At 41.3% G+C, this 72,089-nt stretch overlaps 2 protein-coding genes across 4 annotated transcripts in view; both read right to left on the bottom strand.

Annotated features, from left to right (window-relative positions):
* Positions 1–4,072, bottom strand: part of cox16 (cytochrome c oxidase assembly factor COX16) — a 4,893-nt gene extending 821 nt beyond the window's left edge. Inside the window, exons 1-4 of the mRNA XM_085392523.1 lie at positions 3,932–4,072; positions 2,613–2,690; positions 584–652; positions 1–16 (exon numbers count right to left, since the gene is read on the bottom strand). The exon at positions 1–16 is cut by the window's left edge and continues 821 nt beyond it. Of these exons, the coding sequence (XP_085248649.1) occupies positions 1–16; positions 584–652; positions 2,613–2,690; positions 3,932–3,991 (223 nt within the window). The 5' untranslated portion in view covers positions 3,992–4,072. The remainder of the gene's footprint in view (positions 17–583; positions 653–2,612; positions 2,691–3,931) is intronic.
* A 10,896-nt stretch (positions 4,073–14,968) lies between these two features.
* On the bottom strand, positions 14,969–71,888 carry actn1 (actinin, alpha 1). Of its 3 annotated transcripts, XM_085392406.1 has the most exons (22): positions 71,485–71,888; positions 45,385–45,499; positions 44,859–44,978; positions 40,780–40,866; positions 40,097–40,184; positions 36,693–36,771; positions 36,318–36,399; positions 35,488–35,573; positions 30,745–30,837; positions 29,507–29,737; positions 28,533–28,680; positions 28,227–28,377; positions 27,828–27,936; positions 27,306–27,446; positions 22,008–22,190; positions 21,056–21,190; positions 20,360–20,539; positions 18,859–19,005; positions 16,683–16,763; positions 16,298–16,363; positions 15,843–16,001; positions 14,969–15,554 (listed from the first exon to the last, which is right to left on the bottom strand). In XM_085392406.1, the coding sequence occupies exons 1-22, from the start codon at positions 71,590–71,592 to the stop codon at positions 15,396–15,398; spliced, it is 2,748 nt and encodes a 915-aa protein (XP_085248532.1). In that variant the 5' UTR covers positions 71,593–71,888; the 3' UTR covers positions 14,969–15,395. The 3 variants fall into 3 exon arrangements, with proteins under 3 accessions (XP_085248532.1, XP_085248530.1, XP_085248529.1); XM_085392404.1 differs by lacking the exon at positions 16,683–16,763; XM_085392403.1 differs by lacking the exon at positions 16,298–16,363 and having other exon boundaries at positions 71,485–71,887.
* Positions 71,889–72,089: the final 201 nt, after the last annotated feature.

The raw sequence follows: 72,089 nt of genomic DNA, 5'->3' as shown, positions 1-72,089 counted from the left end.
TCATCTCCTTTAGCTTCTGCAAAGCAAAAAACCCACAAGAGGCAGAGTTAAACTCCAAGATGCCTTGAATGAAAAAACAAACAAAAAAATATAAAAGAGGATCATCTGCCCCCATCTCATCCTATGCTAACATCCTCCTCTGTCACACAAACTCTCCTCTTGCCTTATTGAGCTCCATATTTAACATTTTTGTCTAATACATCCACCATCCTCAAACCATCTCAGCGTTGTCTCCAAGCCACTCAATCTGTGCTGTCCCTCCGATGTACTAATTTTCAATCTTGTCCACATCCAAATCTTCACTTTCTGCATCTCTTCCTCTGCCACACCTCCAGCTCCTGTCTTTTTTGTCTGTGCCACTTTCTCCGAACCATACATCACAGCAGGTTTCACTATCTTGTCAATCTTTCCTGTAAATTAACCTGGTACTTAAAATTTTTAACAATGCACCAAAAATTCTGTCAGTGAGGCATTTTGACACTTAAAAGCATGATTTTTGCTCTCCCAGCTTTCTTGCAGACACACTACACAAGTCAGTCTTTGATCTATTCCACTGCTAGTCTCACAGCCTTGTTCCCCTTACCTCGTACTCTTCTTCCAGTATGACCGGCTGCCTCTGGATGTTCACTTTAGCCTCCAGTGAAGGATCCAACTGCAGGATGGGGGAAAAAAGAGGGGAAACAAAATGTTTACTTAGCTGTCACAGCGTCACAGAATTAAATTCCAACAGTAAGAAATAAAGAGATTATGCAAAGGCTCCCCTTGCTTGAATGACTGATTTGTAGATAGTTTGTTAAGAGGAAATTAAAAGTACTAAAATGAGGTAAGAGAAGGTTTGTATAGTTGCAACTTGCAAATGAGGTCACCATTTCATTTCCCACAATGTTATTAAATATTATGTATTATGCTATTTAAAAGATGACATATGCAGAAGAGGTGAACTACTTTCCTTGTGACTATAAATAGAAGTAAGAAACACTCTACACTTTGTCTCACCGGTGTAGAACTCTCTAAACCCAGAGGGAGGATCCAATTTACCCTGTTTTACTGTACAAATTGTTCTCCTTGAATTGCCATCAACATTACCCAGTTCAGTTACATATACACACACACACACACACACACACACACACACACACACACACACACAAGAAGGTTATCGGAGAGAGAGTTGAATCCAGTCGAGTTATGAGGACTTTGCAATTCAAATTGATTTTGCCTGAGAATAGGGCTGAAATGAATCCCATTCCGAATCATTACTTTTAATGAGTTCTAATATTTCACAGCAATAATGCTGCAGTTACACAGCTGACTGATGAATTTCATAACACCATGATTGATTTACAATTAGACCTACATTACTACAGCCTATTAATAATATATAGAATATTCTAGAGCATTGACACCAGGGAATTAATTGCCTAAGTTAGTCAGGTACCTGCTGTGGAGGTGTTAGCAGCTGAAACTGGGTACAAACTGGGTATGCCAGAAATAAAGAAAGTTCACAAAAATCTGAACAGGGAATAAAAAAAAAGGCATTCAGGTTCATCTCTGCCAACAGGCTAAATCAAATCATTGAAGGGAAGATGCAAATTGGATCACACAGTGACTTACTCTGAGTGGCTTCACTGACTTAAGTGAGCACTTATCTGCGAGAACAAAAGAATGAAACTGGCCAATAACAGGCAAGCTAAAAACAGTAAGAGTGGTTTTAATCATGAGCATACAACTTTTTAGATATGCCATGCATTAAATTATACATGCAAACACACACACAGCAGAGTTCAACATTTACTCCACAGTGTCAGAGAGAGAGGAACAAGATTCTCTTTGCTGCAGGCCCAATCAGAAGAGAGTGATACGTGTGGGGGCTGCTGCACAGGCACAGTGCCAGGGGCCCAATGCCCTCCTCCTCCTCCACCATGATGATGATGATCATCATCATCATCATCATCATCAGTCTAGTGCTGCTTCACATGGACAGTAATAAGAAAAGAAGCCCCTGCTATCTGGCTCCCACCCAGGTATCACGCATCAACGTATGTCGAAATAAAATAACACAAAACTTGTGCTATTACTTCCCCTCACAGCCAGCTTATCAGACTGTAATGCCTTCTAATAAATGCCCAACCTTTTATCATTTTAATGAATTGGTTGTCATTTAATGTATTATTAGAACTTGTTCTCCCAGCTTGCTCTTCTACCGACTCTACCGCTTGTCTGAAAAGATGGGTAGACTAAGTATTCAATTCAGATGTCTTAAAACTTGACCACACTGTACTAATCTGTAACAATCCAGGAGTCTTAACAATGAGACAAAGTGTGTTTTGTTTTGACACCTTACACTTGGGAGGAAATCTGCTGCAATTACAGTTCCAACCACTGGGTGGAGAACTTGCACACTGTCTACTGTATTGTACAGAGAGAAATTATTTTACCCGCTAACTGTACACTTAATTACATTGTATAGGAAGGGGTCTTCCCACTTAACAGTTTATGTAACCATAAAGATCTGGGAGTTTAAATGTAACTGACAATTAACTGACTTTGAATAAACCTCGACCAAATCCTTTTTCTTCTTCTTAAAATACAAAAGGAATCAAACTACAAACCCTTTTTCTGATCTTCTGGGAATCATACCGGATTTGTGTGAACTCCCGCAAGCCAAAGGAACCACCAACTACCAGCAACTGAAATAAGAAATATAAGAGAATGGAACCATAAGCATTGTGGTTATCTACAGCACCGTGCAAAAGTCTGGAAGCACTCCACACTTTGTAATATTTTGCTAGGTAAATCAGTAAATAGCAGCAATCAATTTATTGAAATAAACACACATGTAAATACAGTATATAAAGCAGAAAAAATGAAGCTGTTGCCGATCACGTGCTTTCTCATGGTGGATCAAATCTGATGGTAACTTTCTGTGTTCATAATTCCATCATTTTTGAGAAGATCTCCAACACCACTGGCTGAACTGAAGTCCCAAACCATGACAGACCTCTACAATGTTTAACGGATTGTTGTACCTGTCTCCTGAGGTCCTCTGCACATATTGGTGACAGTTTGAACCAATAATTTGATAAGATTTCTATTCATTACTGCAACAGACCTGTTGTCACTGATTTTCAGGATGACTCCTGTTTCCCTTCCTTAAGAGTGGCTTCCTGACAGCCAGTGACACCATTTATGATGAGGTGAACAGTAGATGGATCTGAAGGGTGAAATGCACCTGTGAGGTCATCTGTCATGTCCTTGACCGATTATTTCCCTTATTTCATAAGGATGTGACTTACGAGGAAGGATAGGCAAAATATAAAGAATCCAGGAATGGTTCGAGACCTTTGCACAGTACTTTATGGTATAACTTGGGTATTTCTCGTTAAAGTGGATATAAATAAATAAGAAAATAAATGCTGCGGTCACTGTAGCTTTCAAGACTTTCAAAACAGAACAAGAATTGCTAACTATCTAAAACCTTAATGATTTAGTCCACTGTATGGGCCTGTATGCCTACCAGACGAACAAATACAGCTTCCTTCCTAAAACTGTCAACAAAACCAAGCACTACAACCTTTAAGATGCTTCGACTCACATTTGTATACCTAACTATAGAAGCCTGGGATTCGGTTTGAAATACTGTTAAACAGTCACGATTAAAGATAAATGTCGTTACAGCAAAGAAAGGAAATGCCCAAAATGGGCTTTAACACCCAATTTAACTATAACTAAGACAAAACGAAAAAACAACTAATACTATTATGAAGTTCCAGATACAAGATCTTACTTCAATATTAGGAGTGAACTGGTTAAAGAAGTCATTTACACGCACCACGGTGGGGTCATGTATTCATAAAACAGCTACGCTGCTAGCAAATATTAGCTCAAACTGCTTAGTCTCCGTAAATATCGTCGCATAAAAGTTACTTACAAGCATAGGGATTCCATATTTCACCGTTTTGTTTTTCTGCAGCAACTTTAAATTAAACATAACTCTCCTTCAGACTACAAGCCCATGTTACAGGTTCAAACAACAAACAGGTGACATCTGAGATGCATTTCCTGGAAAGGTCCCACACTCAAACTGGTCCGTATAGTTTTGAGGGCACGCTGAATTGTTCCGTTGACTGTTCGTATAAGGGAAATGAGTTTGTCACATTTTTTCTCGTTGGTTTAGATAAAAAGTAAAATATCAGATCTTTACTCATGTCGCTCAACCAGGGGCTCTATAAATGTTCCCAGCAGGATATTTTGAGCACCAATCATTTTATATCCTGTGAATTTGTAGCATGAAACTTTTGTTGAAATATCTTTATAAAAATAAAAATAGATATCTTTCTCTATTATGCACCCTCTAATTTCTAACTAGGCAACCAGCCAAATTCTTTAAACAGATCAGCTGCAACAAATTTGAGACTGATGATGTTGACGATTAGTACAGATGATCCAAATTCAATTAAATAATATAAAATGATTCACAGAAAGCTTTGGAGAGTAGTGGAAAGGGCTGCTGTCAGGTGTAACAAAACTGAGTTCTATCCAAAATATCCAAAGGTGATCTGAAGTAGTTTATATCCCACAAAACCAGATGAAAATTATTTTTTTTAAAGATACACCAAATGAAGTTTATTCTGCACTGAAATAGTTTTGATTAAGCAATTTACTGATAAAACGTTTTTTGTTTGATGATTGCTTACACAATAATGAAAAAACATCTCTGAGAATTTCACAAAGTGACCTTCAAATGTTTTCAGTTCAAATGTATTCAAATAATGGCAAATTACAGCTCCGTCACTGATGAAGTAAATGCAATTCAGTAATTAAAGGTGAGTGGCTATAATTGACTATGTGTGTATACTGTATCATAAGTGGACAGACATGGATGTAAACCACACCTTAACTGTTTGGCTGAGGCAAAACAACCACAAGGCAGTGATTCTAACTTAAAGGTACTCTGGGTATTATTAAATGTGAACATATCGTTAAAAATGACATTTATTGTTTGTTGGGTGTCCTGTTTGAAGAAAACACTTGGGAGCCACTTGAATGAATGTATATAAACACATTTACATGAGAGGAACCTGATTTCAAGGAAATGAAAATGCTCAAATTTGAAAGTTTCTGAGTTATTTTGTTCATGTCCTCGTGTATTAGCTGTTTAGTTGTTTTATGATGAGATGGACGCTGTCATTATATTTTAGTATAGTGTTTGAGTTGAGGAGAATAAAAGAATATTTAACATTAATTGTTGTGTACTAAGCACAGATTAATTTGATAAGTTATAATTTACGCATTTTTGAGCAAATGGTGTATTAGGTTGTAATTGTATGTTTAAGGATATAAAGAAGTACATTCACACAAAACACAGAAGCAAACAATATAAACAATATCTTATATGTAAAACAAATGAGTCATAATAAGTGAAAAGAAGTGCTTGGAAATGGTAATATAAACAGAACTTTCAATTTTTCTATTACCAGAAAATATCAGTTAATGACACAAAACATTTATTCAAAGAGTTTTTGAGTTCATGTGTGAAGCGCTTGTGCACAACAACTGCTGTTTTCTTATTGTCAGGGACCTGGTCTGTGTTGGCATCAGTCCAACACTTTGCAGGTCCGTTAGTGTAAAGCTGCTGTGCAATGGCTATGTGTTTGAGAATTATACCAGGGAGTCAAGTACTTCTGATTTGATGCTCTATTTTTCCCTGGTGCTATATATATATATATATATATATATATATACCACAAGATCTAGAGTGTGATTAAAGTGGTGGGTGGGTTCTTTTACATTTTGAGAGAAGCCAATTGAGTCTAATAACAGATTAAATGCTGTGTCGAGGGCGTCATTTTTAGCACCTACATGAATGTTAAAATTAGCCACAATAATTATTTTATCTGAGCTGAACACTAAATCAGATAAAATGTCTGTTTTACTCTTTGGTGCAGATGTGGATATTGTTCTTTCTTTGTGATTTTTTATGTTTAAGTTGTTTTTTTGGTGGTTTTTAGTTTATTTTTTGCCTGTTTGCGAGCTGCTAAAGGGATGGAATTTTTAGGGGGATAACAGGAGGAGAGAAGCTGCAGAGAGGTGTTTAAGACTGCAACTTTGCTTCCTGGTCCTAACTTTGGATAGTCACATGTTGGGGGATTTAATAAATTTGGCCAGATTTGTAGAAATGAGAGCTGCTCCATCCAACGTGGGATAGATGCCATAACTCCTAACAAGACCAGGTTTCCTCCAGAAAGTTTCCCAACTATTTATTTATTTATTTATTTGCCTGTCCCCTTGGATCTTTAGCCATCAGAATTGTTGTCTGAAGGCCAAGAAAGGTCATCGTAGTCAAAGGAGCTTGCAAAGAAAAGCGTCTGGACTTCTTTAAGTTACTTGAAGACGTTTCACCTCTCATCCGAGAAGCTTCTTCAGTTCTGAGGTCAAATGGTGGAGAGTCCCAGATATAAACCTAGTGGGAGTATCCCCCCACAGAGGGACAAAAGGACCCCCTGATGATCCTCTAATCGCCTGAGCCAAGGTGTGAAACTGGGTGTGGGTCCCAATCAGCCAGAGTTTCGGGTGAGTTCATTGTGAAACCTAGCCCCACCTTATCATGCGAATTCCTGAGATCAGATGGCCCAGGATGTGAGTGGGCATTAAGGCGTCTGGGAAGGGATTCCCAATTATTGATAAAACCCACATTGTTTTTTGCTCTTCATAGACTACAGCTCTGCATTTAATACCATAATTCCCTCCACACTCACCACCAAGCTGGAGCATCTGGGACTCAGCTCATCTATGTGTCAGTGGATCTCCAACTTCCTAACTGGCAGACCACAGGCAGTAAGGATGGGCGGACATGTCTCAACCTCCACCACTCTCAGCACTGGAGCCCCCCAGGGGTGTGTTCTGAGCCCCCTGCTGTACTCTTTGTACACATATGACTGTGTGGCCACTACCAGCTCCACCACCATCATCAAGTTTGCTGACGACACCGTCGTGGTGGGCCTGATCTCTGATAACAACGAGACGGCCTACCTGAAGGAGATTAGGAATCTGGAGAACTGGTGCCAGAGGAACAACCTCCTTCTAAACGTCAGTAAGACAAAGGAGCTGATAGTGGACTTCAGCACTAAGCAGGAGAGGAACTACCAGACCCCCGTCATCAACGAGTGCCCAGTGGAGAGAGTGGACAGCTTCAAATACCTCGGAGTTCACATCACGCAGGACCTGTCATGGTCCTGTCACATCAACACCGTGGTGAAAAAGGCCCGTCAGCGTCTCTACCACCTCAGACGCTTGAGAGACTTCCAACTGCCCTCCAAGGTGCTCAGGAACTTTTACTCGTGCACCATAGAGAGCATCCTGGCGGGAAACATCCTAACCTGGTTCGGGAACAGCACCATGCAGGACAGACGAGCTCTACAGAGGGTTGTGCGGTCAGCTGAGCGCACCATCCGCTCCGAGCTCCCTGACCTGCACTCAATCTACAGCAGGCGGTGCTGGACCAAGGCCAGGAAGATCGTGAAGGACCTCAGCCATCCCAACAACAGACTGTTCTCTCTGCTGAGGTCAGGAAAGCGATTCCGCTCCCTGAAGACCAACACAGAGAGACTGAGGAGGAGCTTCTTCCCGCAGGCGATACGGTCTCTCAATCACACCACCACACAGTACTGACCCACACATATGGTTCTTACACACACACTGGACATTCTGGACCTTGTTTTCACTTCATCACTTAAATCACTTTAAGCATATTTGCACTGCACAAGACATAATGTGGATTGCACAACACTGGTCACTACATTCTTCATTTCCGGTTAATACTTGTACAGCTGCTGTTATTGTGTATATATTTATTTATATTTCTTCATACATTCTTATATAGTTCTATATTGTGTATTTTGTTGTACAGTTATTTTATTTTCAACTTTAATTTATATATTTTATCTTATTCTTTCCCAGTTAAATTTACCCTTCATTCTAATTTGTGTTGTACAGTTATTTCATTTTTAACCTTAATTTATATTTTATTCCTTCCTAGTTAAATTTACCCTTTTTAATTTTTCATATTTATTTCCTATCTTATTCATAGCCTTTTCCTTTTTTTGTTTTCTTTAGGTCACGAGCAGTTGTCCAAGCATTTCACTACATATCGTACTGTGTATGACTGTGTACGTGACAAATAAAATTTGAATTTGAATTTGAATTTGAATTTGGACTCCACTCAGACAGACAGAAATATAAGGAGAACATGTGGCTAAACATGTGACTCCTGGTCCAATTGGGGAGGGGACCAGAGAAAACTACAGAGCCCGATATTGTTCTGGTAAAGTTACACACCAATTCAATATTGATTTTCATGACCTCCGATTGACGTAACCGGGTGTCATTACTGCCTTTTTCATTTTACTGAATTTACATTTACCCTCAGCCAGCAGTTTTAAATTTCCCTCACTGTCACCTGCTCTGGCTCCTGGAAGACAACTGACTATGGTTACTGGTGTCTCTAGCTTCACATGTCTCAGAACAAAAAAAGAAAACAAAAATAAATAAAAACAATTCTTCCCTCTGAGGGAGCTGCTGGGTCCTATTTGATTACTGGAATGAACTTCAGGGTTCCTGATGTTTCTGACATAATGTCTGCCTCATCTGGCACAGGACAGCTGTGATGAAAGAAATGGAGTACGTTTCTACAAAACACTAGACCAATCAGTCCAGACCCAGCTAGACCCTGTTTCCTTTGCTTGATTTCCCCAGGGCAACTGTAGCTGTTGCATTGTAAAATCTAATTAGTTCGTAGAACTTAAAAAAAAAAAAAACTATGCAAAATTGTTGCCTCAAAAATGATTGCTGAATGTTAAGTTAAAAATGTTGAATAAGCTGATATTCACACAGAAGTTTGAAAGTTGAAAAGTAGCTCTTTTGAGTAATGACAAAAGAAAAAAAAAATAGAGTCAGAAAACATCTGAACATCTCAGTGTCCTTTTCTCCCTGCTTTTAAATCAGATGTCACTCTGAACATAAACACAAGCTACATGTGATATCTCTGATTGGTACCTTTTTCTGCCTGTGCTCATGCTGGCATGATTAAAGCTAGCCAAGCAGCAGTAAATATGTGAAGCATGGCAGAAGGATATACTCATAAAATGAACAGAGTCATAAGAATATAAGACTATGAGCACTGCAAATGTAACAAATATATGTTGACATCAAATGGTAGGTTATTTGAAATTTATATATGAAACAATGAGACATGTATTTTTTTCCAATATTCTTTTTTCATTTGTTTTAATTAATTTTATTCATTATTATATACAACTAAATGTGACTCGCAAATATGTTTACATTTAAAACATATTTGCGAGATGCCAGTGAACTTTTTTTTTTTTTTTAAAGCCCCCAAATCCCCTATGAGCAAGCACTTGGCGACAGCGGGGAGGAAAAACCCCCCTTTGGGGGAAACCTCCGACAGAACCGGGCCCAGGAAGGGGTGGCCATCTGTCGCGACCAGGTGGCGTTTAAATGTTCACTGACAATTTAGCTGTATTGTAAGGAAGATGACTCCCTTACCTAGTATTCGTTCTTTTATAACTATAACTTACAATTGTTCCAGGTCTGGCACAGCTCCTCCTCACCAAGAAATGTGGTCGTACGTGTAGAGAAAAGAATTGTTAATGGGAGCAAATAAGGTCTACAATTAAGGAGAACTAACGCAAATGTGTTGTAAACTTCCATCTGCAGCTGTTACGCTCTGTTATCAGATGAGGAATGCCGCCAAAAGAATGGCACAGATAAATACAGCAGCAGCAATTAGGAATTTGAAGGCATCATCACGCCAAAAACCCCTTGGCCTCCTTGCAATCTGCTCGAGGATTTCGTTCATACAGAACTGAAAAACCTTCACAATTATTCTGTCCACAGCAGGATCTGGTGTGGTAATTGTGTTTTTCAGTTTCTCAGCAGTTAGTACCTTTTGAAGGTCACTGAGGACAGCCCTGCTGATCCGTTTGACGACATTTTTTGACCTGTCTATGCTCTTTGGGAAGCTGAGGCCCTCCATTATCTGGTCTAGCAGCACTTTAGTGTGGGTGGCATGCTCGTCTTTAGTGCAGCTTTGGAGAGCATTACATTTACTCAGGACTCTGACCAATACAATGCAAGCAAACAGCCGGTGCTGCTCTTCCTTGGCTGTTGTTTCAGGACCTGGCTGTGATCGGTCAAATATATCTCTTGCCAATGGTTCCATAATGTAAAGGGTTTCTTGTTTTTGTTGTCTTCCAACTAATCTCAAAACTCGCCAAAAGTTCACTGACAATTTTGGTGAGTTTAAGGTCCCTTTATGTGCCCTCGCGAATTCTCATATTTGTGACGCATCAAAGAGAACTCGTGACGCATCAAAGGTTTACATTCGCACATGCGCACACCCGCACACTTATAAATCATAGTTTTTTTGTTTGTATTTCCAGGTGAATTGATCGAAATGGTTTTATTTACATATGTAAATGCAGTGTCCCAAACGTGTGTGTGGAAAACAGATTCTTAAAGTTTAAGGAATGCCTGCAGTGTCGCATTCAGTCCAGAAATGCGATAATGCAGAAATGCTTAATGAAACGAGGGAACAACGGTTGAGTTGCCAGGATCATATGGTGATGATCGGTAAATAATGTGTTAGTATCACATCCGATAGGTCATTTCTAAGTAAGGAATACACTGGATCTTTAAGCATTTTTTTTTTTACAGTGTTTTAATTGTTTTTGTCTAGAAATTGTTCATACAATAACATATCCAAAATGTTTTCTTCACCACAATAAAACTAAAATCGGCTGCATTCACGCAGTCATTAAATAATGCTGCCATTAATGTACTTTTATCATTAATATTGTACTGTAAGAACAATAATCCGGACTCTTCTTCAGCTCCGTTGCGGAGCTTATTTCCTGTAAACACTGGTATGCTTCCGTCTCTCTCATTAACTCAGTAACCCTCATTAACTGCAAATTTAACGCTGTATTGTGAAAATGTTTTCACAGTATTTGTGGCTGAAACAAACTGTTTATAGAATCGGTTTCATTTTATAGCAGGTATCTCAGTTGGTTGATGGCATAGCTGATGTCCATAAAATAAAAGAAACCTGCTAAATTTAAAAAACAACAACAATAAAAATAGTAAAGTAATATTTATGTGTTGAAACCAAATGATGACATTTTAGCTTATTAAGTCAAAGTTGTTTTTTTCAGGAGACTCTTTTTTGGGGGTTCTTTGGGGTTTGTTTGTTTTTTCCATATATCAATACTAAAAATCTGTCTGCATCGTTCTTTTATAACTATAACTTACAATTGTTCCAGGTCCTGCACAGCTCCTCCTCACCAAGAAATGTGGTCGTATGTGTAGAGAAAAGAATTGTTATTGGGAGCAAATAAGGTCTACAATTAAGGAGAACTAACGCAAATGTAAATGTGGTGCAAAGAAGTGGTCAAGATGTGATTACTCACACCAGTTCCGCTTCTTCTTTTTCTGTGGTTTTACTTCTGGTGGGCTCTTAACCTCTGGTGTCCTTTTCTCCCGCAGGCTCCTGAAGAGACATGAGGTCTGTGTCCTCTTTTTCTTCCTGTTCTTGTTCTCCGGTCTCTTTTTCTTCCAGAGGTTCCTGAAGAATGGTCTTGTTGGAGCAGAGCTGGGCTTTCAGGTGTCTGATTTCCATTTTGAGTGTCTCCTGGTCCTGGCTATGTTTAACTACCTGTTCTTGGAGTTGATTTTGACATGCTAGGAGCTGTTTCTGGAGCATCTCTATCTGATCATTTTGGTTCCTACACTGGTCCTCCAATTCAGCCTCCAAAGCAAACTATAAGTTTTAATAAATGTTTGTTAAAAAAAAAAACCTAACCAATGTAGAAGACGACTGTTTAGTGGAAAAGTATTTGACATTTGAGAGATTCTCACACATAATAACTTATTTTAATCACGCAAACTAGGACATTTAGAAAACTTTCATGTTTAGTGAAAGATATTTATTAACACTATGCAATGACTATTACTGAATGTCTGTTGGCAGTGGGATCTTGGTGGTTGCCAACGCAACAGAATGTCAACTAAGTTTTCTTTTAAATTCAGTTTCATTGCTGAAACTTTCATTGCTTCATTGCTTTTTTGACACATCTATGCTCTTTGGAACGCTGAGGCCCTCCGTTGTCTGGTCTAGCAGCACTTTAGTGTGGGTGGCATGCTCGTCTTTAGTGCAGCTTTGGAGAGCATTACACTTCCTCAGGACTGAGCTATACGATGCAAGCAAACAGCCGGTGCTGCTCTTCCTTGGCTGTTGTTTCAGCATCTGGCTGTGATCGGTCAAATATATCTCTTGCCAATGGTTCCATAATGTAAAGGGTTTCTTGTTTTTGTTGTCTTCCAACTAATCTCAAAAGTCGCCTGACTTTCACTCACAATTCTGATGAGAATAAGGTCCCTCATAGGGACAACATTTATTAAAGCTTTCGGGGCAGGGAGCATGTCTTATATTGATGCTGCTGAGAGTTACTTTATTGACAGCTCTAAAAAACATAGATCTACGTCCTTGTTGCTTAAACTGGGCTCAACCTTAAACATTCCATAAAATTTAAGCAATTTCTGGAGGATCACAGTTTTGTAAGTATGCGCATTTACATGTAATAATGGGTTTTTCATCACACCCAGTAGGTCAGCTGTTATACAGTGGCTTGCAAAAGTATTCAGCCCACTTGAACTTTCCCACATTTTGTCACATTACAGCCACAAACATGAATCAATCACGTGAAAGACCAATACAAAGTGGTGTGCACGTGAGAAGTGGAACGAAAATCATACATGATTCCAAACATTTTTTACAAATAAATAACTGCAAAGTGGGGTGTGCATAATTATTCAGCGCCCTTTGGGCTGAGTGCAGTCAGTTGCCCATAGACATTGCCTGATGAGTGCTAATGACTAAACAGAGTGCACCTGTGTGTATTCTAATGTCAGTACAAATACAGCTGCTCTGTGACGGCCTCAGAGGTTGTCTAAGAGAATATTGAGAGCAACAACACCATGAAGTCCAAAGAACACAGCAGACAGGTCAGGGATAAAGTTATTGAGACATTTAAAACAGGCTTTGGCTACAAAAAGATTTCCCAAGCCTTGAACATCCCACGGAGCACTGTTCAAGCGATCATTCAGAAATGGAAGAAGGAGTACGGCACAACTGTAAACCTACCAAGACAAGGCCGTCCACCTAAACTCACAGGCCGAACAAGGAGAGCGCTGATCAGACATGCAGCCAAGAGGCCCATGGTGACTCTGGACGAGCTGCAGAGATCTACAGCTCAGGTGGGGGAATCTGTCCATAGGACAACTATTAGTCGTGCACTGCACAAAGTTGGCCTTTATGGAAGAGTGGCAAGAAGAAAGCCATTGTTAACAGAAAACCATAAGAAGTCCCGTTTGGAGTTTGCCACAAGCCATGTAGGGGACACAGCAAACATGTGGAAGAAGGTGCTCTGGTCAGATGAGACCAAAATGGAACTTTTAGGCCAAAATGCAAAACGCTATGTGTGGCAGAAAACTAACACTGCACATCACTCTGAACACACCATCCCCACTGTCAAATATGGTGGTGGCAGCATCATGCTCTGGGGTGCTTCTCTTCAGCAGGGACAGGGAAGCTGGTCAGAGTTGATGGGAAGATGGATGGAGCCAAATACAGGACAATCTTGGAAGAAAACCTCTTGGAGTCTACAAAAGACTTGAGACTGGGGCGGAGGTTCACCTTCCAGCAGGACAACGACCCCAAACATAAAGCCAGGGCAACAATGGAACGGTTTAAAACAAACACATCCATGTGTTAGAATGGCCCAGTCAAAGTCCAGATCTAAATCCAATCGAGAATCTGTGGCAAGATCTGAAAACTGCTGTTCACAAACGCTGTCCATCTAATCTGACCGAGCTGGAGCTGTTTTGCAAAGAAGAATGGACAAAGATTTCAGTCTCTAGATGTGCAAAGCTGGTAGAGACATACCCTGAAAGACTGGCAGCTGTAATTGCAGCAAAAGGTGGTTCTAGTATTGACTCAGGGGGCTGAATAATTACGCACACCCGACTTTGCAGTTATTGATTTGTAAAAAATGTTTGGAATCATGTATGATTTTCGTTCCACTTCTCACGTGTACACCACTTTGTATTGGTCTTTCACGTGATTGATTCATGTTTGTGGCTGTAATGTGACAAAATGTGGGAAAGTTCAAGGGGGCCAAATACTTTTGCAAGCCACTGTATATGTCTGACTTTCTATGTTTTTAACAGGAATATTCTCTGTGGCTTATTGTGGCGCTCTATGTCAACTTTATCATAGAACCATCTCACTCACCTCTAGGCCATGACAAATAACGCAAGGATAATTATTAATAAGCGAAAGCTGCCTCTGGCTCTTTTCCAGTGTGCCCTCTTTTTTCCCCACTTTTTTTCTCCATTATTTTTCTAATTTGTGACATCGAGAATAATTTTAATCATTTTATGTACATCTACGGTAACTAAACTGGCTGCTATATGGGGCTTTTCTACTCTACTTGAGCAATCAAAGCTCTGTGTAAAAAATGTCTCATTCACCCATTCATTCGAGCACCATTTCTAGTTTCTGTGTAACATTCACATACATTCATAATCTGATGGATGCATCAGAGAGCAACCTGGTGTTCAGTGTCTTTCTCAAGGGTACATTGGCATGCAGACTGGAGCAGCCAGGAATACACCAACCTTCCGATGAGTAGATGGCCTAAAAATGTCTATATATATATACGCATATACACATACTGGCTACCAGCTTTTCTTTGGATTTTAGGAGTCATACAGGTAGTTTAAAGATGTAAGAAAATATACTACAGGCACAAACTCCCCACTTAACCCTCTTTGGGGAAAAAAATGCCACTGATGATTCCTGGAGCAAACAAAATTAGAAGAGAAAGTATAGCATTTTTTTCTTTATTACAATTGTTGTCTCTTATTTTCAATCAGGTGAAGAAAAATACCTTTTTTGTTCAGTATAATAAAATATGTTAACTTTATTCATTTCATGAAGAAAAACAATGACAACAAGAAAATAAAAACAGAAAAAATATTTTTTGTCTCTCCCTCTTTGTAAACCTGGAGAGCTGCTGCATTGCGTGGGAAGCAAATACAACGGAAACAGAGTGTGAGGGAGCGGTGGAGAGGCTGGACAGGTGGAGGGGGAGAAAAGCAGAAGGAGACATAGGATAATGACAAAAAGATAAGGCCAGAGACATACCAAAAAAAAAAAAAAAAAATGAACAGGAGGGTGGTGACTGGGCATTTTGGAGGACGTGGCGGTTGATTAGAGTAGGCTGGTGGTCCCGCGCCAGGACGACTGACAGTATTCAGAGGTCACTCTCTCCATACAGGGCGGTGGAGAACGACATGTAGTCGAGGGCTCCGGGGACACCGTCGGGGCCAGTGTACGGGGCCATGCGAGCGATGCAGTACTCGGCCTGGTCTGGGGGCAGCTCCCTGCGGAGCTCATCAGCTAGGATGTAATTCTAACAGGCATGACAAAAACAAACAAGAGATGTTACAAAATTAGACAAACATAAGATAATAGAAAAGCCAGGAAAACAAACGATGATGGTCAAAAGCTCTGCAGAGCTGAGATGTATTGCAGATAATCTCCTGTGTACTTATGGTAGTCATGCCATTCATTGTTAGCGCTCAGTTATTAACTATGACCACTTTAAGTGCAATTCTAAAGGATTAAGCTTCAGAATTATCTATGTTTAATTTTTACCAATATATATATAGGCTGTGTGTTGTTTAATATAATACTTTACCTTATCCCCTGCCAGAACTTTGAAGGAGGCCATGACTTGGTCGGCGGTGTCTGTGTCGGCTGTTTCGCGGGACATAAAGTCGATGAATGCCTGGAAGGTGACGAGGCCCATTCTGTTGGGGTCCACTATGCTCATGATGCGGGAGAACTCGTTTTCACCCTGTGGTAACAGAGAGGATGTATGAGAGACGATGCACAAAGCACAGCAAATGACTAACACCCTGCATGCAGTGATATATTTGTCCTACTGTTAATGTGCAAGTATGTAATAAACAAGCAAATTTTAAGCAGTTCAGAATAAATTGAATTGCACTTAAAAAAAATTAGACAAGTCCAAAATAACATCAACAGCACAGTATTTGATCATATTTAAGGTTAAAAAAAAAATCTCATTACCGCTTCTTGTTACTAACACATAAACAAATGGTCATACTTGAAAACTGCACATGGCTTTACCAGGTTGTAACCCATGGAGATAAGGCAGGTTTTGAAGTCTTCAGGGTCCATGATTCCTGTTCTCTTCTACAAGATGTCAGCGAGGGAAAAACAAAACCAGGCGGAAAAGAGAGAAACAGAGAAGGAGGGGCAGGGATAGCCATGTGAAGCATTAAAGGTTAAAAAAAAAAAAAAGAGTAGAATTAAGGAAGAAATCCACACAATTCGCGATGTGGATGTTGCAAGGTGAGGGGGAAACCACAGAGGGACATGTAGAGAGGAGGAAGAAAAGCAAGAATAGAATCGAAGGGGAGGGATTGAAGTATAAGGGGGAAAAAGCCAAAGAAAAACAAAAAAAGAAACCAGTTAAACCTCTCACCGTAAGGGCGTGGTTACAATTAAGTACCTGTGCATCGTTGGCGATATCGAAGCCCAGGCTGATCAGGCAGGCCTTGAACTCCTCCGCGCCCAGAGTGCCCGAGTGGTCCTGGGGTGTGGGAGGCCAGTGCCAGGCGAGGCGTCGGGGCCACAGGCCATGCAGCAACACATACAGGGGTGTCAGTGGTGGTGAGGTGAGGGAGTGGTGGTGGAAGGGGGCAGGACAGGTGAGGTGGTGTTGGTGGGGAAGGAGTAGAAGTGGGTGGGGGGAGGGCGTAGTGCACCATGCACGGTGGGGGCAAAAAGAGGTGAGGGGGTGAAGAGGGCCATGCACAAGAGATAGAAAACAGAGAACACAGTGCATATTCATTAGGATCTGGCAGGTGAACACACGGTGGCAGCAGTGCTGCCATGCTTGGCGAGGCATTCAGAGGCGTTAATGTGCAGTGTGGCAGGCAGACTACAGGACCTTGTGGAGAGGTTATCGATATCATTGATGGCACATGTACTTAGCAACACAATGGTTATCCTTCTTAGAAGCAGAACTTTCTTTTTACAGCAAAACACTGGAGTGAGCACGTCATAAAACACTTCTCACAATCATAAGTCTTTTTTTTTTTTTTAAATCACAAAATCAGATGGTTTAAGAGCGTCAGTTTGGGTTTCGAAAACAAACATTTTCAGTTTAATATGAGAGAAGATGAAGTAAACCTCAACTATTCCCATTTGAGAAGCTGTAACCACCATCATTATTCAGTTATTTTTTTCAGTATTGGCTAATCTGGCTTAATATCTGGCTAATCAAGCAATGTCAGAAAAGCTGTTCATTAAACATGAACAAAGAAAATCTTCAGAGAAAGATGTGAATCCTGAGACAACCAGGAAATACTTTTTGCTTTTATCCTCAGTAGAATTTAAAAAGCAGATAATTGCAGCACTTTAGGTCCCCATCACATCTACCAACTCGTGTTTAGCTGAGCTTTCAGCTAAACATGTGTAAACCAAAGCAGGACGAGGTCTACATTTGTGCTCCTGTGGACTCTGATTGTTGAGCTCGGGTATTGATTAACAATAGGATGGCTCCGGATGAAGGCATGAACTTATGGTAATATGCGGGGGTGGGATGGTGGAGATAAATAAAATCTCATCCATAATTGATGCTGCTCCTGACATGTCTGCGCCAGTGTAAACACTAAGCTCTGGAGGTAGGAGAAGGAGCTTTACAGAGGCAGCTATGCAAGGAAAGCCTGTAATGTGAACTTTAATATTCCTCTTCTGTTCCATCTTAATTTCACGTATCACAAAAGCATCCAGCTGAGCCTTGAGGCTCATTCTGCCAGACTACCACTTTTCCAAAAATGTCTGAAAGCTTTTAAAGATGAATGTTGCGTCACTGAACTGTAAGTCTCTTTTCAACCCAGCCATAACACTTGGGTGCACCCTTACGCGTTCCACAAACAACTCTACTCTACACACTCATTTTCTTCAAGTTTCTGGTTAAAGGATTGCTGTTAGCCACACGTCGGGCAGCATGACAGGATAAAAAAAAATGATCTCAAACCGGTTAGGTTATACAGCCTCACCTCATCTTCTTTGCTTTGCTGGTGATGTCTGAATATACAGAAAAATGAGTGACTCCACATGCCACAGTGTTACTTAAATCTGCAGAAGAATAGTTTGACATTTCGGAAAAATGCATTGTCTAATAGTAGAGGCAGTACATGGTTAGCCTAGAGCTCATAAAGCTCACAAAAGGGCACCTCAGAAGTTCAGAGTTTTTCCTGCATAGAGGAATTTTTGGCACTTCCCAAAGAGGTTTGAGGTTGTTGCTATTGGTGCGTGTATGTGTAGAAACCCCAAAGACCTGGCCAGGAAACAGTCTGAGTTAATACCCTTGTCAAACTGTGCAACTTGCACTTTGAAACCTTTTCATCTCATTTGCTGAATGCAAATGAGGTACAGCATGCTAATTAACCAGCTAGTGTCTGATGTCGGTTGCTTGAACATGCAAAACCGTTTTTCTTCTTCTGTGTTTAGCTGGTTTAGTCTCACATTTATCAGACAAACATGAGAGGTGCATCAAATTTGTTAGTGAAGGAACCTAAAAGCATATTTCCCAAATGTCAAAAAAAGTTTAAAACAAACTAAAGCTGTCTGCAAATGTCCGGACCTCTCCAGTGTGCCTGCACAGTGCGAGTACTGACCCTGTCGAAGTGGTTGAAGGAAGCCCGGAACTCGTTAAGCTGCTCCTGGCTGATGCCCTTGGCGTCTCGTGTCAAGATCTGGTTCTCGATTTCGTTGATGGTACGAGCGATGGTGGTGAGCAGCTGCTCCCAGCCCACACGGATGTGCTGGAGGGGAGAGAAAGATGAAGACGAAGGAAGTGTTAAGGTGGGCTAAAGAAGAGTTTCAGAGGGACTGGTTTTAGCTGAGCTTTAGCCGAGGTGGTTTGTAGATTGTTTTATGCCCTGTGTAAAGAGAAGAGGAAAATTGCAGCTCAGTACAAGGCAGATGTGTCAGATATAGACTGTAAATTGAACTTTTGAAGAATAAAATGTTAGAACTATCTGAATGCTGATAATGCACATTCTATTATTTGTCTGCCCTTTTGCTCTAACAGGTACAAAGATTACAGTGAAAAATGATGGCTGTCTATCAACCGCACTCCAGACTGAGTACAATTCACTCAGCTGTGTATAAAACAGCATCCTCCAAACTATGTTCATGTCAACAAAGCCCATAAAAACAGCAAAACCATGTTTATACCATCTCTCAGCACTGATTTTACAGCGTGTGGTACTCAGGGTTCAAATCCATTAGATTCTGCTCAAATATGTGCAGCTAGAAAATGGTCAAAACACAAACAAATATGCAAAATAGTTTACTAAACCAGCCGAGCATGGCAAACATTGCAACAGGAGCCAATATTCTACTTGCTGGGGACTAGTTTCAACTGCAGATCAGTGCGTGTAAGGCAGGGGTGTCAAACTCCCGTCCTCGAGGGCCAGCATCCTGCTTGTTTTTGAGATATCCTTGCCCTACCTGCAGCTGATTACCTGGATCAGGTGTGCTTTGCCAATAAGAAGCTACAAGGGCAGGTTAGTTGGAAAACAAGCAGGAGAGCGGTCCTCGAGGCCTGGAGTTCGACACCTGTGGTGTATGGAGAGGACTGTATATACGGGACTGACCCTTAAACAAAGGGCGACATCACGGCTAACAGATGTGTTTCTTCTCTAATTTTTGGACAACAGTAGAGCTCGCTGGCACAGAAATACACCAATGAGCTTTTAGTGAATTTATTGCTGGTTTTAATATTTTCATGTAATTTGTTGTGTGAGACAACAAGAAAGTAGATTAAGAAGAGATCTACTCTCATAAGAAAAAAAGAATGTCCTTCATTTACTAAAAAACAGTAGACGAGGTGCTTTTGTTGCTTCCCAGTAGCTGATTCTGGACAGATGCCTACATAAAAGTTTGGAAAATATGTCTGTATTATATGTATATATTATATGTATATGTCCATATTCTTAAAGGCCTTCTTGTGGGCATGTAAACATACCGCCATCTATTGTTCTGTAGTGTTTGGAAACCAAGAAAACCAAAGTATTCACAGGACACAGACAAGTCAGACAGATGAGTCAAAAAGCCGGAGTGAAATTAGGAACAGTAATGTGAATATTTGTTGGCGCCAGAAGAAATGTTTACCTCCATGGTGTAGTTAGTGTGCTTGTTGTCAAAGATGAGAGCTTCCTGAATGAGCTGGTGGTCTCCCTCCAGCTGGTCGATCTTTGGCTTGTAGTTGACGATGCTTTTCTCGTATTGGCGGAGGTGCGTCAGCTGGTCCTCCAGGGTGCCGTGCATCTCGATTGAGATGCGGCCAATTTCCTGTGTAAGCACACAGAGAAGGTTATGACACCTTTTAATGAGAACAATGAGTCACAGCGGAGAGGAGGACATGCACACATGAATCCATTCAAGAATAGTCAAAAATCAAATACCACAGCCTGGCTTTGAAGCTTTTCGTTCATCAATTTTTTTTTTTTAAAAGGACAGCATCTCTGCTATTTTACTGAATATAACATATGTCACCATTATGTAAGTACCACCTGGATCAAGCTTTCAAGAACACGAAAATGTCTCCTTTATATAAGGCTACAGTAGCTCCCACATTTCAAAGTGTTATCAAATAATATTTTAACACCAAATAAGAGCAACTATCAAAAAGCCAAAACTAAAGTCTTATATATTTTATCATTATTTAATATGAAATTGAATATGAAATTCTGTGACAGGAAAAAAAACTAATAACCTCTAGTTCAGACCTAAAGACCAAACCATCACTCTGGCCTCATTCTCAACTTATAACGTGCTCCTCCGACTGCGGTTTCTGCTCACACTGACCTCCATCTTGGTTTGGATCCAAGGCCCGATGACATTGGCCTGGTTGGCAAACTGTCTGCGCAGACGCTCGTTGTTCTGCTGCCGGGCGTGCTCTTCAATCAAAGCCTGGTCGCGCTGCGGCACCAGCTGCCTGACCTACAGCAGCCGGGAGATTGATGGAAACACCCAAGTGCGTTAATACTGAGTCGTGTGGCTATAATAAAGATGGGAACAACGCAACCTGTAATGAATGGAGAAACTCTTTTTTCCCCCCCCATTTTTTTTTTTTTAAAAGATCTTCTCTCAGCGCTTCACTCTTTTCATAACACAAGTTCTTATTCCCTTACTGAATATAAAAATAAATCTCTTATGCCACTAAAGCTTACCAAAGCATGAATTTGCTTTGACTGGAGCTGCCATACTCATTTTACGTTACTTTAAAGAGCTCACATTTTCTTTGTTGTCTCTTTTGTTGCCTGCCTTTTTCTCCCAGTCTTTTGTTCTAAATTTAATTATCTCTGAATTATTATGCAGAATTGTAGGCAATAAAATGTGGGTTTGTATTCTGACTGATTAAATATTAAAAAGTAATAAAAACCAACATGACACAAAACAAGCTTTTCTTTCCCTGATGTTTTTCTCTTTACCAATTGTTCTCCCAAGACCTCTATTATTTACTATGTTATGCCTCATCCAAAGTTTTTGTCGTGTACATTTTTGCTTTTATTTCCTTCACAGGCTTTCTTTCTTTCTTTCTTTCTTGTTTGGATGTATGGACAGTCCAGATCACTTAAAAATCTGGATTAAGAAGGGAATGGATAACTGAAAAGGGGGAAAAAAATGCACTAGACCCCAAATTTTCACTCATCATGCACAAAAAAAAAAAAAAAAAGGGGGGAAAAACCCACACATGAAAACACCAACAAATGAAAACAAAAAACATAACATTTTACATGTTTATTGATTATATTACCTTGTCCCATTTGGCATTAATCTCCTGTGGGTTGATGGTAGTATAGGGGTTGGTGCCGGCAATATTCACGTGATAGGTCTGCACAATTTTGGCAATCTCATTGTGAATTCCCAGGATGGCCAAGCGCTCTTTGTCAGCCTCTGGTAGCGTGGCTTTGAACTGCTCGTGGGCTGTGCTTAATCCCTGAGACACAAAATGTAGACAAACAATTAGGACGACTTCTTTGAACATCAGGACTTGGAAATGTTCACAGACAGTGTTCTCTGCTATATAAAACACTGCATAGACACTGTTACAGCAGTCAAATGGATCTGGGCTTATCCCAACCAAAAGCCCTGGATGACCCGGGAGGTCAGGCAGCTGCTGAAGGAGAGGAACATTGCGTTCAGGTCTGGCAACAGGGATTACTACACCACAGCCCGATCCAACCTGAAGAGAGGCATCAGAGAGGCGAAGGGGGACTATAGGAGGAGGATTGAGGACCATCTGAAGAGTAATGCCAGCCGGCAGGTGTGGCAAGGCATCCAGCACCTAACCAACTATAAGATCAATCTCGGAGCTGCGGACGGTGACCTGGAGCTGGCAGAGGAGCTGAATATCTTCTTCGCCCGCTTTGAGACCAGGGTACCGGAGGTATTGGAGCCACAGCAGCAACACGCCACCCATAGCAGCACCACCCTCACCCTGGAAGAGCACGAGGTGAGGCGCATGCTGCAGGCTGTTAACCCGAGGAAGGCGGCGGGTCCTGATGGTGTGCCAGGTCGAATATTGAGGGATTGTGCAGAACAGCTGGCTGGGATCTTCACCAGGATCTTCAACAAATCCCTCGCACAGGCGACTGTCCCACTCTGCCTCAAGTCCTCCACCATAGTCCCCTTGCCTAAGAAGCCCCACATCACCGGCCTGAATGACTACAGACCGGTGGCACTCACCCCAGTGGTAATGAAATGCTTTGAGAAGCTGGTCCGCAGACACATCACAGCAGCCCTGCCCCGCAGCCTGGATCCACACCAGTTTGCCTACAGAGCAAACCGATCCACGGAAGACGCTGTAGCCACAGCACTCCATGCTGCATTAACTCACCTGGAAGAGCATGGTAGCTATGTGCGGATGCTCTTCGTGGATTACTGCTCAGCTTTTAACACCATCCTTCCACACAAACTGGTGGCCAAGCTACAAGACCTGGGGCTTCCATACAGCACCTGCATGTGGATCAACAGCTTCCTCTCGGGCCGTAGACAGAGAGTCAGAGTTGGCCATCACACATCCTCAGCCCTGAGTCTCAGCACTGGCTCACCCCAGGGCTGTGTGCTCAGTCCACTGCTCTACTCTCTCTACACACACGACTGCACTCCTCGCCACCACAGCAACATCTTTGTGAAATTTGCAGACGACACCACAGTGGTGGGGCTCATTTCCAAGGGAGACGAGTCTACGTACAGAGACGAGGTGGAGCAGCTGACGTCATGGTGTAAGGCCAATAACCTCCTCCTCCTCAACACTTCAAAAACCAAAGAACTCATAATAGACTTCAGAAGGAAAAAGGCAGAGATCCAACCACTATTCATAAATGGGGACTGTGTAGAAAGGGTGGCAAGCTTCCGCTTCCTGGGAGTCAATATAGAGGAGAACCTTTCCTGGAGTGTGAACACCTCCGAGCTGCTGAAAAAGGCCCAACAGAGACTGTACTTCCTGAGAATTCTCAGGAGGAATAACATCACACAGAGACTGCTGGTGTCCTTCTACAGAGCCACCTTTGAGAGTGTTCTAACTTACTGCATATGTATTTGGTACACTAGCTGCACAGGGGCTCAGAGGAAAGCACTCCAAGGGATCATTAACACCGCCCAAAAGATCACTGGCTGCCCTCTCCCCACACTGGAAGTTCTACACAATGCCCACTGTTTTAAAAAGGCCCAAAACATCATAAAAGACACCTCACATCCTGGCCACTCCCTGTTCGAACTGTTGCCCTCAGGCAGACGGTACAGGGCAATCAGAGCAAGGACTAATAGACTCAAACACAATTGTTATCCAACTGCAATAACACATCTGAATACTACAAAAAAAAAAAAGTCCATCACGCCACTCTGAAACATGTGTGTGGGAATGTATGTGAATGTTTCACTGTTACATCTTATTAGTATTTTAAGTATTCTATCTATTTTATTTATTGAATTTTATTGGTTTATTTATATTTTGATATTGCTAGGGATGATGCAATGATCGGGGACCATTCTTAATTTCGTTGTTCTCGTGACAATGACAATAAAGTTTCTGATTCTGACTAGCCTTTTTTGTGAATTATGAAATATAAAAAAATTTGAGTTTGAATTTTTTTTGCTTAAAAACTGTAGTGATATGGAACTTATATAACACTGTGCAGAGATATTAAGAAAGATTTATTTTAAAAAGAAGCAGCCAAAACCAAACACATGTAATATAAGCTTCCTCAGTCTGATGAAGTGTTGATTCAAACAACTGCATTTTCATTTTTGTTCTCTTGATTGATTCATTAGTTAAGACAAACTTGCTTAGGTCTGCTTGCATCTGCTTTTATGGTTTTATACCAGAATCTGACAAAGTCAAACTCTGATATTGTGTTTAATTGCATTCCTGCTGTGAGTGAGATGAGAAGATCCATGTCTGTGTGTCTGTGTCAAATCTGTTTGATAAATGTTAGATTTAAGTCTAAAGCCCATCAGAAGAGAACAACATCCACCTGCTGAGAGTTTTTAATTTAAAAAAAATTCAGTTTTAAAGAGGCCCCAGACAGTGCTTTATTTTATGAAAGCTTTCTGTTACAGCCATCCTATCACTGGGCTGGAATTCTCCTCTGTTAGATCAAATATGATTTGTGGCAAAGAGGAAGTACCTCACACAATAGTGCAAACAAACCTGGAAGTGTTTAACTGTTAACAATAGGCTCCCTAATGCAATTTCAGTGCTAAGCAGCTATAGAGAGAAATTCAAAACAAACAGTCAGCTCATGTTATCGCGGTTTAATCATTAAGTAGCAAAAACACCCTGCTTGTTGTCCAGTTCATAATTTTCATATGATCTTAGAATACTCCAGGGGTCCGTTCTTCGTACCTCGCTAAGTAAGTTAGCTGGATTTGATTGTTGACGATTTCGCGTGATCCTGGATCGTTCGGTTCTCCGAAGCTCATCCGGGACTTGCTGTCATAGCAACAGATCCGTAAGCGTAAACCTGCTTGGGAGCAGGCTTACTTTATGTAAACAAGATTAGATCGCGGCCACTCAGGTATGTCCGCTTCATTTATACGAAAGCAACAGCGATATTTTACCACTGTTTTACCATAAATAAATATTATCAATGTAACTAAAGATAATGCAGTATTTGATTCTTTTATTGATTCCATACAGATACATACAGGTCATTTCCTAAAAAAAGGGAAATGTACTATTAATCATTCTATTTCATGTATGTGATTATTACAGATGTAATTCATATTTCATAGTAATTGTAAATTACTTCATGTAATCAAGATGAGAGACCATGGCTATAAAAGCGAAAGTGGATTTGGGAAGTCTGTCGCAGTCATATCCTGTCCGTATACGCGAGCCACCCATTGCGGAAGGTGCAAGATTGATAAGGAGAGTCCTCAGAATTCAGCGTATATTGCGGGACAGACAGGATCCTTTAGCTCAGCGTGACAGTGTGCTCATAGAGAGATATCGATTTTCCCGTGAGGGTATTATTTACTTAACCAACTTGTTGACGAGGGGGTGCAGGACCACCACCTGTCTTTTTTTGCTCTGCCCTTTTCTTGGTTGCTGTTATAAACAAACAAACAGATTATTCCAGGGTCTCTTTCCAAGAGACGAAAAGCAATATCAGTGATAAATATTACCATTCTGTAGACTATTCTTATATTTCACTTTTACTTGTTCCCATGTTCTAGTGGGTCCTGTCGTGGCTCTAATGTGAAAGAGGATATAATGTAATATAATATAATATGATATAATGTAATATAATAAATTACTTACAAGTTTAATTTGTCAGAAACTTTCTGCCAGCCCTCTCTCCTTGCTTTTGCAGCCTTTGCAGTGTTCCCTTGCATTTTAATTAAACTCTGAAACTCCTGAAATCCCTCAATCAAGAGTTCTTGCTCTGCTGCCAAAAAATACTGAGCGCGCTCCTTCGACATTTTCGCCGACCAATCAAAGGGTTGCCGATCAATGTTTCTACTATCGATGCATAGCCCCTTTTAAGCCACCCAGTGATCTCACATTACTTCATCCAGCTGTACTAATCGTCAACAACAGGTGTGTTCGGAGAACCGGAATAGCGAGCTCAAAGTTGGCACGATGATTTGATCTTGGATGTAGTAAGCGAGGCACGAAGAACGGACCCCTGGAGTCATTTGACCTTGAAATTCAATTCAATTCAGTTTTATTTATATTGTGCCAAATGACAACAGCAGTCACCTCAGGACCCTGAAATATTACAGAGAAAACTCCAATAATCAGATCAAGTACTTGGTGACAGCGGGAAGGAAAAATTCCCTTTTTAACGAGAAGAACCCTCTGGCAGATCCAGGCTTAGGAAGGGCAGCAATCTGCTGCAGCTGGTTGGGGGTGAGGACAAAAGAGAGCCCATTCCTGTTGAACTCTGCTGTTGCTTCCTTCCCTGTTCTAGCCCACAGATCAAAGGCTCTGAATACTGAATGGAACTGAAATTAATGGAATTTGTTTTTTGTGTGACAAGTCGTTAAATATTTAGATAATGGTAAATCGTACACCAAAACTTTACAGAAGCACACTTTGCACAATTGAGCCGGTCATTTTAGAGTTTGATTGATCTTTCTAAAACAGACGGTGTTGGACTAGCTAGGAGCAAAAGTTTTGGAGAATTTGTTTCCATATAATAATGTAGTCATGAAATAAAACCATAAATCTTAGCATATTTATGATTTTAGTAGTCTCACATCATAAGAAGTACTCAGCGAAATGTAAAGTAACAACCATTATGACTTATCCAAAGCATCTATTTAGTTTGCTGAAGATATATCAACTTGGTCATATGTTCATTTATTACCATTATGTACCACTAGAAGGTGCAATATGCTGTTATGGTAGCAGGCAATATGTTGCTTCTTCACATTAACTTGACATAGATGATAGCTGCTTAGCCAACGCTCATCAAGAAAGTAAAGAAGCACCAAACGAACAAATACCTGCGTTAACTTCGCAGCTACATAACCCCTGCTGTGTGTTTAAAGGCTGACAATTCTATTTATTCCCTAAAGTCGCATGTATTTTTCCCCATCTCACCTGGATCTCTTCAATGGTGTGGACAATAAATGTATCCTGCAGGTCCTCCATTGCGCCCTCCATCCAGTTGTTGAACGGAGCCGCTCTTTTGGCAAACTCAAGGTACAGCTGGTCGATGGTTTCAAGGAGCTTCTCTGTTCTCTGTTGAGCATTAAAAATGTGATAAACATAAATTTACAGGGTTTTTATTGACCTTCAAAGTCTATTTGGGTGAAATTTAAGAATTCGTGGAGGCTTTTTTTTTTTTTTTGCATGAGCATTCACAGAGCTCAGAGGGATTTGGGGGGTTATATCTTCACAAATAAAGTCTCTAAACTTGAAAGGCTTTTCAAGGCCAGCAGAAACTCTGAAATTGTTGTCACAGTTTCTCACTGTGAGGAAAAACTCTTTCATCTCTAAATTTTTGCCCTCACCGGCATAAAGAAGGACAGGGGGAATTTAAAACACTTTAAAGCGAGTCAGAAATGTGACTCTTTGCTAGGTTGTTTACTTTCGATTCCCTTTGGGCTTGTCCCATGTTACCTGCAGAGCCTCGCTGCGTTTCTGGGTCAGACCTCCCAGAGCGTCCCATTGGTCGCAGATCCGCTGGCAGCGAGCGTTAACACTGGGGGAGTCATAGTAGTCCAGCTCACTGGAACACAAAAGAGACAGGAACACAAGTGGTTCGTTATCTGCAGCAGAGCAGCTTTAACTCACATTAATCATCTTTCATAGATAAGAATTTTGTTCCTGTTTGTCTGTCATCTTGATTTGTTGATTTTGTGTTTTATGTGGCGTGAAATGAGAATGAGCAGAATGTCCTAGTTGTAGGCTCAGCTCTTACTGTGCAAACAGGCAAGCTGTAAATGCACAGGAGCCCTCAAATTATCCAACTCTACTTCATCCTTTTATTGATCCACAGAAGGTGTTCACTTCTCTTACTTTAACTCCTGTGCAATGGCTGCAATCTGCTCCACGCGGTCCTGGTGTGCCGCCAGGTCACTCTCAAAGGCCTCGTGTTTTTTCAGCAAAGCCTTAATCTCTGACAGAGAGGCCGTCTCATAGTCCCGCTTCTGCAGCATGTCCTCTTTACCTTCAGGGGGAGACACAGAAAGTATATCATTAAAGCTAAAATATCTCCCACCTATACTTCTGCATTTTTACTTTACCTCAGCCACACAGCACTAAACACAGGAGCGCTCTGGTTCGTTATGTTCATATGTGCACTTTTTTCAAAACAGCAGATACCTTCAGTCCAGGCTTCGTGGATGGCTGCTTTCTGCCTGAACTTCTCTGCCAGGTGGTCGAGTCTCTCCAGCCTACGGATCTCGTTGAGGAGCCATTCTTCGTAGCCTTTCTCTGCTCCCTCTAGATTTCCCCATGCATTGTTAATGTCCTGCATGAGGCAAAGGAGAAACAGTCTAAAACAGGCTGTGACTTCAACGGATGAAAATCTGAGCTATAAATCCAAGTAAACAAAACAGCTTTCATGTTCTGCGACTACATATATTATTTTACAAATACACACATCCACAACATAACATTACTTTACTTAAACCTCACATTTACTTTTATGGCTCACTGTCTTAAGTCTGTACTTAGCAACTGTATATATTCTACTTAAGGAGTGACGACTTATTCTGTTTAGATCAGTCCTCAACGTGGAGCTGAGACTGCTAAACCTTGAGTGTAAAATGTTAAGGTACTATTTGTTGCACTGTTTGAAAATGCTAAATGTTTTACATGCATTCAAATTGCTTGGAATTTGCATGTGCAAATGTTGAGCACCTTAATTACACAAAAATGGTTTTAGAAACTTGGTTTGAGCCATTTAGAAGTTCAAAAGCAGTTGTTACTTTTGTCTGGCTGTATTTGAGCTTTGATAAATGCTTTGCAGATGAGGCTTCATTGCCTTTTTCAGTTAATAATGAAAGCTTTAAGACTGAACCAAAAGGGAATTGAAAACAGTGAAGTTACAGTTGGTGGAATCTTATTCGATTTGTTCGTATACTATTTATTTCACAGTTATAATGGGAAAAATGCCTCCTGATGTTTTGAGACTTTACAAATTGTAAAATGTTTATGTAATTGTTGTCACGGCGTAATTATTCATATTATGTAATAGTAGAAAATGCAAAATTGTTAGAGTAAAGAAAGTTACAATGTTTTCTGACATCTCAAACTTTTTCAAGTTTGTTCTTTCAGAAACTGCCCTGACTTACCGAGACCATCTTTCCCTCAGAGGGCATGAACGCAGGCCTGTTGCTGAGCCTCAGCTTGGTCTGCAGGGTGTTGAAATTGATCTCCAACTGGCACTTTTCCTGCACTTTGGGCGGCTTGTGGAGGCGGCGATAATCTCTGAAGTCCTCCAGCTTCTGCTGCATGGCCTGCATGGTGTTCTCCGGCATTCGGTTCTCCAGCCAGGGGATGGTGCGACGGATCCACTCCAACAACTGGGGTGTTGTGTAATGTGTGGAAAAGTGTATGTATGTATGTGTGTGTGGTAAAGGATGAGATTATGAGGAGGCAGATGGAGGGAAAATGAGTTCATGGAGATGAATGGGGAAGAAGAACCATGCAAATCACAGAAAATGGAGCGTAATGATCGTCAGAGAGGAAGAAGATGAGATGTGTTGGATGTGATTGACATGTGAAGAAAGAATATAAGGTGAGATAATTAGTTGACTAGTTACGTTTTACTAACTGATTGCAACGAAATGTATGTTTTGTGTCTTTTTGTTTTCTCTCATTTTCTTTACCATTATCTATAACACAGCATCAGATATACACAAATATTTTTGTATTGAAAGTTCACTTATTTTAACCTGACTTTACAACAAGAATGCACCAAAAATAAGTCTTTTTAAAATAGTTTTTAAATAAACAGTTAACTTTTAAAAATCCACTGATTTTTTCAAGGAATTGTTCATCATTTGGGGAAATAGACATACTTTCTTTTGTCATGAGAGATAAAAGTCTCAGCTTCAGTGGCATAAAGTGCTAGCCTGAACCTGCCCACTGGTACTGTGGTAGGTAAATACGTAAGGATAGAATGAAATAAACACGTTAAGTTCATATCTGTTTGTTTAATCTGTGACAATTTACATAACTGTAAGGTAACTCTATAATGTTATCATGCAGCATGTACTTTACCAATCTGGTCTAATTCTCTGCTACATCAAAAAACCTCATTTATAAGCAAATGGTATAAAATGAGAGAGAAAACAGACCGACTACCAAAAAATCTGATTTTATCTGGTGCACTTCTATGCCTAAAACCTGTTTGTCTGGCCGCTGGTTATCTTGATCTGCCATGTTTATACCTGTTTAGAGCACAAACACCCCCAGGGGTAGGAGGTGAAGGAGTGGTGCAGTAAGGGTGGGGAAAACAGAAAGGGGGGGGGGGGGGGAGTAGAGAAGTTGCAGGGCAATTAGAGGATAAAAACTGGGGTGTGCTCACATCACTGGCCAGCTTCTCATAGTCCTCCATCAGCTGCTCATTCTCTTGGTTGACAGCCAGCACCTTGCAGATCCTGTTGGCCGCTGTCTCTGCCTAAATGGCGGGAGCGAGGGGGGGGAAACAGAGTGAGACCCACAGCTGAGAGAGACAGAGCAAATTTTGAGCCTTGGTGTTATGCAGCTATCTCTAATGTTCCTTGCATATCTAACTGGTGAGTGTGCCACAGGTGATATATTTGATCTGACTGCATCCATCCATCCATCCATCCATACTGCCTACACAGAAGCACTCCAAGATTTCCCAAATGAGTCATTTTTAGGGAATGAAGCAATACATCAGCAACAGCTCTGCAGGGAAGTAAAATCAGGACAGTCACTGCATGTTACCATACCTATAATGTATAATGATGCCTGGACGTGTGTGCTGTACTGAGAATGTCAATGAAATGCCCCAAGATTAAATAGAGTCCAGCCTGTTTCCAGCAGGCACGACTCTAGAGAACAACGGTGACAACTCAGAGAGCTGTAACAATGATGCATTAAACTGTACCTGCCATCAGGTGTAGGGGCAGCGTTCTCTCTGCAACACTATCTTTTTATAGCATAGCAGCAGCAAATAGTGTTATTTTAGCCTCTCAACCTACATAAAGAGAGCTCTGACTGGAGAAATGTAGAGTGAAGCCCAGTGGGGGAACAGAGGGGCTCATCTCTGACATAACACCTCTCTCAGTCTTTAATACTGAATGCACAATGTATGAATAAGTCACTGTGACGATATGTAGTCAGGTAACCTGTTGTGTGTAAGATGAAAATGCTGTAAAGAGAAAAGAATTCTGAAAGAAAATACAAGCAGAAACTGAAGTGACATGCATAAAGTCTGGAAAATATGCAGCAGATTTTAGCTGAGAAATGCAGCACACCCAGACACAGTTTTTAGAATAAAACAAGAAACTCCATCTGCGACTGCAGCAAATCAAAACCATTGGCAATATACCTCTGAAGTGCTTGACAAGTAAATGTATTGATTGAAAAGGCAGCACAGCCTTGCAGCAGTGTCCTTTTAGAGGGTGCACAGTCTCAGTAAGCTAAACCCGAGTCTCCCTCCTGCCCCATTTCATAGTTCACAGCCTGGCATCCCACACTGAGGACTGTTTCCAGCCTCTTTTGTTAAGAGATCACAGGGGAAAACTTGGCTCGGTCAGAGACATGCTCCGGGGGTTCCACCAGGAGTTGCCTTAAAAGGAGAGCCATGATGTGCAGGTCGTGCTTCTGTGAGCAAATGTTTGCATGCTGGGCCTGTTTAATGAAAGGCTCGACAGCCAGGACCTCTTTCATGAATTACTTTGTTGTGACATCACAGCGACCAGAGGGAAGGATTATTAAGGTGAAAACCATCTTCCCATTTATCTGCGGTGCCACTGTGGACACTGCCCTATTTTGTGTCTCTTCTGTATGATCAGCAGAAGCCCCACAGACCTGCTGCTCAAACCTTCAGGTCAGAAGAAAGTCAACTCGAAGAGATGGTTTGTTTCAGACAGTGGAAAAACTAAGGGGGCGCACCAAGACTTGATATAACAAATATTTTTAATGGAACAATTAAAGGAAATTTTATCATAATAGGTCCCGCATTAAAACCTAGAGATCATAGTTCTTTGATTCTTTTGACATTCCTTTTTTGATTCAAGCCCTTAAACTTGCAATTACTAATTTTTAGCCCCTTTGGGACAGCAGAAACACTCATTAAACACCACAAATTTCTACCAAATAACAGATTTTGAGCATGATTGCAATTTTCCCTCCCGTTCCCTCCTGTCTCTTTAGCAGCTATAAATGAGTTCTTTTGTCTAGTGTGAAGTTTAACTGAGCTTTTCACTTTAAACATTTGACAACACTGACTGAGAAACAAAAGAAATAAACTGGCATGTCTGACAGCAAAACTAAGAGCTGAAAGAAGCTAAAACAAAGCACAGAAGAGCGACAAACTGTGATAAAATTCTGGGCACTCTCCTCGCCACACAGACTATGCACTAATAAAAATGGACCATGTGATCCAATGTTAATAATGGGGCCGTAACTTAAAATTGGACCTTAAAGAAGATGGAATATGTGTGTAACTACAAACTCCATCAAAGCTCAATGAAACCTCCACAATGAGAGAAATAACTAATAGTTTTTTATATTCATGTTCCATTGTCATGTAGCAAACAGGTGATACACGTGTCTCCTTGCTGCCACCTTTTTTGAACAAGGGAGAAAAAGGAATAACAACATAATCATGTAGCACAGAATCTATTTTTGGATCAGAGACTGAATTGTAACCTGATTATCAGGAATTACACTTCCTTAAAAAAACAATACTGTTATTTAACTTTGTGGAGTTAATGTGAGGATTTCCACGTGCAGAGCGTTCCAACATAGGAATGTCTAACTCATAGTGTTTATTGCTAAATATCTGCCCTAAAGGGTGAAATCGGAGGTGTTAAAGAGAGGAGGAGTAACTGTTCCTCCACCCATTGTTTCTGAAATCTACGCCAGAGCTGTAAAACTGTGTGCCAGCCAGCAGCAGTTTCCGGACTCCTGCTTCTCAGGAGAGCTCCATTAAGAAGTGGATCCTAATAAAGATTTTAAGTACAGGAGACTTAGCGGATATCCTGCATGTGTGATAAGTCTCTATTACTCGCTGCGGAGATCTTTAGCGGATTTGGCATGTCTTTGGAATAATATATTCCACTGAGAGTGCAGGGACTAGTTGCAGGGGTGTACATTGTATCAGGGATCAATATACTGCTGAAAGAGAGGAGATAAGGAGGCTCTGAATAAGCCAAGTCTCCCAGTGGAGCCACCCACAATAAAAATGCATCAAGCGATAGCACTTCGAGGCACATAAACTCAATTTTCAGATAGCAATGATGTCAGCAATGCAAATATGTGTGTGTTTCTTGGATTGCTTAATGTTTTAATATGAAGTCAGAGCAACCAGATATCCTACTCCCACCTAGTCTATAATCAGGATTTGCTGTGCAGAGAGGAAGAACTCTGGGTGCCCTGCCTTTACTGCAGGACAAGAGAAAATGCTCTTTAGAAACTTATGTTATTGTAGTAGGAAACGTGACACTTTACATACGAATTCAAAACATAGACCCTGCTTTTAGCTCTATTTTTCATCTCCACAGACTTCCTGTTAGCTACTGAATGTTCCATTATGTTAAATACGTAAACTCTTATTGTTTCTGTCTGCTGTCTGAAGCTGGACCAATGATGTACAGTAAGGGTTTTTGAACATTGCTATGAGGGAGGTGTAAGTGAATGGAAACATGGAACTGTATAACCCAAACAATGAGCTAAAAAAAAAACGCTAAAAAGCTTCAGAGAACTAAGACAAAAAAAATACTGCCAACCAGTACAGCAGGTATTTTGTGATTTTTTTTTTACTTTTTATTATGTTTTATTTCTCACCTTCTGTTTGCCTGAGAATGCGTGGTAATAACACGACACATAAGTCATGACGGCCTTCTCATCTGGCCTCAAGGTGCTAATGATATCTGCCAAGGGAACAGAGGAAAAGGAGAGAGGAAAGGGAAGAGAAAAAGGCACCAGTGTAAAAGTGTGCAGAGACAAAAAAAGGCCAGCAGGGGGTGCAGTGACAAGTTATCTCCAGTTTACCTGCAGTTGGTCTTCAAGTTAGCTTGTTATTAGCGATTCTTAATTTTTCTCGTGAAAAGTGAGATGCTTGCCTTGATTCAAAGTGGGAGGTGGAAGCATGAAGTGAAAACACATTCATTTTATAAGGAGTAATGGTTTCTTGAGTGTTTTAACTTTTCATTTTGTTGCATTGAGAGCCAGCTGTATGTCATCCCACACCTCCTTATCTATGATGCAATCCAGAGTCCAGCTGTAGTTTAACTTCTCTCAATGAGGCACACCACTCTCTCCACTTATAAACACAGACGTTTTTAGTGCACGTTGCTTAAACACAGCTGTGGTGAAGTGCTCTCTCCACTGCTGGGCCTCTTAGATGAACCTGGCTCTTATATAACTTGTGCCTCATGATGCTGCAGAGGTGCAGCACAGTCTCACATTTCCTGTTGTATTTCTATGTACGCTGTTGTCAAACTAACAGACAGGAATTCGTTATCCCACTGAGAAACTCCAAAGTAGCACTTCTTTCCTGTAAAGAAACAGGGAAATGGACTCCTGTGTGTAACCAGCTGCCACATATCCAGCCTCCTGCTTGACTACGAAGTACCAGTTTTAATTGTATTCATTCCTTCACTCTCAATTTAAGCTGTCACTCCGAGGGCTGAACATAATCGTCCAATTAAACAGTCACATATCCCCTTCTGTAATACACTTCAGGCTAATTTGTGTCAAGCCATTGCTGTTATCACAGCCAATCACCATCACTCCGATCAGATAAACGTCGCCACACTTCCCACTCTGCTTTTGCTCAGCACCATGAAACCCTAATGAGGGGTGGCTCCGCTAGCCTGCAGTGCCATTACAACAAGGTAGACTGGAGACACACTTGCACTCGCTGCCTTTAAGAACAGCGTGTTTTTGTCCCATCATGCATTTGGTAGTGTGAACCATGCGGAAAGTAAAGAAGACGACCCCTGCAGGGGGCGTTGTGCACTGCAGAGAGAAGGATACTGTTAGGAGAAACACGTGGAGGTGGAAAAAAGGGAAAGAGGGGAGTGAGGCGAAGAGGAGAAGGAGGAGGAAGGAGACGCTGCATCCAGGATACCTTCTGAGCGCCTGAGAAGGCGTGGTAGAAGCTAGAGACGTAGGTCATGATTGCCTTCTCGTCCGGACGGGCAGTGCCCACAATGTCTGTGGGGAAGAGAGGACGTCAGGGAGGGGATGGAGGTTAGGGTTGAGTGGGAGGAGGTTGAGGTTGTTAAACACAGAACAGTTAAATGAAGAAACAGGAAACAAAACTCATCACATAAATAATATTTAGAACGAAAACAAAATCAGTGGTATGGACCAGATGCGCTTATGGGCTTTAGCTACATCTCTTAACAGAAAACCTCCAGTTTTCAAATCTAAAAACTACTTGGTGAGCAAACCATACTTGAAGATACAGGATGACGTCAGTAAGGCTTAATTTATTTGTAGAGAAAGAACTGAATATTTACATTTAGTAGAAAATAGTCTCCCATTGTTTGCACAGCTGCACAAGTGAATGCTAAGGCCAAAATATACCCTCTCAGGAATCAGGATAACGCGCACTTGTTGAAAAGTTGGTCATTTAAAGTCAAAGCAGAATGTCATTACCAAAAAAAAATTCAACAAATAGACAGAAAAAGTGGTATTTTTTGCATTCCTCCACTCTTTCTGAAGGCACAGTAACTCTCACAGCTGTAAACACTAAAGCAGTTAGAGTGGTTGAAACTTGAAATAAAGTGATGCAATAATACAAAGATCGAGTTAAGGTGACACCGAGGTCTTCAAAGAGCTTTCAGATTTCTGAAGAGGAAATCTAAGAGAGCAGATTTTTGCTTTTAAACAAAGAGAGGCAAGAAATCTGCTCTTCGTGACGTGATTTTACAGTTTGACTCCCTGCCTGCTCACCTTCTGCGTCCAGCATCTTGGGGATGTCCAGGTACTTCTCTGCCACGTCGAAGGCTGTGTTCAGGTTGGTCATGGGGTCGTCCTGGCAACAGGAACAACCAGCAGATCATCAAGACTTTTACATTGCTTTTAACTGCACCATAGAAATAGTTAACATCATCATTGGAGATATAAGCATGGTAATTAAAGTTAGCTACAGGGGCTGGCAACCACTACAGAAGAAGGTACAGCTAGAGTTTCTCGTTAATTGGTCAGAAGACAATCATGTTACTTCCTTGTCTTATTTTCAGAGTTTATTTGAGGCATCTGAAACGCAGTGACTCCTGTCTACAGCTCCAGTTCGGGGTTTCCATTGCCTTTGAGCAGCACACTCACCTTGCGCAATTTTCCATAGTCAATGAGCTCTGGACGGTGTCGATGAATGAGCGCGCAGAACCCCAAACCATCTTTCCAGCTGAGAGAACGAGGCAGAGAAAGAGTGATCAGGAAAAATGGCAGGAATTTAACTTTAATCAAGACCATCCCCATCAGTCTGTCCTCCTTAATCAGCTCTGTGTCAACCCCGAATCATTCCAACACCACGTGCCATTTTACTGTCATCTTCTGCACCAAACGTGCTCAAACAATAGCTCTTAAGAAATTCAATGTTTTTTATCCTTTGCCATGAAATTTTTCTTTGTGCTTTTGTTGCAGAATAAGAAATAAGACATACTAAGACGAGACAGATGTTCAACGTGTGTTCGGGACCCAAGGTGGGGCTTTTGGTGCTTTTCAAAAGAGAAACTGTTTAAAACTCGGATATCTGTTGGAATTTGAGCGCCAGAGCCTGGAACACACTCAAAGAAAAAGATATTCCTGCTCAGACACTTTTGTACACTCAACAGACATGATATCTTGGTACTGGTTTTCTTTCATTTTCCAGAGCAATTGTCTTGGCAAGCGATCTCACTGCGACTCACTAACAGATGTTACGTGGTTCGCTTTTTATTGTATGCAGAAACCAACTGGCTCTCTTCTGCACAAATACAATAGAATGCCAGGTTTTAGTGACTCATATAAAGTTATTTATAATTCATCTTCAGCATTTACTGCATTTTGTCATATTTAAACGATGCAGCACAACAATCTTCATGCAGATATTCTCTGCCTATGCTTTCCCTTTTGATGAGACTGGCAATAATGCTAACATTTGGCCATTTGATGATCAACATGTTATATGCACTAATATACTCCCATATCATCTAGATGCTGGTAATGTAACCATGTGTTCATAAGACACCAGATGGCCAGATCCTCTTTTACCCAGAACATGGGGTGTCTATGATTTTCAAAAGGAATTTCAAACTTTGATCACACATGCTTACACTCCACAGGTGTTTTTTTGTGTTGTTTTATTTGGTTTTCTTTTGTTTTATTATATTTTGCCGTTTTCACTGCCTTAAGGCACCGTTAACCTAAACAGGACTTTAATCCTCTGTGTTCAGCACATCAGGATTGTGTGTAATAAAATGTGCTTTATAAAGGAAACCGTCATTGCCTTCAACCTAAGTAAGCCTAAGCACAAAGAAGGCCTTTGTATACAAATAATTCTCAATCATTTAAAACTATCATGCACTGTGATGTAATCTGAGAAATAATTCCGTATCATATTACTGAGCTATTGTCAATTGTTTTGTTTTGCTCTTATTTATATTTCACTACTTTCCAGCCTTTCGTATCTCCAATATGTGGAGAAAAGCCGACCATGTGGATATTTTGCGATTTTAAGATTAGATATTAGATTTGAAATTATTTCCAAGTCATTGCATCCTATTATTTTTGGATCCCAGGTTGTAAAATCCATACAAGGCATAGCAGCTAAATCTGATTTTGATCGTGATTCTGTTTCTCTGAAATATATTTCTAGCTTGGCCTTCTGTGGCTCATTGATTGGTGCCCTTGGTGCTGAAACCAGTCGGTCTAAATGCAGCACGATGAGATGGAGCCTCACAATATCATCAATCTGGGGAAGCTGGAGAAGGTTTATTAGTGCTTTCTGGCTCCAAACAACAAATTAGTGAGATGGGATGCTTAATGTATTATTCGCCATAAAAAAGTGCCTGCAATGCACAACAGGAGTTTTTACAAGGGTGCTCATTGCTTCTTATACCTGAAGCAGCAGTATGTGAGCGTTCAGAGAGAAAAAGCAAACTCTGTACTCTTCCCTCCTCTTCCATCTCAAAAGCCCTGCTATCATCTCTCACAGTGAGACCACATCAAAGATCGGGACTCTGCTCTGGCAATCCCATTCTCCTGAAATGACCTCATCTCCACCTTCTCATCTCAGCTTTCATCCACATCTGAGGATCACAGAGGTCTTCTTTCAATAATTCAACATACATGGAGGCATTCTGTGTCATGGATCCAGGCCCAGCCAGGCCTGAAATAGGGATGCCTGGGTAGCATCCTCACTTGTATTTTCACATTCAGAACTTACAGCTAGTCGCTGTAATTTGATTAATTATTTGCATGCAACATGTCTATGGATAATTACTTCCACTTCCTGCGTTTCACAGTATACTTTACGAGGATGTCTACTGTCTGTTCCTGGTTAAGGGTGTGCACTCTGCTATTTCAAGTCTGATCTGTTACCTATCAACGCTGTCTGAGGCAACAGCTCTCATCTGCATCGAGTCTGAGCTATTTATGAAATTATGTGTTTGTGTAATTCGGGTGTTTTAAAAAATTAACTCCACATAAAGACCTCACTGAAACAGCCAAGCTGAAAACCACATTTTAACTGAAGCAGTGCCCTTTGCCGATATTTGGAGAAGGATTCATGCATAAAAAGCTTACCAGTAGGAAAGTATCATGTGTCAGTAAGGGGACTTCCAAAATTTAAAAACACTTCACTGAAAGAGGCTTATGCTTTAATTTTTTTGGCATAGGTGGCAACAAATGGTTGCAACAGGATACCTGAAAGTGCAAGTCCTCGAACACGAACAAAGACTAAACCCAAATACAGAATTTAAACACATGATGAAGCATCCTGTCAGAGATTTAAAAAAAAAAAAATCTCTAACAGGTTGTCTCACAGCTGGGACGCAACCTAAGAATCTGTGTTGCATTAAGGTTATTCATAGTTCATAGTGTTAGAAGAGATCTAGATCACAAGGTGACACAAATACACTTCTGTTTATGTGTGTGTGCACCTGCCAGTCGAGCAACAACATGCCTCAGGTGCTTAAGCGTTTCATCGTCCGCCCATGATGAGATTTGTGCGTTTGCAAAGATTTGTTTTTCCCAGAGTTTCCAAAACAAAGACGAACAACAAAGACAAAGGTAACATAAGCCAGAGTGGACGGGACGATATTTAACCATCCTCCTGTAATCCAGCTCTGAACTTTTGCTCAGGTAATATCTGCTTACTGTATCTCCTGATTGTCAGAAATATTTCCAACACTAAGCAACAAACTGGGCTGTTTTCCTTTTTCCCCTCATCTTATTTTAAGGTTTGCTTATAAATGAGCATTAGAACAACGAAGAGCCAAAAGCAAAAATGCACAAAAGGTAAATTTTTCCACTGAGGTTAAGCTAAAACTGTTTTTAGCTGAGGTGAAGGCACCCCTGCTCGTACACATTCTTTAGTCTAATTTTCCCTGTTTGACATCAAATTTTGAGCCTCCGATAGTTATGTTTATGGTTCCACAATCTCATGTGATTAACTGCAACTGCAGCTTAGCATGTGAGTAAAACAACCATCTGTGTGGCTTAATTTGTGCTCCTCTCCAGCCTCGTACCTGATGTGAAAGTTTTGGATGTTAACATTCTTGTATGGCGCAGTCTTCCTCTGGCACCACAGCAGGAGGCCCTCTTTGGCAGATGTCTCTGTGGTTGGAGAGAAGGGATCATTGTGAAGTTGGAGGAACTCTCGGGCTTTTACTTTGACCGACTCTCCACTAATCCCTGTTTAGTGCTGGATTAAGTGGAGGTGAAGAGAATGGAAAGCATGTGTGACTGCTTGGAGGTTTCATGCTTTCCTATTTCCAGTCAATACCAAATGGTGTCAAACATCCTCTTTTAGCAAACCAGTAAAGCAAAGTTCACTAATAAACACAGTGTGGAAATGCCGCACAAAGCAAACTTTACAAACGTCTGGCGTTTAAATTGGATTATCCTGTAAATGCATTATATACGTTAACCATGGGCAGGACCACATCGCAAACGTTTCCACCTTGAAAAGAAAAAAAAAGAAGCTTTTTTAAGCTCAGTGCAAAGGTCTTAACACTGAGACACTGTGTCAATGAAAAGTGTTTTCAATTGCAAATGAAGACAGTGAGCTAGGCTTCTTTTCAATAAACCAAATGAATAAGATGCGTGTGGAAATGTTCCCACAAACACAACCACACACACACACACACACACACACACACACACACACACACACACACACACACACACACACACACACACACAATGCTACCTTCCACAGAAATGTCTTGAATGGCAAAGCGGAGGATAATGGTCCAGATCATTCCCAGGGTCATCTTGGCGTTGCCATCTACGATCTCTGTAAGAGGGAAAACCAGTAACATTTCAGGACTGATGCATTCAGCAGGCACTTATAGTATAATATATTTTTCTCACATCTGGCTTGTTTGGTGGTTTTCAAGCAAAGAAAAACTAAATTTTTAGGTTTAAAAGCTGACAATTTTGTCCATGGCTCTAAGGAGAAGGCAAAGCCCTTTGGTTTCATCTATTTAATGGATTGCCATAAACTTTGAAACTTTGCCACATCAGGCTTTACAGACTGCACCTATTCTTAGTCCCTTGATGTGGATTAAAAACACTCAATAAAACTCCTTCAACAGGGGGGAAAAAAAATAGCAGAAGAAACTCTCAGGAACGCAGACACGTTTAAAAACAAACAAACAAAAAAAACCCCATCATATTGCTCTGTGAGACTTGTACAGTAATATTAGATGTTAAGATTACTTATAATAGCTTTTAAAAGACTATATTGCTATTCTGTGTTGTATAGATACAGGCATTTACTGTAAATGTTATTGCAACAAAACTTATATGTATTTTGGGTGTTTGGAAAACATTTCCATTAAAATTATCATATTTTAAAGATGCTAAAAATACAGCACAACAATTGGATGTCATCCTAAGGCACCAACATCCCAACTTTGAGTAGTTTCTTATACTTAAACTACTGAGTGAATGCTTGTGAGGCCAGCAGTTTAACAGACTCACATAACCTAACATGCACTTGCACACAAACCAGCTACCAAAACAGAGAGTGGAGACGCTCAGGTTACAGCTCACGCGCAGGGAGGCTGATCTCATTTGCTGCTAAGAACTCCACTATATTTTGATCCCTATTTAGTAAAACAGCTACTTGCTGAGATATCAGTGTTCAAAATCTTTTAATCTCGATGCTTAGATTAGACAACAAGATAACCAAGAGGTCAACTAAACACTCAACTCCACTTTAATGATTTCCCTTATGTGTGCAGCAAAGCCTTTATGAATGAAACATGTGATGATTCAGTGATTTGAGCCAAGACCTGTTAAGCTGTCAATCAGCTGTGTGCCGGCAGCTGAAGGCTGTGAACGAACTGCCTGTGTCCAGCCCTCTCTGTGTTGTCGATAATGAAAATCCCCTCCAACAGGTCACCCTGTTTGCCCGCCTTCAATAATTATTTGTTTCTGCCTCTAATCCAATAAGGCTTGGAGCACGGCCGCTCGACTGTGACAAACTCAGACTGCGAGACGCCAGTCAGATGTCTCTGCGTGTAACGCGGTGCGAAAGACGCCCGCGATTGAATTAGGAGGCAGAAAAAAGTCAAGCTCGGTGCTTCAGGCTGACACATGCAGATACATGTTGAGATTAGCTCTAATGAACATGACTGATCCACCAGGGGAAGAACAAAAATCCTTCTAATTCCATTTGAAACTGCATCCCCCCGTCTTTTATCCCTCACCCACAACAAACCCCCTGAGGAGTCGCAAAGACCTGAGCCTTCGACTAGTCACTTCCCACCAACACAGCTAGCAGAGCGGCAGGACCAGGAGGGGATTCCAGGCGGATAATCTGTCTGGAATGTTGGTCTGGCTTAGGAGTTTTTATACTATTACTCTGGGCAGAAAAAAAATCTCTAGTTAATTTCAAGTTATTTCAATTAATTTAAATTTAAAATGCACCTGCCCTGTCTCAGTTGTGATTATTCGCTGGTGTTCTTTGTTTGTAATCAAATATTTTTGACTTTCCTACTGCTGGTCTCATTGAACACATAACTGATATCTCTCAAGCTAAGGAAAAATGACACAACCAGTTTTTTTTTTATAGTTTAGACATTGCAGATCAGGTCTGTCAAACTCATCTACCCCACAAGTTTGAGCTCATGTGGGGTGGACCAGAGTAACTAATTATTCCCCCTAATTGCAAAAATCACCTAAAATCTTATTCAGTTGCTATATTTTAAAATAAAATAATACTATAAGCCACTTAAAAAGTTGACATTTATACAGCTTGTGAATTAAAAATATGTTAAATCAATTTTTCATTCAATCCATGTTTACGCAGATGAAGCACAATTGTGACTTTGTCAGATTTTGCGTTGCAGCTCAGCTTTTGTCATTAAAACCTTCTCAAGCTAAGGAGTTCTTTGCAAGATTTGTGCACGACGCTGACAGAGACCGGCTTATGATGGAAAGACTAGAGATTCTGAACAGCAGGCGTTAAGACTGGTCAGAGGTTAACCTTATTAAGGAAGGGAGGCATTGGGGAGGGACAGTAATGCCCGTCTTAGCCACCGTCCAAGGGATCATATTCATTAAAGGGACACTTCACAAAAACATTAAAACATATAATACATCTTTAGTCAATACAGTTATAAATTGAAGGAGAATCTATCAACCTTAAATTCTAAGGCTTTAGTTTTGTTTATTTTCAGTAGAACAGACTCTGCTAGAGTGCTTTTTACAGTTAAAATTATTCCTTATTCCTGTATTTACCTTCAATTGTTCCTTAATGAAGAAATTTTCACTTGTCTCACTTTAAGATTAACCTCACTTTGCACATGCAGGTTTGTGGGACTTCTGTTATCATAGGCAGAGCTGTGTGGCTGAGTTGACTGCATTAGGCCTCAGTCACACAGCCCTAAAGACCAGTCAGCAACCATATGGCAACCAGAAAAAAATCCCACTGATAGGTGAGTGGCTGCTGGAGGTTGCTACAGGACCCAAAGAGATATATGGTGCTGCACTCCTCCTTGGGATTTCTTTGTTGCTAGCAGGTCGTCACCAGTAGTTTACCGCAGAAACAGAGAACATACACCTTCAAAGTAAAAGTTTCCCCTTTTGAAACCTGTTGATTGCAACAGTAAGGCAAACCTTTTACTATGAAGTTGAATTTTCCAATTTCCTTTTCTCTGTCCCATTTTTTCACGTTTCCAGGAAAAAAGGAGATTTTTGGGTGAAGCTGATCTTACCCAGCAACCACTTGCCAAAAGGCTGGGGGATACACATTTATAGCCACTGACTATATCAGGGGTAGGGGACTCCAGGCCTTAATGGCCGGTGTCCTGCAGGTTTTGGATGTGTCCTTGATCCATCACAGCTGATTTAAATAGCTAAATTACCTCCTCAACATGTCTTGAAGTTCTCCAGAGGCCTGGTAATGATCTAATCATTTGATTCAGGTGTATTGACCCAGGGTGAGATCTAAAACCAACCCTTGAGGTCTGTATTTCCCCCCACCCTTGGACAATATATAGAAATACCTGTTTCCAACTCAAGAACCGAAAACTTCATTTGTAAGCAGATTTCATAGGGATTGCAGTATGTGTTCAGGAACATAAATGTTAAACTGTTAACAGCAAAATCAGCACACCATCTTTAGTAATTCTGGGTAGTTTTTAAAGCCATCTTTCAGCGTTTTGAGGAGCTCTGCAAAATATCTGTTTACTTTCACTCTAAACTAAACAGTAAGCCAAAAAATATCTGACAGTATATGATTTTTTTCAGATTATCTACAGCCATTGACAGACTTCCTGTTTGTTGCAACACATGTATGCAAACTATGCATGTGGCCAAGACTGGGCAGACAGTCAGAGAGAGTGAGAGAGACAGAAAGTGAAAGTCGAGTGTTTACTCTGCTAAAGACTTGTTTACTCTCAGATGGGAAGAGGGTGGACATCCCCAAGTTATTTGTGCTGAACAATGAGCAGCCTCAGCCCCAGAGGGGATTGCTGATCCTAAGATCTACTCTCAGAAAATGTACTGCAAAGCACAAGCTCTGCCCGAGCACTCGGCAATAAGGATCTCATTAAACCGCACAGCAGCCTGTGCCACTGCCATGGTAACGGGTGAGAAAGCGAGAGGGAGGGCCGGAGGCCACATTATACATAACTATTTACAACAGAACAGTAGCTATTGATTTGGCTGATGACCTAATTAAAATCAACAGGTGACAAATGCAAACTAACTACAGAGAAGGTCATTCTGGGTTTTGTGGAAACTGTCTGACCTTTGCTTTGATGTGACATCACTCACCTTCAGCTCCAATAGAAACCAGCTTCACTCCTTTGCTGGCGATAAAGTCGAGGGCTTTGTTAACATTGGAAATCTTGTGGACTCTCATTTTGCCTCTCTCTGGTTTGGCCAAGCGTTCGCCTGGACAAGAAACACATTTTCAATTACAGAAAAATGTTTTTTGATTAGCAAAAATACATGACATCTTACAAAAACAATGTAATGTTATTTTAATACTTCATTCTGAACTCCACCTTCAAATTGACCTACAGCTCTGGTTTCCATCTGCATAATCAAATATGAAGGCCTTAATTTAAATTCCTCTCATAACCAGACACATTATAGAAGATAAAGCTGTTAAAATTGTGTTTCTTTAGTTCAAACAAACACGAGAGTGTTATCTACACTATGATTTAGCTGTCAGAAATACATTTTATACAAGCATACTGTTGGACTAGTCCTGTAAGGGGAATTCTGGTAGCTAAAAATCAACAAGTGCTGTTTTCATTCAGGTAATCTTGTTAAGCAAGGAGCTTTTTTCCCTCACCTGAGATGACCTCCAGCAGCAGCATGAGTTTCAGTCCATCCCGGAAGTCCTCTTCGATGTTCTCAATCTGCGTGCCTGCTTTCCTCAGGTGAGAGTTACACCAAGCTGTAAACGTCTATATGATGGGGAAAGAAATCAGATAAAAACACCGTCACATGTGTGTATTTAATGTGCTGCAAAATATACACCAAACATGAGCCAACCAGGTTCTTAAAGGGGCAAGTTTACTTATCAAGCAACTAGAGTTTCTTTGTTTGCATTGTATTGTATTGCAGGCTTATTCAGTTTTACAATCTGATGATATTGGCACTAGTTCAAAAAAATCAAGCAAGCAACGGTGACAATATCATCAGCAGGAGATTATTTGGATTAGCAGATTTATTTAATTAAGTGGGTTTTTTTGCATTTTCTCAGCCTTCCAGATCACACACCACTTCCTCCTCCTTTCAGACCTCATCTGCCCTTTCAAAGTACACACTGTTGTTGTGTCTTGAACTGTAACCTTTTTGCTGTAAGAGTAACGGGCACAGTGGATGGTGAATGCCATAAATCCTGCATTTTTGGCTCATTGCACTTGGCATAAATAATGGGACTAAATCTTTCTCTGACATATTAAATAACACCAATGTGGGTACAGTAGCGCACCAGAATTATCAGCTGTAAAACAAAGAACAGCTCACAGGAATGCTGTTAGCTTTAGGGCACAAATTTGGTAAAAAAATAAGAGAATCAACATAGTTCATCTTTTGGGAACTACGAATGTTTGTACAAAATTTGTGCATTTTCTGAGAATTTGAAGTAGATGCTGACATTTTTCAGTCTAGCCCAACATTGCTATCCACAGGGAAAAGCTGCCAGGAAATCATGTCTGGTTAGGATATCTGTGAACAAAATACTGAAACACTGCCAGCTCCGTTTACAGTTTATGAGGGATAAGGAAGTTCTCCTACAAGGACTAATAAACCACAACATCGGGACCTTTAAAAGTTACATATCAATGGAAATCTGTTGATGGACAGATGCAATCCCTGCTCCCACACTTTCACCTTTTCCTGTGGTGCCGACAAACTTGACTTCTGGATTTTCTTCACTCAACACACACACTGGACCATTGTATACATACAGTAGGTGTAGCAAGCCTTGGATTGTCTGGCATTGCTGGCATGCAAACATGCTAATGGAAACCATCTGGAGCAGGACCTCAACCGCCCAACAGGAGCTGGCATGAGGACTGGGCCCGTTATGCACCCTGTTGCAAAACGCCTTTTTATGAGTTCCCGGGTTAATTGCATCCACTGTGCGCAGATCAGACACTGTGTTTCCTCCAGAGAGCTGAAGGAGGACCTGCAGGAGCAGAGCCAGGCGTTTATGAAAGCCAACACTGTCTTTCACTGGCTTGCTTTCCACTGCTGGGGAACAAAAGCCACTTAAAAGTCATTGGCGATCTGGTTCGAAGCACTTGTGGAACTTCCGCGATGAGATCACGCTTAAAAATGGAGTCGCGTGAGGTTTACACGGCTATCAATAAACTACAGTGTGGAAGAGCTGGGTTTAAGATGTGTGCGAGGTTGATGGCGTGTGGTGGAGTAAGAAAAAAAACTGGAGGAAACTCTGTAGATACTGTAGAAGATGTGAAGGGAAACAGACAGATTATATGGTGTTTCATCCCTAAGGGCAGGACTGACGGAAAAAGACCAGCACTGAAGATTTATGTGCAAACAGCAGGCACACGCCCTGAACCCAGAAGATACTACTTTCCAGCAATACTACTCATGATTTAAGTCAAGCTCCAACAGGCACTAAGATATTTGAAATAATTCTAATCAATAGTCCCTTTAGGGGCTTTCCAAATGTTTTAAACAGTCGAGGCAGAGCTGTGCTGTCAGCAGCTTGTGTGAATACTGTGCAATTTAATCAAAGTATTAAGATAAGAGTGTTTGCTGGCTCTGCAGGTTCAGATTCTTACAATGTTCTGTCTCTTTTTTGTCTAAGATGTCATTCTTGACAAGTGCCAGCTCTTTTGTTCCCTCCTCTTTGTGAAACACCTTCAAAATAACAGAAAGACGATCTAAATTATATCAGGAAATTTTGCTAACCACCTGCAAACAGCTTCATGTTAAAGGAGAGCAAAAAAGACAGGAAATGGTGTGAAGTACAAAGTGGAGTGTTTTGTATGCTCTGAGCAGAATAAAATGAGTTTTTACCTAAAACTCGTGATTAGTGCAGGTTTATGAAGACCAGAGTGTTGAAAACACTCAGAGTGAAGCTGCAAAGAGCACAGTTGTGAAAACGACTAAAAGTTCCCAGAAGGAATGTTAGCTTGTTAAATGTCTTGGAAGGAGGGCAAGTTTGGCTGCTTCGGGTTGGACGACAGGCCTCCTCCTGACAGGAATTAGCCGGCCCTCCTGCAGTTTCTCTAAGTCTCTGGGTCACTGTGGAGTTTGGCAACAGCACACAGTCCAGGCTGGCAGCCACCTGCACCCTCACATGACCCCCCTCTGGCTGCGCTGTGGACTACACTCCCAGACACCTTCAGGTGTTCTGAGGCTCTTGGCAGGGCAGGGCTCAGAGTTGCTGCTCCACTGATCACAGAGAGACAGATTACTGCACGAGCAGACAGCCAAGCATGGCTTTGACCTGAAAAGCTCTAGTCAGTCTAATCTTACAAAAAAGAAAGTTAATAAAAGAAATGTGCACATTTTGTTGACCCAAGATCCACTTGAGGTCACCGCATCTGTGGGACTTGCCAGCGACATTACCCAGCACAGTTCAGTCCTCAACCTAAAAGTCTTTCTATTGTAATGTTAAAAATGAAGATATACTATCTGATCTGTTTCAAATTTTCCATCAATAAATTGTTAGGATGATAATTTATTTTCCTGGAATAAAACACTTTATCCTGGAAGACCAGATTTAAGATCCACTTTGAAGGATTCTTGGTTATAGTTGCTTGTCCAGCACCGACTGCTACAGAGTGGAAAGGTCACGTTTTCCCCATTGCTCCTCCTTGGGATTGAAAGTGACAACTGTGCAATGAGTTTCCATATGACTCAAGCTCGTCTTTGCAGAAGATTGCCAACCCAACTTAATTAATAGCCGTGGTGGACTCCCTAAAGAGCTAAGAGAGAAAAACCTCTGAGAGTTACCTAAGAGTGAGGCTGAAGGGCTTTCCCTGTGCTTAGCACATATATATTTATAGCCTGAGGAGGACGCAGGTTGAGTAGCATCATCAAAAAAAAAACCTTACACAGTATCATCAGGCACAATATGATGTGACATCAATATAATATACTTAAAACTTCAAGACTTACATTTATTTAAAAAAAACAATATTAAAGAAAGCCCATGTTTACCCATCATCTCAACTCTGTAGCTCACTGAGACTCTGTGTCTCTACTACCGTCAACTTCTCTCTGTGTGATTGTTGAAAAGCAGGGACTGATTTAAAAAGAAAACAAAAAAAAACTGTGTCATTGTTTTTGGATCTGCAACAAAAGGACAGAGTTGCCCACATCAATACAGCAAACTGACCAAAAACTCATGCAGCTGTGAAGCACCTAAAGCAATTAAAAACTGCTCATTATATGAATCCACGGTGTGGCGTGTCTCGTACTATTCCTCTGCACTCCATGTGCAACTGTTTGGTCCTTGTACAGTTTGTGTCAGTACAGTATGTGCTGTGAATCTCTGTAAGCTGTTGACATGTCTGCTCCAGAGTCCTGCCAGTGCAAAATCGTTCTCATTACTGCCGTTTAACGCAGTCTGTTTCAGCTTCAGCATCATAACGTGTAACAGAGCAAAGTGAAAGCATGACTGAAGGGCTGAATGTGTCTGTGGGAGGAACTGGAGGGTCGTAAAAATTGGAGGCCTCCCCCATTCTCTGCTCTCTCTCTTTCTCTGTCTGGTCTCAGCCTCCCAGAACTGAGGCAGACTGTAAAAACAACAGGGGTCAAGAGTGGGAGAAATCTGCTCCACATCAACTTCGGGGAAGTCTGCCAGTGAGCATCATTGCATGCAATGTTTGTCCCATGGCAACCACCGAATCCACAGTTCAGGACCCTTGAATACCACAGGATACTCAACCTGGATAACCTGTACTCAGTGGTTATAAACACTCTATAATAATTTATGTCACTGGGTATTTTGTTAACCACCAGCACCAATGAAAGAAATCTGACTCAGGTTTTAGTAAAATACAGCTAGAGATCAGTGAGCAACCATCTAGCAACCACTGGTTGCAAGGGAAAAATCTGTATGCAGTAGCTGTAATTACTATTCATGCAGCCCTAAAGGCCGGTCGGTAACCTCGTGGTAACTCCTGGTCACTAGGGAAAGGTGGTTGCTAGTAGTTACTACTATGAAATTGGTTGCAAAGAGTGCTATACTGAAAACTTTCTTGTGATGGCTTGCAGGTTGCATGTAGTTTGCATGGCAGATGTCGGTTTGGCAGATGCTAACGAAGCAGAAACAGAGAAAATTCACCTTTAAATTAAATGTAACCAACACATTTAAAAAGGTGCAACTTTTACTTTGAAGGCAGACATTCTTAATATCTGGTTTGAGTTGTACTTCCTTAAGCTCAAGTCTTTTCCCTTGTGACCATTTGCCAGATGGTTGCTAACCAGTCTCTAGACCTGTTACATAGAAGTTCACAGACATGTACTGCATGAAATTTTTATTTGTGATTGTCAAAGCCAACTGCTTACCCACAGATACTCTTGCTAAAGTTATTCTGCTAATATACTGGTAAAACTTTGTTTTGTTACCGTTTGCATTTGCTTGGTGGCTGTTATGCATAAAGAGGATATGAAACAGCTCACTGCAACCAAAATAAAATGGACTATTAAAGTCAATAAACATGCATATTTCTGTGGGTTTGGACATTTCTGGGAACATCTGGGGCAATGTTAATACATACAGATGAATAAATAAAAGAATAAAACTGACCAAGTTTAACTGCAGGGAGTGGGGCAAAAAGAAAAATGTATTATATAAATAAATAAGCAAATAAATAAAAGAATTCTGTAAACTTAAGAGCTTTTTCTTTTGTTTCAACCATACTGCCATTCTTTAAAGTGCTTTTTACAAAGCTGTTTGGATTTAATAGGTTCACTTATATGTAAACCTCAACCTGTCAAACTACCAGGAATAAATGATAATACTGATCATATATTGCAAAATGGGAGAAAAATCCCTAACAGACTTACAAGAAAAAAATCTACCAATATAATTTGACTTGATTTGGGAATTTTAAATATCTAATGAAGGTCAGCTCGACTGAAGCTTGATTATAGATGACACAGATTAACTTGTTTTAGCAGACTCATCCTGACATATGACATTACTCAATTAAAAGGTGACTGTGAGTAAGCCACTGTTGTTTTTATTTTAAAAAGCACTAAAGAATTAATCAGGTTTTGAAGCAGTGACTATGATTAGTAACTACAATCATTTCTCACTGTATAAAACTCTCACATATTTCCCTCTTCTTTAAAAACCCACCACCTCCCCTCACTCCTCTTCCTCTACTCCCATCCTCCCCCTTTTTGCCCACTCTCTCCTCTCTCCCACTTCATTAATCACCCTCACTTAGAAAAAAGATTTCCTGCCTCTCTGCCAGTTCCATATTAGTACAATCCTTTTAGTGAAACAAGCCAGCTCATGAGTGCGAGCCCCTGCCATATCCAAACACACAGGCAGGGTGAGTTTAGGCGAAAGAGGAAAGGCAGACTGTGCTGGCAGAGCCTTTGACACAGGAAGGCGGTTTTCAACACTGCGACCGGTTTCTCAAGCCTCAGCCTCCAGCTCAGGGCCTCTCGTGTCCCCACGAAACCCCAGAAACAGGCAGATAAACTGCAATGAAAAAAATAGAGTCTAGGAAAATATCTTTCCAGCATCTCCTCCAAAATGTTTAACAAAGATGGTTAAAAAAGAAGTAGTTTTTCTGTTTTATAATCAAATCCACAACATGAAAAATTGTACTGCTGCTTGCAGCTCCTGCAGTAATGAGAATAAATACTGTCTGGATGAGCTGACATGGAAATGGGCCTCTGTAGATCCTAGGCAGGTAAAAACTGTCATCTCTATCCTAAGTATTTCTCCTACCTTCACTTCATACTGGCTCGTGGGGCAGGAAAGTGCTGATGGAGAGAGTTTTTTGTTCCAGGAAAACTGAGCTGCTAACAGTCATACAGCACTTTCCTCCTCCTCAGACCCCCAGATGATTTCCTGATGTGTGATGGATTAGGACATTGCATTTAACCAGACATGCTCACAGAGAGCACATTCTGATTTAAAATGGCACCCCGGAGGAACAGCTGTGCAGGAGAGGAGTGCCTTGCTCAAGAATACGTGAGCAGTAAATGATAAAAGGCTGAGTTGTTCCTCATTTTCCCGTTCATGGGAAACAGGAAAAAAGCTTAATCGTAGCTGTGTTTGTAATTTTATTTCCAATAAATTACAGAAATGTGTAGATTCAGACATGCAAAGCATATCAGTACAAATAATTCACGCTTAATTAAAATTTGGTGAACTCTGACAATGCCGTTGAGGAAACTGAGGTCCAAGGAGACAAAAACACAGGGCCTTGTGGTATAAACTGAGCCCAAAGCACATCCAAGAGAAGCCTCTATGTGGCCAAAAAGCCACAAAACGCGAATGAAAACCAAGCTAAAGTTAAACCACAGCTGATGCTTCCCTGTGCATTTCTGACAATGCCATAATCTGATATTGGCTTCATTTATTTGTTACATCCTTCCATCCAAAACCCAGAACTGAGAATAAAGGTCTGGCAGAGCAGATCGGATAAGATTCGTGTTACTGCCGTCTTCAGTTTGGAGGCATAGCGGGAAAAAGAGCCTTGCAGGACGAGCCAAACTGCTGTCTGGATGCTCTGCAGACTGCTGCGCTGTGGCTCCATGCATCTGGCATGCAAGAAGGCTTAAAACCCATCTCAGAAGTTGAGGGGGAGACAAAAAAGAAACTGATGGTACAGAGAGGAATAACTATGTTATATGTTCACAGACAGAGACGATGAAGAACAGCCAGCAAGAGTTACTATCTCTAAGCCTTTCAAACCATGCCCAGCTGGTGGGGGGGGGGGGGGGACCCCAGGTAGACCCATAACTCACTGGAGAGATTTTAGATCTTGCCTGGCCTAGGAGTGTCTCAGGACTCCCCAGAAGGATCTGGAAAATGTTGCTGGGGCTTAGACAACTGCCATTGCAGTCCTACTTCGGAAAAGCAGATGAAAACTGTTGGATGGTTGGAGATTGTAGGCATTCACCACCAGCCAAGTTGCAGTTGTATGAGGTTTACATGGATGTAGGACTGTGCGATATGACCAAAATCTCATATCCCGATATAAGACATGTATCGTCCTGATAACGATATAAATCACAAAAATGTAACATTTTCTGTAAATTCTGTGAATCTCGGGCAGCTCGACTTGTGTGAAGTGTTTCCAGCTGGGCGTCGTGTAGGTGAAGTCGAGTGTTTTAACAGATGCATGAAACTATACATTTTTAGACATAAGTTGTAACGGCCGCCGTTTTCTTTGTATTTATTACACAGCGTGCTGCAGGGAAAAGCCTGTTCTAACGTTTGAGTCAAAGGTTTATTTTTTAGCACCTGACGGCTCTTTTTTGCTTCTCATCCGTAAATACTCTGCATACTCTTTCACGTGATTCAGTTTATACGCGATGGTTTTACCGTCGTTGTTGCTAACGACAACCCATAAAAACAGGCGCTTGTCCGTACGTAGTGTGGTTATATTAAATATAAGAGAAAGAGAGAACTTTAAGAAATGAATATAGCCACTACAGTGACCATCAAAACGGTGAAAAAATATTGCCGTAAACGTTTATTTTGCGACACCACGAAACAAACGATAGCGTAAAATGAAATGATAGACGTTTTTATATCGTCATCCGATATATATCGTTATATCGAACAGCCCTACATGGATGTATATTTTCAAAATTCAGAGTAATAATTTAAAAAGGAATTCAATAGGTGAGCACCACATATAAAACATAGCTGCAACCCCTCCACCCTTCAGTTCCTGAGTTATAGCATTGCGCAATGACCAAAAACAGTGTGATGTCACAGTCAAGCTGACCTTTGGGATATAAAATGCTTCATCATTTCATTAATCATTTTACCAACTAAAAAAGCTATTTATAAAATTCTAGCAGTCTTTTAGAATGATTCAATGGATTTGCAATCAGTCTTGACATTGCTGACCTTTTAGGGAACACAGAGTAAACTGAGGAAACCACGCACTAAAATTAAAGTCTCACCAAAGCATGCATTTTAAAGAATGAAGCAGGGGTTTCAGTCATTTGTCAGGAAGTAGCTGATTGACTGAACTCACTGTGTAAGCCAAACAGAGCTACTAGAACATCTTTCATAGCAGAAATGAGTTCAGTGTTGTCACTTTCTGGGCTCAACTCCTGGATCTGGGAACATGTTTTTGTTTTTTAAAGTCTGGCCCAGAGTCTAGTCTTACTGTCTGTCAACATCTGATCACTGAGCTGTTATCTCTTCTGCCCTAATGCAGTTTGTTGTACTAAAATCCACCAAAAGCAATGAATACGGTGACCAGAACTCCCAACAGTAACATGAAGCTGTTACTATCTATTTATGTCACACGTGTACTTAGGAACATTGATGCTACCGGTCAGTCAGACAGGTAAACAAACACACCCAAACAGAGGCTCCTAACATCCCTGCACGGGTGTGTAATAAAAGCCGCTGCTCCATCCATCCTGCTCAGAGTGAGTCATGCACATGAACAATATGACCTTTCTGACTCCTGAACCTGGAGGAGAGATGAAGGGAAGGCATCTGCTTTACTCTCTCTCTCTCCCCTCTCTCTCTCTCTCTCTGTTAGTAGTCACAGTGCTCTCTCTCCCTAACAGAGGAAGGGCAGGAGTGCCAACGAGCAAAGGGAGTGTTCTGAGAGGGTCAAAGGTCATCATTCATCCCCCTCTGTCTCCTTCCTTCAAAGCGCACTAGAGGATGCAGCCTGACTACCCACACTGATATTTAAGCACTCACTTCTCTGGCAGTGAAAACTGTGAACCAGGCCAAGGCTGAGGCTGCAGGGCACATGTGAGCGCTGGTCCAGTTGGCTGAACCAAAACTTACCAGTATAATCTAGCGGAGTGGGAGGAAATATCAATACAGCATGCTATCGCAATAATTTGCATGGCAATATTGTATTGATACAGGACACCAATATTTTATTGAATAAAAAATAATAATAATCTGGGAATGCTGTGAAGAAGAGGGCTCAGCTCTTGCACTACCATCCTAAAATAACATTAGCCGAGCAAAAAACATCTAATGCTGGACATGACAAAGCTACCTCCTTGTTCACAGCAAGCTAATGGCTCAGTCACACACACACACAAAAAAATAATAATAATAATAGAGCAACCTCCTTACATCTATGAACAAATAAATAAATAAAGATAGTGGCTTTCTGGTGATTTTAACCACTCTTAGAGAGATTGCTGAAGGTCTGCAAAAGGTCTTGCTGTCTAATTTATAGATGCAGACATGGCAGCATGTTGCAATCAGTCTGAATGACTGCCAGCTAGTTGTATTCTGTTTATTTTTCTATAGAACAGGAAGGTTGCAGAGAACAATTTTAACAGTTAACTCTGAATTTGTGTCTATGTAGACCGCAACAGATACGTGATTCTTGATGGTTTATGAGTTAATTGCTGTATCATTAGAAATCGATTGCATGTAATTGCCAACTTGGCCCCAATTAATCACAGACTGATAGCAGACTTCCATTTTACGGCAGATTTTACGGTTGATGTGCTTAATAATCTCATTTGACAGTAAAAAAAGAAAAATAACTGAAGTGAGATAACTTTATCTTATCGTATATCAACAAAGATTAACTTTGAGGACATAATCTCAATCTTAATTTACATCTCAACATGTTAGTGCAACACTCAGCATCCCACAAAATGCTAAAAATCACAATAATATCATATAGTGCTTGTAATATCGTGATAGTATAATCTCTGGTATAATCCCAGCACTGTTGTTTCCCTAGTATGTCCCCCTAAGAGCTGCATGACTAAACCACTCACTCTCACTTTCTTGTTCTCTCAGTTACTTCCTGTATTACAGCTCTCTACAGTTTCTGGATGACAAACACAACAAAGCCAGACTGAAAATTAAGCGAATATCACAAAACTTCTGGACAAATATTCAAATAAAACTGAAACTCCCTCACCTTCAATTAACTGCCCAGTTGTTATGCCTATAAAATGTTGATTAACAGCTGAAAAGAGCGGTTATTGTCTACGGACGGTGTCCTAAAATCTCCAACTAAAAACTGGAAAATATTCCCCTGACAAAAAGCATCATAATGAAGTTTTACTTGAAAATGATCTCAGAATTGTTGCCAGCGTTTCTGTACTCAATCTGCTAAGCTTTGCAGTCCAGTTAGGCGGTACTCAAATATGTGCACGAGATACCACGAAATATGTGCACGATGTGTGCATAAAACTACAGACTAAAGATCTAAAAAATGTCAAATATAATGCATGACACTGAAGTATCTGCAAAAACATGTACTGTAGATTAACACAGCTCATTTCAGTCCAGCCGTGCGATGGCGTGTGAAAGTCTAGTCTCTCAGGTGCAGCATCCATCCAACCAGGCACTCAAACAGGCTGTTACTACAAACTGCCAACTCAGCAAAGTCATCCCATTACATTTAACTATTGCCTTGGCTGCTGCTTCAGCATGCACACATGCAAGGAGGCAAGTGTGCCTCAGAAAGAGAGTGCAAAAAAAAACCAGCATGCGACACAGGAACACATATAGCCAGTGTGCAGCTGGTGCAGAGAGATACTGTATGCTGTGCAGGCAGAGGCACTTTGCACACATGCATGTACACGCTCCTCACTGTTCCCGCGCGTGCTGACCAAGCTGTGGACGAGCCAAAAAGCGCCAACTGACAAAGAATAGCAGCCATTGTGACCGGTCGACTGATATTTACTCTCTCGTGGCCCAGAGCTGCCCTGCTGCATATTCATGTGTGTGTGCGTGTCACAATAGAAAGTCAAAGCGTGGCGATAGCTCTTTCCTCCGGCGTGTTCATTTAACAAAGACCGGCTCGTCTGTGAAAATGTTGCAGAGTGCCCGACACTGGGCGGTTGCTATGACAACCATAAAAGCCTGGAGACCCGCAAACAAACAGCTCGGCTGCTCAGAGGCTCTTAAAAAACAGAGTCCACACACACACTCTCCCCACGCAACACAAGTTTATGACCACAAAAGCATCTGTGTTCAGTGCGTGGCTTCCTCCCTGGATGTCAGCAACTTTTTAGAGATGATCTGTTGCACTCCTGAAGTTCATGTAATCTCGCTCAGGTCATAATAACACAGATGCTGCATCAATTTCCCATCAGATTTAGATTTCTAAAGGATGCAACAGTGATGTTATTTAATAAAAATATGTTTTAGATGCAGACAGTTTATGCAGCAGATACACTTACCTTGTAGATTCAAAGATTTTCACCAGAACATTTAGTCAGTTAAAAGTATATCCTCACAAAATGAATTCAAAGGAACATCCATCCATTTTCTTCTGCTTATCCGGTTCAGGGTCATGGTTGAGCTGAAACCCATCTCAGCTTTCACAGCGCAAAAGGCGAGATATACCATGGTGACATCGCCAGTTTATCAAGAGACACAAACCACCATGCACGCTCACATTCACACCTACAGCCAGTTTAGAATGACCAACTAACCAAACCCCATGCATGCCGTTGAACGGTGGGGGGGATAACCAGAGTACCTGGTTAGAGCAACACACAGGAAGGCCTCAGCCAGCTGGTTAGGTTCGAACTCAGGACTTTGTTCATGTGAGGTGACGGTGCCAACCATTCCACCACCGTGCCTCCAAAATTAAAGGAACATGTTTTTCCATTAAGGCATCTCGATTGTTTTTTGGTGGGAGTTACCCAGTATTTGAGATATCGGCTCATTTTTCATATATAATGGAACTCAGTGGCACTCCCTCTGTAGTGTCCAAAGCACCAAAAACTTACCAGCAAGGTCACATTCCAGAAATCTACGAAAGCTTTTTAGCCACTGAAATGTTTTTCCCCCTATCGAAGCCACATTTTGACTTACTAACTCAACCATCTGAGATAATAACCTGAAATTTTGACTTACGAATGACAAAAAAAAAAAAAAAAAAGATTTTCTTTCAGCTTCCATAGAAATCAGCTCAGTTCTTTCCAAAACTCTTATTTCTACCAAATTACACGAGGATTTGTCATGATGCTCAAACTTCAAACTCCATACGACACCCAGGAATAGACACTGCTTTCAATACCGTGGGCAGAAACTGAGGAAATTAAGGCAGATTTTGGTTAGCAATGATTGGAACTACAGTGGCTCTTGCAGCAGCAGTTCTGTTTATTTTCTGTGCTTCTGGCACCATATTGTCATTGCTGATGACAATATGGTGACAAACTTTTCTCTGCTTCAAACTGGGACTTTAAGAGAAACATAACACTTCTTAGACACAAATAATTGTGTTATCCTATTAATGTAGCACCATCTTGTAACATCACAGACACAAAGGACTGACAACACTTGTTGAAACGAGAGCTTTAGTGAGGTCTCGAAATTCTCCATAAAAAGCGTGAGGTCAACTTTAAGGTACTTCACAGAGTTTTTGGTGCTCATGTTCATGTTTGTGCTGCCATTCTGCAACAATGCTGTCAAACCTGCTGCAACTCCAATTTTAATCTTTACTATCAATTAGTGTCCAAGTATCAATTTCTCTGACAACCCTACTCGCTACCTATAGCATTGAAAGAAGTCCCACAGCACTTTCAAAATTTTGGTATGGAAAGTTACCATAAGTAGAGGCTCTGGCGACATCCCTAATTACAACTGTCAACCACATCACTGCACAGAAGGAAGCATCTATCCGTGACGGCGTGTTGGGAGGTAAATCAAATGGCATTCAACCTCAGTTAAGCTAATCTTTAGCCAGATGTATTATGACAGAAAGAAAATGGTTTCTAAATAATCCAACAGTTTCTCTCTGTGCCATCTCCTCACTAAAGACAATCAGGCCTTTGATGTCATTGCATCTGGGCGGCCTTCCCTCATAAAAAAAAACCTCTTCAAGAATTGTTGAAATCAGCTGTACCTAGTCTCAGTTGCTTTAAGTCACCTCTGAGGTCCCTCACGGTTTGGTCACTGTAAATATGATCTATTCCTCTTTTATTTACCACAGTTGGAATTTAACATTTTTATTCTGACATTCTGACTAATTTTCAAGTTATTATCTTTACTATATTGTCTGTGTGTGCATGTTCGGTGTTGTGGGTTCTTGGAGACGTGGATTGCGAATGAAGGTATCCGTTCAATTCAGTTTTATTTATATAGCACCAAATCACAACAACAGTCAAACGCCCCAAGATGCTTTATATTATATTTAGGTACACCCTACAATACATACAGAGAAAAACCCAACAATCATATGTTGACAGTGGGGAGGAAAAACTCCCTTTTAACAGGAAGAAACCTCTGGCAGAACCAGGCTCAGGGAGGGGCGGCCATCTGCTGTGACTGGTTGGGGTGAGAGAAGGAAGACAGGATAAAGACATGCTGTGGAAGAGAGCCTGTTAAGCACTTCGGGTTGGCTAAAATATGCTATGTAAAACTGACTTGACTTGAAGCTGTACTCAGCAATTTTGTTTGAAATTTTCGCACTTTGAGCACCACTTTTCCTGAAAGATGCATCACCATCTAACCCTTTTGCAGCTTTTGAATGCACTAGAAATAAATAACTAAAAACATCTTACAATATGTAGTTTTATTTCTTCTTCCTCAAATGTACAAAGTGCAAACTTTGAAGATATCCATAAAACAGCAAATACCTTCTATCTACTTCCTGAATTTTACATATTTGATGAGACTAAGAACAAGCAGGTTTATATCCAGACAAATGTCTGAGTATGACGCAAGCTGATAAGAAGACGCAGCACTTCTGATGATCTCACAGCACACAAATTGGATGCAAATCTATGTGCAGATGCTATTCAAATAGACTCTGGGCATCAAAGAGGCCTTGCTGAGCAGCGAGTCATTGAAAAGCCCAGCGTGAACATGTATCTCCCCACTTCGCTGGCTCAAAGCAGGAGTCTCCCACCGCACAAAGGCCACTCTGTGACGGATCCCATTTCACTGCAGCGTATGTGTCCAAAATGAAAGTACAGCTTATGTTCCTAGTACTTAAACAAACATTAAGGTCTGTGTTTTTGCAGGAGGCTGAGTTTACAGCATGTGCATACACTTGTAGTTTGAATGTTTCTTTTATATGCTTGCGTCAATTAAATTATATTGTTTGTTTGCAGTGTTAGTATCAATACAATTTTGTTTTTAAAAAAAAAATACAAATTTACGAAGATGCTGACACTGTAAAGAGAACTTATTATCACAGCTTCGAGTCCTGAGTCATGCCTGAGCTGTCTCTGACAACAGTTGGACAGCAATGTAAACAGATATGATGAAGCACAGTGGCCGGGTTCAGAGTAATCGTGAGTCAGCTCGAGCTCGGTTTGCCAGCAGCCGTCGTGTGATGGTAGGTAGCCAGTCGTGGTGCTGCTTTGTGCCGAAGCAGCGATTTTCACTGCTGACCATCACCTGACTCAGAGAAATGCTGAGCTGGGGAGGAGCTACACTGCACTCAAACAAAAGACACTTTCAACTCATCCACCCATCAGCTATACTGCACATGTCCTGTTAAGGCCAATGCACTTCTGCAGTAATTTTCTGTGCACCAAACTAGAAGCTTCCAGGAAAACAGACATTTCTCTCCAAGTTCGCAAACAAAATATGCTTTCCCGATTTATAATTACTTGAATTAACATATTTAATTCTGCAGGTAGCCAGAGCAATGAGTCAGTGTGTCTTTCACATGTCCAAAAAAAAAACCTCATATCTGTAGTTTTTCGCTTCCTCTTTCTACCTTTGTAATTGTTTCACTGTGGCAGACAGCACAATTCACACAGGAATAGATTTGTTTTTGGTGTTTGTTGATGATCTGTTTCCAAAGTTGTCCTCAAAAATGCTGATTTGTTCAGTGTTTTAATGTTAATGGGAGAGTCTCGAGGGACGCTATGTGACGTGGGCCACATGAGGGTGTTTCAAGCCTTTAATAGGTTCTTTGCTTGTTTTTCTGTGGCTAAAAATGTTATCAGTGAAGCTCCCCACGTCAAAAAGGGAAAATGCTGAGACCTGTTCATCCAATTTCTTATATTAATGTAGCATTAAATACAGCATTACATGGAAAAAAAAAAGAAAAAGAAAGAAACTTGCATGCACACATCAATTTATTGTGTATAATTCGGTTGAGTTTCAGCACTGAGCCATAAAAACAATGCAGTCTGATGCTGTTGATAGCCAGACATACAAAATTAAACTTCGTGTTCATCAGTTCCACCTGCGAGTCAAACACAGAAGTGGTAACACTCTCAGTTCAGAAAAAAAACCTGAACTGAAAATTTTCTTCAACAGAAACGAGCACTGCCAAAGGTCCAAGTAATACATGCACCCAAACCTTGGTTACAGCGTCCTTGACCTATACAGCTCAGCTCCAGGGGCCACTGACCTGCTCTAACATGAAACAGCCCCTTAAAGTGGTGCCAACCTGCTGCTGACCCCAAAGAACATCAGAGTTTAGCTTAAATATCAGTTTTTCAGAATAAACGTGGCAGAAAAGCTCCAATCAAACGCTTCCATCTAAATATGTGCACCACATATTTTCTGTGGCAGTTACATTTGTAATTGTACACATAATCCTGTATGAAGTTTATGAAACCCTTTTTAAGACTTATGATGGATGATTTGCTCATTGCTCGTTTAGAGAAACAGCAAATAGCAAAAAGTCACATGGTATGTGGACTATAAAAATAATTTAAATGTGGGCTCATATTCCCACATCTGGAAGAATGACCAAAAATGGCTACACAAGCCTAGATTAGACTGATGCTGCAAGCTGAGATAAATGTCCTGGAGAAAGTGCAGAGAGCTATGATGGAGGCACACCGGCCCCACATGAAACACTTTAATGAAAGTATTGAAACGAGCAGTGGCCTTTCTTCTTTCTTCCTTTGGAGTCTCATCTAGTAAATGCTCGGCTGAGATGACCTTCAGCTGGATCAGTGATTGATTCATAAATCAAAGCCATCAAACGCACCAAGAAATGGATAACTTGACTTATTAGAAAGGATGAATGTACCCCATTTTACCCAGTTTAAGTTCTTTTATTCCTATTTTTGTTTTGCTCCTGAGAGAAACTCTGTGCTCAGGGCAACACAGCTGAACCACAATTTATCATCAACAGAAAGGAGAGAAAACTTCATACAAATAAAACCATCCAACACCAGTGGATAAAGTGATATGTGATATACGTTTCTCCTCTGGCTGTTCTGAGCTGTATTGGTTTTTGGTCATAGAGATTATCCTTCAAAAAAACTGAGAAAAACAAAGTGTGGGAAGACTTTTATGGGCGTTCAGGAGGACACACGCGCACACATCTGCCAAGACTACAACTCAACTCCACAGTTAGCTACTGTGACGGTTGTACCACCCTCCCTCCTAAAGTCCATCCACCAGCACCAGCACCTGCCAGCACTTCATGCAGCTTAAACCACTCTGCTGCCCCACCGCTCTGCCGAGGGCTCTCCACTACACACCAACAAGCAGCAGGCTGGCTTTCCTCCTGCTTTGGGTTGCTGGGGTGGGGCCATCAAGGGGAGGTGTCTGTTACAACTTGTAATGAGATCTGCTGCGAGCACTTCACAGAAGCTGCTGCTGCTTACCGTCATAAATGAAGTGACGTCAGGAGGTTGCAGGCTAATCCTGCAGGAAACTGACAAAAGAGAGCAGGGCAGGGAGCCGAGGTGTCGCTCAGCCCTCGCTGCTACTGTGCAATTTAAACGCGTATCACAAACAGCTCAGAGTCGTCAGACCACAATGTGACGTGCCTGCAGGGAGTCCGCTCTAGCTGACCATGAGTGCCGGTGGAGCACAGGATCAATAGCAGCCACTGATTGAAATTCAGACGTTCAATACTTGTCCCACTTTAGAAGAGTGTAGGAATACAACAGAACAAATAGCCCCCGGCCTCAATTTTCCCAGTGACACTCCCCACGCCAAGAACTCACTTATTATCACTCACAGGATCATTTTCATCTTCATATTTACTTCCTCTCATCTCTTTCTGGCCACCTAGGAAGGCTTAGTCACTGCAGTGAATTTGACTCCTTCTGAATTAGACTTAATTGCCCACAGTGTAAATAAAACACTAAGAAACATCCCGCCTGTATTGTTCAAATGCTCCAATTGCCCATTTACTACACACAGTGCAAACAGTGATGCACCACCCTGTGCGCAGTGGCTTCCTGATAAAGCTGGAGGGAGATTTCAACATGCCCAGACTAAAACAAGCACGGAGGAAAAAAACAAAACAAGTTTTCCTTAAATCCATTGCCACCCACTCAGCCACACAAAGGGGGATAGATAGTGGAGAGAAAGTAAATAACGGGAAGCGAGGGAGAGAAACGGATGAAAGGAATGAAAAAGAAAATATAATATGATGGATAAGATGTTTCAAGCTGATGTTATGGAATGATGTTTGTAGTGATTGTTTTTAACCCTATATCTGATGAGTTTTTCACATCCACTTTGTCAGTGAGCTTCCAAAATCAGTTAAGCCATCCAAGAAACAATTTTACATCATGTGGGAAGTGATCAGCAAAAGCAGATTTTTGATAAAGAAAAAAAAAAAATTTTTCTGTAAAAAGGGTGGCAAACTGCTTCCTGGAAATCCATTTAATTTGACCATGTTCTTAGCTAGTTTGCTAATTAGGAATGTCCTTCCTGTTTTTCCCCCTCAGTCTGGAAACTTTGCAGCTGGTCATTAAGTGCTATGAGTCCTGTTTTACCATTTCTTTCAATGTTAAATGAAGAACTCAAAAGCAAATTCTAGAAAACAAGGTTACCTGCTATCTGGTATAGATGTAATGAGGAGGTTTATATGCCTTACATGTCTGTCTATTAAATGTAAAAAATAAAAATAAAAAAATAAAAAAGTAGCTTGGTTAGCTTAGCTAGAGATTGCTTGGCAACCACATTTCTCTCAGGAAAAACATGTATTTCCCAACCAGTTGTCAAGCAGTTGCTGGACATCGCTGGGCAAAATCTTTCACAATGAGGGTGTGACACTTTTTGCAGTTGCTCTAGGACTGGATGAATGAAGCTTTCCACAGCGACTGTCGGCAACCAGTTGGGGAATACTAATTTTTGCCCTCATAACTGGTGGTTAGCAGGTGGTCACTGACCAGTCTCTGGACCCATGTGACTGTACCATACCATCTTTTTTTTCCTTCTACAAAAACTGAGGAATAGAAACAAATCTTCTCTTTTATTAATCGGTGTAGGTTAGCCGTCTCCCCAGTTTCCAGTGTTTATGGTAAGCTAAAGCACCTGAAGAGGGAAGTCATTTGATAGCTCAAACTCTAACCTTGCTGATGATGATGAATTATTGAATCCAGGTTGACAATGTGACAATAGACGGCCTCTTGAACACACTCTCTTTGTCCCGAGCCCTGAAAGCTCCTCTGTCCGAGTCTCTTCTTCCACTCACTGCCTCCTCCCCCCCATGCTCTCCTTTCTCTGCCCCTGAGCTACACCCACACAGATGAATGAATGGAAAGGTGTGCCTGCGCCCTGTTTTTACCATGGTGTCTGTTTACTCAAAGCTTTTTTTCCCCCTTTTTTTTTCTGTATAGGAAACGCACTACAGCTGCTCCCATGAGGAGGCTTAAAGCTAATACACTAGCATGTGCACAGACCTTCTGAGTACAGTACAAACCCCCTCCTGGCTTCAAAGCAGTCAGCACATGCACTTGAGAATGCATGTGGTGTGATTAATAGCATTAGCGGAAGAAAGACTCGACTACATCCTTCCCATGTGGTGCATGAAAAAAATTCTTGGAAACATGCAGACAGATCACCTATAAACGCCCCTCTGGGTCGTTCGGTATTGAAAACATGTGATCATAAGTGTGCAGTGGATCCACACATGGTTGCATATTGGGTATTGAGCAGATTTATTTTTTTGGGATCGGCAGTGTCGTCTCCACAGGAAAGCACCTTGACCCCAAAGCTCAGAGTTAATGCAGAATCTAAAAAGTCTGGGGTCTCAAAGAGGCTACAATAACGTACACATAACAAACTGCAGTCTATGCAGCATTAATTGTCATTCATGAAACTTCAAATGAAGCAAAGCAGTCAAACGTATCCAAACCCGTGAAACTAAGTAATTAAAATTCACTGAACAATGGGTCTTGAAACTGTTTTAATGACCGATGGCTTGGGGTTGACTTCTATATACAACGTTTCTAAATTTGGAGCTAGAGAAAAGTCAAGAATTTGCATCAGGGCCTGGGCCTTTGGGAGCTGCTCAGATAAGAGCCTGGTAATTGCTCACATTTGACTTTTCAAACAGTGGATTCTTACAAACTAAGATGTACTGTTCAGCTGGATGATTAGCATGCACCTTCCTGAAACAAATAAAGGAGAAACTGTTCAGCGATGAGAATTTCACCGACAGCATGGAAATGTTTTTGCAGGCCAAGAACGGACGAGAAGTTGTGCAGCGGTCTGACCTTCTTTCTTCAGACAGCTGGGAACAACTCTCTCAGTCGCTGGCTCTCACTGCATGGTAACACACACACAGAGGAGATACATCCACAGTGCTGCACATGGCTATTCAGATATTCAAGTTTAAACTAATTCTTCCAGCAGCATCTGATCAGGAAAATCTGTATCCAAGGAAAAATTCAGGTGAAAAAAAACTAAACACTAAGCAATGCTCCAAATGCAGGGACCTAAAGCACACTCATGCCAGAAAAAAGATCCCACCACAATGCCAGTGAGTTCTGAGAAAATACTCCTGCACTTCATAAGGAAACTAGACATAAAGTGGGAACTGACATTTGCCCCTCTGATTCCAGCACTCTTTACTTTGAACTAACAAAGTTTCATGCCTTTACCTTGCACAGTTGCAGTGTTATTTCCTTGACAAATCCAGTCAATATAAACTCAAAAAAGCCTGTGCGGTTGAAGAAAGAAGGTGTCGTCAGGTCTCAACTTTCCCCTGAAGACAAACACACACAGACTCACAAGATACAGACAATACCTACTTCATAGCATAGCTGGGAATCATGAAAACTCATTGAGTTACATCTGAGAACCATTAATGTCCAACTGTGTGCCAGTGCATCCAGTAGTTCTTCCAAAAATTATGAACTCAGTAAGGGAACATCACATAAGAAGCAATTAAAGTAAAAACAGCTCCTTCAATTTGACATTTCCTGGGCAAACAGTGACACCAGTCCTCCAACTAAAGCCCCAGCAGAATAAAACACCTTCTTGAGACGCAGAGTGGGGTTATGTAAGAGTCATTAGACACACGTCAGTCTTCTGACACACCGTACATCCACCAAAAGCTTCAGGCCATAAAGAGGAGAGGGTTTCCTCCAGACTGAAAGCTTCTCATTAGCAGCAGATAACAAGATGTTTCAGCTAATTATGAAACAGACTCCATCAAACCCACATTGCGTTCACGCCGGATCAGTTTACAGGAAGATTTTACAAAAGAAGAAAGGAAGCAGTTTCATGGCAGGAATCTTGTTTTTGGTTTGAATCCCAAATGAGAAAACTGGAAGAAACATGGAAGACATTCAGTTTTTCATGGGAACGTGCATATGGCATTCAACAGGTTGACAGTAAATGCTTCTTTCATGAATAAAAATCTATTTCAGTCAAAATTATAAACACGTCTGTGTCATTAAACCACTGCATTTCAATTCAAGATAAAACATCTGCTCTTTAATATCTGGAATATAAAATTTGCACAACTCCTCTGAGCACACCCCTCCAGCTGAGCTAGGAGCACGCACATAAAACTTCCTATGATGGGGAGAGTGGATGATCCTGTGCGCTCTCAGCCTGGGTGTCAGCATGTGACCCCATCAATACAGAAAACGAGACAGAGCCCTGAGAGCCGTGACCGGGGTATCATGACTGCTTCTCCTGGGAGCCCCTGTTGGGATTTATAGTCTGGCGGCAGTAACCACAACAGTAGGATCCACCTGGGAGTTCCTGAGTCTTCTAATAAGATATCTTTCACTCACATATTGAATTTTGAGACTTTTTAGTGCTTCACGGGGAGCTGCAGCCACCCTGACAGATGACTAAGTGACTGAGAAAAGGATGCTGAACCGCCTCCTGCTGACAAACAGACAAAAGGTTGCTCACTTCCCTGAAGCATCTCTGAATCAGATAAAGGCCGCATCGGAGAAACGACCGGGACTTCACAGTCTCGCAATAGTTTTTTTTTTTTGTTTTTTTTTTTTTTAAAAGTCCTCTAAATATAAAGATACATCACAGAAATGGGAGAGTGGCTAACACATCCCAGCAACATGTCACATCTCGTCTTCTTAACCTTGGCAATAGCTCTCCAGGCTTTCTGAAGGTCTTTGGCTGCTTTTTCCACTGACGTCCAGTCTCGTAATCAGAATCATCAAGGGAAGAAAACTTTCCTAAGAAAGTTCAGGCTGCGTGAAGAATAAAGATCGCCATACCAAATACTGACTTTCAAGCTCATTAGCGCTTAAAACTCTGTTTTTACCTTATATTCTGTATTTAAATCCATGTTTACATACATATTAATAAATGTTTCCCATTTTCCTAGGAAGATATAAAGAACATTAACACAAATTCATCTTCCAAACTTGGAAACGGTTTAGGATAAACCAAGAAAATGTCTTTGCTTGTATTTTTTTGTAGCCTGTCTCACCCCGAGGAAGCGGATAACCTGAATTTGTTCACATGTTAAACCATGACTGTGGACATATTTTAACACTATAACTTTGACTATTGCACATTGTGCAAAGCACATGCTGGGAATGTTTTACCTCAAAGCTGGCTGAGCAACAACTCTTCCCATTGACTGTGTGTGTTTGTTTCTGTGTTTGTAGACCGGAAATAGTGCAAATATTATCCATATTATTAGATTGTATTGTATATTTAAACAAACTAAATTCACATGTGTAAATTTATGTTCCTAAACTGACCCTCACAAGTTAAAAAAAAAAAAAAAAAAAAAAAAAGCATTTTCTCTTTTGTTGTTCATATTTTCTGCATATCTCAGTCCTATCGTGTGTTTCATTTAACTGCTATTATAAGACTTATAACTGTTTCTCTCATAAGGTCACTGACAAAATGACATTTTACTGGCTCAAAATATCATTCAAGCGCTATGTACACAAACGATGATAAGCACATGTGAGTTTAATCATATGATTGAGTGCAGTCCTTGGTGGAAGTGGTCATCAGGGCTCAATGACAGGCCGCAGCAAGGAAAACATCACATGACACAGACGGGCAGTTTACTGAAAATGGAAAATAAATGTGACACACTCTTCAGCCTGCTCATGTTTTATGTAGTGAAGAGGAGCAACATTTCAGCACTTGACGCCTTGATCAGTGTGGAGAGCAGAGCTGCCTGGGAGACAGAGACAGAGAGGAAGGTGGGTGGCTGGAGGGTTTTTTTACTCTTTTGACATCCACCGCTTTGTCACCAACGATCTGACACTCTTCTCCTTTTGTTTAAAAAAAAAAAAAAAAAAAGAAAGAAAAAAAAAACAGGGTTTGGAAAGGTGCATCATGGGAACAGAGGAATTTGATGACAGGAAGCATTTTGAGAGGTGGCCAGAGCTGACATTACACATCCTATTATGCAATGTAGCAAACAGCTGCCAGTGTGGAACAAAACACTCATCTCTTAAAGGTTTTCTTACTAGAAGTAAAACGTCACACCGTCATTCATGTGTTGAGTCAGTTTCCTGAGTGATGAAACTTGATGTTTTTTAGGACACGAGCAGCCAACAGACTTGCTTATTTACAGAACTAAAATATCCATGTATGGTGAAGGAAATCACTCAGCACATCGCCACATGGGAAAATCTTTGAAATTTTTACTTCAGTTATTGAAATTATTGCTTATCAAATTAATCGTGCTACTTCTTCCAGAAGAGGTTGAGTGACTGTACGTGGATGTTGGTCAGGGTGCCGAATTGGGAAGTCTGCTGCCTGTGACAGCCACGCCCAGTGCTGATTGATCACAGTGGTGACTGATTCGCTTTACAGACACTTCCCACATATGCATCACACAGACAGGCAAGCCTCTGCAAAGCCTTCCTGGCCACATAGCACATGAACTCTCTGACATCACAATTCAGAGAAATCTATTGATCAGCACGCTGATTCTGCTGCCGGCAGTCATCACAAATTAAAGAGACACACCACTTTTCTGCTCTTTGCCTCAGAGAACAGGTATGCTCTGCGTCTGTCTCCACTTTATTGGCGAAGGTGAACAAATCGTGAGATCAGAGACTGATCTGTGACCTGGCTTGTAGAGTCTGGCCAGGGGAATGTGGGTGTGGGTTGGGAACACAGAGTTTAGGGGTGTGTGAGATGGGAAGTAGGAGGCGGGAGGTTTACAGGCAGATCTGGTGGAACGTGCTGCAGCTCATACCCTTATAAGGACAAACCTGGACAAATTAGCTAGAGCAGTTAACACCTGAACTCCACCTTCCAGCTACAGAAAAACAAAATGACCAAAAATTAAAGGAGCGCGACGATAAAGTTCACTCAGAGTGATCACTAAGGAATGTATCATGTGATAAAGGTGACAATATGTGAGCTTCATGTAACCTTTGGCAGAGGGCAGCAGACACCTGGGTATGCAAAGACATTAGGATTTCAAGATTAGAAGATATCTTTGTGCGTGGGAGTCAGGTTAAGACTTGTATCGGACTCCAAATATTTTAAGCACTCTCAGACACGCCAGGCTTTTGTGTGTGTGTGTTAGTGAATTGCAAAAGAGCCTGGAAAAAAAGCCCTCACCTGTGTAATGTGCTCTTTTTTTGTACTTTTGCACTGTTAAAAAGTTTAAAAGACACTTGAACAGTAAAGAGACACCCAGCATGGACACATATGGCCACTTGGACCCAAAGAGAATTAATTTGGTTGTAAATTTTTATCCACCTAATTATCACATCTTGGTGGTCTGTATCAGTATCCAAACAACAGTGAGTTTAGATAACTCCAGTTATATTCTACAACAGCAAAAACCTTCAAATAATCAGCTATCGTTTCATTTTATGTTTAAGTACAGTGACCAACATCTTAGATGTTGAAGCACTTAAACACTAAGATCAGAATAAAGAAAGTTATGAGGGAGAGACTGAAAGGCTTCCTGGTTATCTGTACATCAGCAGTAGAGCTGATTGCTCAAGCTTGGGAGGAATTTTTCAGTGCTGCGTGCACACATGCACACGCGTGTGACAGTTATCCATGCCCTCCTTGGGGCAAAGGACAGAGGTGCAGGCCTGCAGAGGAAGGTGGGGGCTGCTGTGATCCCTCTCAGTCTGCAATTGTGTCTGGTCAGACCTCAACATAACCCATCATCAGTGCTCTGTCAGACAAGGGGAAGTTTACATGAATAAATATCCTTGCTCTCTGCTGGATGATTAGATCAATGAGGGCCATGCAGGCACAGGAATGTGCAGGTTATCACAGGCAAGTGTTTCACCACAAATTCTGACTTGTTTGCGATATGGGCAGAACAAAACAGCCAGGTGAAACTTTCCCGTTTGTTGCATGATGACCTTTATATACCAAAAGCCCCTAAAGGAGCACCAGCAGGAGACAATTACCTACTGATGTCCGAAGCACTTCGGTCTACTGTTCACACCTGACATCAACCCCGCATACCTTTCCTTTACTTCCCCTTTATCTGCTCTCGACCGGTAGCAGCCTGCCGATGACATAATCCAGGAAACCAGAAGCAGAGAGCTTCGTAGAGCAAGAAAGAAACTCGGGGAGAAGTTTTCCAACAGCAGCGAGAGGGGCCGATTATTACCATTTTTGGGCACGCTTGCTCCCATCCAAGCCCAGCCCAAACCAAACCACAGCTTACTCAGATTCCACAGCGTTTTTCTTCCCCCTTTTTCAAAGCAGAGGACAAGTATGGGGAACAGGGAGGGGAAAAGTAGCACCCATTCTCGAAACAGACCATTCATATTCCATTTGGAAAACGAGCAGCAGCTGGGAGACGCGTGTAGAAGATCCGGACTTGTTAAGACGTCTTAAAGCTCTTTATTGAAAATATAAACCGTGTGCAGTTCGGGTTACAGCGCTCATAATCACTCAAAGGGGAAGAAAAGTAGTGTCAGAAGTCAAATGGCTAACTTTCTATCACTGGTAATAACACCGCAAACAACTTCCTAACTAGAAACAAGTACTCCTTTGTTAGTGGCGCTAGAAAATACGTAGAATCCGCGCGTAAAATGGCTAAATAAAGGGGAGTCGGAGGGAATTATGGTGAGTTTACCCCCCTTCTCACACAAATACACTCCATCCCCGGGTTGTTAATCATGGCCTAATCCACGTCGCATCATAAGCCAGATGACAGGAGGGGCCAGGTACACACCATATGCAGTCAAGCGCATGGCTGACATCTGTTGCGCTGAAAAAGTGGCCGTCCCGTCCGCCTTCTAATTGTCCCTCCTCATACGCTTTCCCTCCTGCTTCACGTAAAGTGCTGTTCCTACACACGGTCGCTATACGTCTACAGCTCTGCGGGATATCCGCAAGTCTCTCCGAGATCTGTAGACGAGAAAAGTTTTGGAGCCGTATTTAAAAGTACCCAAAGAAGCCGTACAGGTGATTTTGGCCGCGATAATGAGCCTGATAATTAAAGCAAGCCACTGCCAGCTGGTTTTTGGGGCTGCCGTTGGTTGTCTGCTGGCTCCACTAACGGATCGATCTGGAGCCAAAGTCGCCAAGTGCACATCCAAGCGGATGTGTGGCGATAATATTAATGAGCTGTGTTATTAGAGCCTAATTATTATCACAGGCAACAATCCCACTTCCGCACGGGAGACAGAAGGAAGTCAAAGCCCTTACCTTTCTCTGCTGCTTCTCCCATGCAGGATCCAAGAGGAGATCCCGATCCCAGTCATCTTCTTGTTGCATATAGTAATTTTCTTCATCATAGTGTTCCATATTATACATGTATATATAAAGCTTTATATATAGACGCTCTCTGCTTGTCTCGTAAGTCCTCCGGTCCTCGGCGAGGTGATGTTTTTTTACAGCAGCTCAGTCTACTCTCCTCCACGCATTCAAGACGGTGTGTGGATGAAATTAACGGTCCACCCCCGGCTTCCCTCTCTCGCTCTCTTTTTCTCTCTCTCCCTCCAACTCTGCCTCTTTTCTTCTTCTTCTATCTGCTCTATTTTTTTCCCCAAGCAGGAGCATTCAGCCCTCAGTAGGCAGGTCTAGTATCGAGGAGCGACGGACGCAAAAACTTTGCCTCAGACAAATTGGAATCGATAGCAGACCCAGGAATCCGATTGGACGCCTCTGGGACTCAGAAACCGCCTCCCCGAAGCAGACTGGCTGCTTGGGCTGTCAGTGGTGAGGCTTTATAACCAAGGTTGACTGCCTGGGTCGAGCCAAATATCTTTCGGCCTGTAATCTGACTAAAACAAGTGTACTTTTTTTTTATT

Source organism: Rhamphochromis longiceps, linkage group LG19 (assembly GCF_057381845.1).
Source record: "Rhamphochromis longiceps isolate RC_006_pf linkage group LG19, R_longiceps_female_GT1.1, whole genome shotgun sequence".
NCBI classification, from domain to species: domain Eukaryota; kingdom Metazoa; phylum Chordata; class Actinopteri; order Cichliformes; family Cichlidae; genus Rhamphochromis; species Rhamphochromis longiceps.
Note: the sequence above shows the minus strand (reverse complement) of the source record. Positions and strands in the feature narration are given on the sequence as shown.

Coding starts and splice junctions, on each gene's coding strand:
- actn1 (XM_085392406.1), bottom strand. CDS start 71,592: ATGTATAATATGGAACACTATGATGAAGAAAATTACTATATGCAACAA. Junction 44,979..45,384: donor GCTGCTGGAGGTCATCTCAG/GTGAGGGAAAAA, acceptor TTTCTTGTCCAG/GCGAACGCTTGGCCAAACCA. Junction 27,447..27,827: donor AACGCAGCGAGGCTCTGCAG/GTAACATGGGAC, acceptor AATGCTCAACAG/AGAACAGAGAAGCTCCTTGA.